The 66052-nt window shown below is 36.4% G+C and overlaps 1 protein-coding gene across 2 annotated transcripts; it reads left to right on the top strand.

Annotated features, from left to right (window-relative positions):
* The first annotated feature begins 18764 nt into the window (after window positions 1–18764).
* On the top strand, window positions 18765–42946 carry LOC142338484 (uncharacterized). 2 transcript variants are annotated; one of them, XM_075388258.1, is made up of 4 exons: window positions 18765–18933; window positions 27386–27521; window positions 29965–30103; window positions 42422–42581. In XM_075388258.1, the coding sequence occupies exons 1-4, from the start codon at window positions 18886–18888 to the stop codon at window positions 42471–42473; spliced, it is 375 nt and encodes a 124-aa protein (XP_075244373.1). In that variant the 5' UTR covers window positions 18765–18885; the 3' UTR covers window positions 42474–42581. The 2 variants fall into 2 exon arrangements, with proteins under 2 accessions (XP_075244373.1, XP_075244372.1); XM_075388257.1 differs by lacking the exon at window positions 42422–42581 and adding an exon at window positions 42680–42946 and having other exon boundaries at window positions 18767–18933; window positions 29965–30064.
* The last annotated feature ends 23106 nt before the right edge of the window (window positions 42947–66052 follow it).

Raw genomic sequence — 66052 nt, 5'->3', positions numbered from 1 at the left:
AAAACTACACAACGGACAACTCAATTGCTCAAATAGTCCAAAAGGGAGCAACAGCAAATGGTCAGGATATCGAACTCGAACTGTATTGGAAACTTCTTCAGCTCAGCAAAGACACAAAAGAACGGACAAAGAAATTCGGTATCGACTTCAAAACAAAGGAGCGACCAGAAGAGGACCTCTATCAGGATACCCTTCTAGAAGAGGAAGTGCCCGGGGGCTGCAGCGTCAAAACAAGCTTTTACCTTACCTAGCGAAATTGCAAAAAAGACCAATTAAATTACGCAAGGGAATGCAAACCGAGTTTAGACATTCATTGGCTTGCATATATAGGCTAGAGCACACAAGCAGAATTGAGTACTGAGCAAAGCGCAAAGCAACGCGATTCAAGCAACCAGTGAAGGCAAGAGTAAAAAACCTGCACAACGGACTACTCAGTTGCTCAAATGGTCTAAAACGGAGCAACAGCAAGCTATCAGGATACCAAAAAACATCGAAAACATTTTGAGCTCAGCAAAGACAGAAAAGAACGGATCAAGACGTTCGATAGCGACCTCAAAACAAAGATGCGACTAGAACAGGCACGGTACGGTTTGAACTTTGAAAGCTAGTGCTCGAAATGCAATTGAGAGAACTCGTAACAAAGCATTAACTATTGGAAGAAGATCCCAAGCCAGAGCTCAAAAAGAAGAGAACAGCATTAGAATCGAGCACAAAAGAGAGCTGTCTTTTACTATGATCAATTCACCTTTTTTCACTTCGTTTCAAATAAAATTCAAATTGACAAATGATCTTTGTGATAGTGGAGCAGTACTAGCAGCAGTACCAGGAGCAGTAAGTTGGTGGCCAAAAAAATTTTTAAAGCTGTTTTTAATGTAGGTTTAGAAAAAGCTCTTTCAACAGGTTCATTTAATCGATTGATTTTTTCAATTTCACACTCAAGCGTCTTTATGTAAGGTTTGCGTTTTTTCACCGGTAAAATTTTCAGGTTCGCAGTGACTTTTTGCAGGTGAATTTACACCAAATCTGAGGTTTTTAATTGCACAAAAGTGATTAATTCCAATGCATTCTGCACATTCACGGCATCTACGGCAATTCTTACATGTTTTTTCGCAATCTTTAGCGATTTGTAACGTCAATAATCACGACAAAATTTTTTCAGTGTATTGTAATTTTCTTCGTTGTCATTTTGTTTCTTCTCTATTCTGTGTAGTCGGACATATAAGAAGTCTCGTTTCATTGTCTTGCGTAAGCCATGTTTGGAATAATGTTGAGGTACATCAAACTGGTTTAGATTTTAATCTCTGTCGCCACTATAGCAGCTGCCCGTGCGCAATATGTATTATATTTTGTAATTGAGCGTGGTACTTGTTTAAAATACAAGGATTGAAGTTTAATTAATAAGTAGATAAAAGCAGAAGAGAATGGTTTCAAATAAATGAAGATCTAATTGAGTGATTAACTCTGAAGGTAGGTTTATTGTTCAACGAATGAGTTTTATCCTCAGTTTTGTCCGTGCCCAATATCGGTTCTATCACCGTGGTAAATTAACCAAGTAAATTCTGATATGTCACAATTGTTAGTATTGCTTGAAGCCCGAGCTTTGTCTATTTCAATCTGTCGACACCTATCAAGATTGTGTCAGTCATTAATCAAGTAATAAATTAAAATTTAAACTAAATCTTTGACCTTGAAACCCAAAGTTTTTAGTACACCTTTTTTTTACATACGTGTGACACTCACACGCTCAAATTCAAAAAAAAAATTTGCTGAAGATACAACCGTTTTTCAGGGACGAATACAGTTTTAAACAAAAAGAAATTATTTAGTGAGCAAAACTATCAAGCGTTACAACAAAACTCTATGTGTTCAAAAGCTAAACTGTGGTTCTCTAATTCTCTTTCCCTAATATAAAGGATATAGATTGCATTAGAACGCTCTCTTTTATTATGATAATCTCACATTTTCTGAGCTTCAGGATTGAGCAAATCGTCTCAAGGAGGCTATATCCAACAGTGAAAATTGAATTGCAGTAAATATCTTGTTCTTTAAAAGAGAGCAGCCGTTACATTTGGTCGACAGACCGAGACTGTGGAAGGCAAGCATCTATTCAATTTGCTGAAACGATTACCAAATGTACCAGCCAATGAACATTGAAAGAATCAACAACAAACACCACCGAGGCAAATCCAAAAATACAATTCAAGCAAAATTTTTAGAAGACCAATAAAGCTACGCAAGGGCATGCAAAGCAATTTAGAAACACATTGGCTTTCACATAGATACAAAAGCACGCACGCTGAAATATGATCAATTCACCCTTTTGTCTCCGATTTAAATGGAAAATCAAATCTGACAATCCAGAGGTTTGAACCTCTGACTTTATCATTGCAGCCAATTCTGACTCCACTGAGTCACCTGTCACTTTCTAGGAATAATCGTTTGACTTCAATTCAGACTTCAATTTTGACTTCAATTCTGACTTCAATTTGTCTTCAATTTTGACTTCAATTCGTTTGACTTTGTGATACATATGATACCTATATATATATATATATCGAAATTTGTATGTGTACTTAATTATCAGTCTACCCTCTGTATTATATAGAAATCATAAATATATCATAACTAAGGTTATGACTTTTTAGTATTCACGTATAAATATATTCCCGCTAGTCTACTAAATTATTTCATACTTTGTTCATATTATTTTATTATAAGTAATCATAATCTCGTTTATCAATCTGAATTTAAGTTGCTCAGTAATCGTTTCTACTTTACTCTCGCCAAAGTCTAACTTGAATTTGCTCCGCAATTCCACTAAGTAAATTTAGCTACGCTCACTAAATTCTATATTCGCTTCGCGATTCCAATATAATTTTGGGATAGTGTATTCGCCATACTACTACAATTCTGTTTGCTACGTTAACGTACAACATGGCGCAGTAAGCATTAAAGGACAGTGGCAAATCTCCACTCGGAATACAGCCTTTCTGGGAAAAGGCAACTCTTGAACCTCCACTGCGATGGGAACATTGGAGGACACAGCTTAAACTTGCAATCCTTGCCCGTGAAGGAATTGAAGTGGATCTACTATTAGCTGATCCCCCCGAAAACGTAATTCTACCTCTTGAACCCGCATGCGAGGACGCAGTTGAAAATCCAACAGCACAATCGGAGCGAGATCGACGCACCCGTATTGAACAGGCAAAAACAGCATGGAAAAATAATTGTCAACGCATCATAGCTGTAGGCATATTATGCGGAGACAAACCGTGGAGACTCTGCGATCGAAAAGCATCGTCATTGATGTACTTGAGTCTGGGAACAGAAGGGCGGAGAATATTCAATTCAAAAAACTCGACTGTTGTTCTGGATGAAATTTCAACAAAAAATCTTTGGGATGTCTTGAATACAACTTTCATCCGAATTCATAACATCACTTTCGATCGATATCTCTTCCTTACACGAAAACAACAAAAGGGAGAGCCAATTGAAAAATTTTATGGTCATCTCAAAGAACTTTCCGAAAATTGCGATTTAGGAGAAAAAGGGGATACGATCATTAGAGATGTTTTCATCGCAAATATGCAGAATGAAGACATCCAAAAAGAGCTCTTAAAAGAAACGGTTGAACCTGATAAAGCATTGGCAATAGCTATTAATATCGAAATGGGTACTCTCAACCAGCTCAAAATGAATGCAAATAAAAATGAACTCAATTCAGCCGTCAATCAAGTGCAGCGGATGCGCATCGCAAATGCTACTCCCTTTTCGACCATGAACACTATGGCACGGAAAAAGCCCACAACTTGTCATTTCTGTGGAATGAACTGGACTCCTGAGCACCGCAATAGATGTCCTGCTAGAGGAAAGAAATGCAACAATTGCGGTATTGATAATCATTTCGCAAAAGTCTGTCGGAAACCAAAAAACCCTACTTCGTACCCAAAACCCAGGCCACGGGTTAATAATGTCGAAAAAGACGACCAAGCTGAAGACGTTAATCAAATTTCGATTGATTTTGATCCTGATTTGGAATCAAATTATTCATCGGATGAAGATAATTGTGTGGCTACAGTATCTTTGACGGAATTCACAACTTCAGTGGAGGCACTCAATCTCCCCGTAACGATCGGAAAAACAGCAACAAATGTTTTGGTGGATTCGGGCAGCGTGTGCACCATAGTAAACGAATCATTGCTAACTTCAATCGTTTCCCAAAACTCAAATTCAAAGTGGATACGCGAGGCAAATCCTAAGCAATTGAAAACTTTCTCCAACGAACCTATTCATACGCTAAGCACTCTTCAAACTTCAATCCAAAGTAACAATTGGTACGCGAATCCAATAGAAACTCAAGTCGTGACGGATGGCCACCGCCCACTGTTAGGTAGAGATTTGTTTTCTGTACTTGGACTCTCAATTCAACAGTCAGATAATCAAAAGACAATTAATCAGGTAGAACAAGAATACTGTCCAATCAAGACACAAATTGCATCTGATTTTCCTGATTTAATCTCCAGAATCGGTAAGTCCAAAATTCATATTGTCCGTTCAAAATTCCATAAAAATTACACTCCATTACACCAAAAAGGCCGTCGCGTTCCTATAAATCTGTTGGACAAAGTATCAAACGAATTGAAAAAACTCTCTCAACAAAGACATATTGAAAAGTTACAAGAATGTTCTGATAAAAATTTTATTTCCCCTATCGTAATTACAGTCAAGAAGGACAAATCTGTAAAGTTAGCTCTCGATTCAAAAATCTTAAACAAATCAATACATAAAAATAAATATCAAATGCCAAACATAGACAGTCTTATCGATTCAATTTCACAGCATATTAACGATTCTAACCAGGGCGAAAACGTTTATTTTTCAACAATCGACTTAAAGTACGCATATAGTCAACTAAACTTGCATCCAGATACCGCACGTCATTGCAATTTCAATATCATTTGTGGTGATGCAACAGGTACGTATCGTTTCAAAACAGGATTTTATGGCCATACAGATATGCCCGCCGAGTTTCAAAAGGCGATGGATTACACATTAATTGGTTTGTCTAACACATATTGCTTTCTTGACGACATAATTGTAGTTAGCAAAGGTAGTAAGGAATCGCACCTCAAATACGTCTACGATTGTTTGAGAAAACTTTAGGCTGATAATCTCCGAATTAACTTAAGCAAAAGTCACTTTGCTAAACATCAGATCAATTGGCTTGGTTTCACATTTTCACAAAGCGGTGTCAAACCTATAGAATATAAAACAGCAGCAATTGCAGAAATCAAAGCTTCAAAAACACTGAAACAATTACGATCATTTTTGGGTAGTGTCCATCATCTAAGTAAGTTTATTCCCAATCTTGCAAAAAATGTGTCATCCTCTTCGACCATTATTAAAGAAAAACGAAAAATTTAATTGGAATGAAAATCATCAAACGCATTTCGAACACATAAAAACTGTTATTGCGAATGCTACTGAAAACACTCATTTTAACCTGACACTGGAAACGCGAATCAAATGCGACGCATCACGTCAAGGTTTAGGCGCCGCACTTGAGCAATTGGATTGTGAAGGGTGGAAAACGGTAGCTTTTGCGTCCCGATTCCTTAATAGCAATGAAGAACGTTATAGTATAAATGAACTGGAATTACTTGGGGTGGTTTGGGATATTGAATATTTTAAATACTATCTTTTTGGGAAGAATTTTATTGTATTGACAGACCACAGAGCACTTCTTTCAGTCTTAAAATCTCATCGTTCAAATAAATCTTATAATAGTGGATTAACTCGATGGATCGATCGTCTGTTAACTTTTGATTTTAATATCGAACATATTCATGGCACTAGAATGGGTTTAGTTGATTATATTTCACGCCAACCAAATCAAAAAGCAAAAAGCGTCACTCAAAATGATGAGGAATTTATGGTAGCAACAATTTCCCGTATTCGCGACGCAATTACATCTTTATTTAGTCACTCGAAAAAAATTCCTTTCCATAAGCGGCACATAAACAATAAATACAAATCACAAGTACACAAGACGCGCGTCCACTCTTGCAAACCTGCTAAATGTAGCACGCATAATTCAAATGCCTCAAATAACTCATTCACTAATCGAGCCCAAGCAAATAATTACAATCGAGAATTCATTTCTCGCTTTAATTGCCACGCAAATCACTTGCTCAAATCTGACACTACACTCGCATCGCGAATCCAGTCGAAAAATTCTAATTGCCATTTAATAGCTAATTCTACACAGCAAATGCTCCACATCAAAATGTCAGCAAAAGAGGCATCACAAAATAATCCACCCACCTCACCACAAACCCCGAGAGTGACATTCCGTACTCAATCTACCCCCATCTCATCTACAAGAGCCGGACCCAGCAACACCCAAGCATCATCATCACCCGAGGAATATGACATCGAGCTATCCCGGGAAGAGGTATTTGAAAATAACCTCAACCAACTCTTCACCAAATCCTTTCTGGCGGTCCTCACTAGTAAGGACGCGGTGCTGAAAGAGATCCGCGACTGTGTCCTACAGGATGATGGGGCCCGTTGTAAAGAAGTGAGCACGTACATCCACTCCTTTTGGAAGGACCTACATGTGAAATCTGGGTGTCTGTGCGTTGATCAACGCGTGGCCATTCCAAATTCTACTAAGGAGGCGGTGCTCGAATCCATCCATATGACGCACCCTGGTAGTTGGGGGATGATCTCTCTCTCCCAATATGCATGGTGGCCCTACATGCATAGGGAAATTTTAGCAAAAACATCCGATTGCGTCCCGTGTACAGATATTGGTGAGAATTTGAAACCTATCATACCAAAGTCTAAATGGCACCCACGCAAAGCTTGTCAAGAACCAAACGAAGAAATACAGATTGATTTTGGGGGTCCGATAATTAATGATAAAGATAAAGATATTTATTTCTTAACATGTATTGACCTTTATTCCAAATATCCAACAGTTAGAATATTCGACAATGCCAATGGGGTAAATGTAGTAAAATTTTTTCGTGATTATGCATATACTCCTGGAATCCCGCGAACAATACGCTTAGATCAAGCAACTTGTCTTGTAGGTAAACAAGTTACAAACTACTGTAACGAAAATAATATCAACATTCTCGACGCTCCGGTCGGTGATCATAGAGCTATTGGATTGGTGGAGCGAATGATCCAAACAATTAAAAGACGTTTATCTTGCAGGAAAGCCGAAAATAAAGATACATTTTCAACAGCTAAAGCGATTAAACAAATAGTCTCTGATTTACGATTAAATGAACAGAAAACAACAAAGATAACACCTTTTGAAGCTCATTTCGGCCGTCCCGCAAATACTCCTTTAAGGAATATTAGCACTCTTCCATCAAGTTTATATCTAACTTATGAAAAAATTGTTAATCACTATTTAGATGCTGAAACGGTTTCTGCGGAGGACTTGCTGGATGAAGCTGGATGGATCAGTGCCAACAGAAGCGATATCGCAATTGAACAAAAGATGTGTCAGGCCTTTTTAGATGCAGGTCAGCGCTATCGGGAATCAGACAACAAAGAGTCCCGTTTCATTACACAGCCGCAGATTACGGATCCTATACCGAGAACAGAAGTCTCTTAAAATCAAACTGGCCCGAAAACTACCAAACAAAAAACGAGCAAAACGACAGTTGGCGGGTCTGTACGAAGTACCTAAACCTGGATCTTTTGTTACGAAGTCGTCACCAACAACAACGATCATCAATGAGCCTGGCAGAGCCCCAGTAAAGTTTCGAGATAGTGATATCGCAAAATTTGGGACAAAAGCTGAAAGATCCAACAATTTGTGGGTATACGCTCAACGACGCCCTGCTCCTTACGAGAAGACAACGGAATTTAAGATCGCAAAACACAGTAATGATCTTAAGAAACAAAAGAGGGGCGAAATAAAAATCAGACACCGCCAACGGGATACTACATCGGTAGTATCATCTGTGATACATGTGATACATATGATACCTATATATATATATATATATATATATATATATATATATATATATATATATATATCGAAATTTGTATGTGTACTTAATTATCAATCTACCCTCTGTATTATATAGAAATCATAAATATATCATAACTAAGGTTATGACTTTTTAGTATTCACGTATAAATATATTCCCGCTAGTCTACTAAATTATTTCATACTTTGTTCATATTATTTTATTATAAGTAATCATAATCTCGTTTATCAATCTGAATTTAAGTTGCTCAGTAATCGTTTCTACTTTACTCTCGCCAAAGTCTAACTTGGATTTGCTCCGCAATTCCACTAAGTAAATTTAGCTACGCTCACTTAATTCCGTATTCGCTTCGCGATTCCAATATAATTTCGGGATAGTGTATTCGCCATACTACTACAATTCTATTTGCTACGCTAACGTACAACAGACTTCAATTCAGATTCAGTGGAAAAAAATCAGTGAATTTTTCTAAGACTTGCGGTTTTTAGATTTGCGGTGATAATTTCATCGCCACCGAGAGATGAAAACAATATATTTGATCGGTGCCTAGAGAAAAATCACCACTATTATTTGAAAAAATTACAATTTTTTAACTCAGACAGAATTTAAATGATTATTGTTTGGCGGAACGATGAAATATGTAAAGCTTTTAATATCAGAGCTTTAAACAGATTTTGTGCTCAGAGCTGCAATCGTTAGAACCATTTACGGCATTCAAAACCGCTTCCCATTTTTAGACATTTTTTAGCGTTGAAACCTCCAAGCGGGAAATTGGTGATAGGTAATTTTAAGATTCTCAATAAGTATTTTTGTTTTTGTGTTGTGCTTGATTGTCAATTTGTTTCTTCTCTAAAATGTTTAGTCTGAAAGAAATTAAGTCTCGTCTTCAATGTTTTATTTCAGTCATGTTTTAATTACTCAAGAGATACTTCAAATTGAATGAGATTTTTCCGAGGATAAAATGTGCTGATGATACAACCGGTTCTCCGGGACGAACACAGCCATAAATAAATGAAGAAAAAAATTTTGGACATGATAAAAATTTTTATACATCAACCATAACACCATAACTGTATATTTAAAATCTGAGTTTTATAGGGCGTAGCTGAATTGTGGTTTTCATCTTTTTTCCCCCTCTAAAAGATATGGATTGCATTAGAGCGCTGTCTTTTACTATGATATGCTCACCTTTTTTAGCCTATTGAGAAATGGTTGAGCAATAGCAGGAGGAAAAAAATCAGTATGTTGGGGGCACAAAAATTGTTATGAATCTGCCTCTAATCTTGAGTGAGAAAAGGCTTCTCGACAGATTTGTGTGACTAGAAAAAATTCTCTTTCACAGCAAGCAAATTGACATCCCTATTTGCTGATTTTTTTTCATTTTAATATTAAGTGCTCAGTAAAGGTGACTGAAGTGTTCTCTTCAAGAGTAGTTGCAATTATTCTAACTCATTAAGGGGCAGCAGCTAACGTTTTTCAATACGTATATTTTTAAATCAGTATATGGCAATTTATAGAGATTTTTTCCCGTACTTTTTGATAATTTCGTTTTCGTATGACTCATTATTATAAGGACAGGTCCCCTAATTTTTCTCATGCAACAATTAATTTTACTCGACTCTTCAGGGCGATAGTTTGTAGTTCTTATTACAAATTGTTGTTTTTTTTCTGTCCTTTCCCTTAGTTTCATTACTGACCAGTACTAGGTTTCCGCATTTAAAAAGCAATGGGAACAAAAGCCAGTTAAGTTAAAAAAATAGTAAATATATGGACTGATGGATTACGGCTTTAACGTGATGAACACTGTTTTCCAATAATGATTTTGATATTTTTGGTTTTACATTGATTTTGATTTTTTTGCTGTCGAATACTTTAGTCTCAATAATGATCGGCAACAGGGTTTTCTGAGGGTTCAATTTGTTGTTTCACGTTTACAGTGAAACATTTTGATGTTTTTATTTAACATCAAGGTGTGTGATTTTTTTTTGAATATATCACTATACATACGTACATACATACATACATACATACATACATACATACATACATACATACATATATATATATATATATATATATATATATATATATATATATATATATATGTATATTTATAATATATATATATATATATATATATATATATGTAATATATATATATATATATATATATATATATATATTGTTCAACAATTTTTATTTTAAAAATTTTTGAATATTTGTTGCTTTCTGTCGTTGAGTTTTTCAACATAAATTTAGTATTTTTTTAATTTTAAATTATGGGTTGTTTTCTGTTGCTTTGTCACTTGATCTCATTTCATTAACCTTAGTTCTCACTGCAGTATAAAAGAAATTATTTATAGAGTTTTAGTCTTTAATCCGTGAGTTTGGTCTTTGAAACTGTATTTTTTCAGTGACATCAGTTTTGATTAGATCAATCCTTGTATATTTGCAGCATCAGTGGATAATTGTTCCGTCAATTTTGGCCGATCGATATTTCATCGTATAGAGTTGAGATTGGTATCATTAGAAAGCCCCTTCAGCATAGAATATGAAATAAGAAACGTTTTTTGCTTTTTGTTTTTCACATGAAGTTATCGAGGTTCTAAATTTGTAAATAGTAGACGGAAATCCGTTGTTTTCATTCACATTTTCCGTATTTTTGACTGAATTTTGCTAAAATTTGTTAAAATTATTAAAAACATTGTAATTGGTTTTGGTTTTAAGGATAAAAAAGGTTTTTCCGTGGGTTTCGTTCGAGTCTTATAGATAAATTTTTGCTAAATTTTCCGAAATTTATAGATTTTTAATCAAAGCTTAAAATAGCCGAAATACGCTTTGTTATAAAATTCCGGAAGAAGAGACATAACATCCGCTGTCAAAATCTTAGATACCTCCAAAAAAGGCTATTTGTACTTTCGTTTCCTTAGGGGAATCATCTGTAATTAAATTTTGCCAATTTTTCGAGAAATTAACTCAAAATTTGAACAAAATGCATCATTTAATTTTGGTTTATTGAAATAGTTCAAAGAATAAGGGATATTTTTTGCAAACGTATGGAACAAACAATTGTTGTTACTGGACGCGAAACAAAAATGGGGCTGGGTTAAGACTAATTTCGGATTCTTACAATCAATAGATATTCGGATAACATTGGGTCACGGACTTTTTCAAAAAATTTTGACATTTTGTTTTTTATGTTGATTACCGACAAGAATGATTTCAATTCATGGCTAAATTAATGACAGACCCTATTTACAAGAAAATGAGGCCATATGAAAACATAGAATGTCATCAGAGAAAAGTTCCTGATTCTCATGGCTTTTACAACGCGTTTTCATAAACTTTGATTGATATCTTTTTTGCCTTCTTTTGTCCTTCTGTTTGCAGCCTCAAGACTTCGTTTTAATAATCGGAGACGGTACTGGGTTCTATAGGAACCAAAGGTGAACCTTTGCAATGCTTTCAGTCGTTATCTAATGCCTCATTGCACTATCAATATATTTGTTTGAAGGAAATTTCATTGAAGTTTTGATGTTTCGCTCTTTTAAAAAAAAATTGTTTCGGATCAATATATCTCGGATCAACTTAATCTCAATATATGAAGGTGAAAATTTATTCAGAGTGAAATAAAACATAAACTTAATTGGAGTTTTTTGAAGTATTTTTTTTTGGCTTTCTTACTAAAAGCTTGATTTTTGCATAATTGCCTATATTTGATGTTTTAATTTGTTCCCTGTTTCAAATTACCTGAATAAAGATGACTTTAAAGAGAGCTCCTCCTTTCAGCAGTAAAAAAGCTCGAAAGAACGCTTTTGAATATTTCAATGAAAAACTTACAGTTGTAACGCCCTTTTTAACCAATTCACTCAATAGGAAATATTAGTTTTTTTGTTTTTGCATCTCATTTTTGTTTTTTGGCTTTGTACGGCATATTCTGGACAATTTAAAGCCTTAACTGGTTCTATAGAATTTTATATGAATCTCTCCACTGATTTCAGTTTAAAGAGATTCAATTACGTTTTTCAAGAAAAAAGTTTTGTACGTTCTTATTGTCGTCAGCTAGTAATTAGTTCTTATTTTTGACAGAGTTCTGAATATTTGAACTCTTGTTTATGTTCTGTTTTGCTTTTCTAGATCTCAGACATTTCTCTTGATAAATCTTTCGTTTATTTTTGACTCTGGTCAATTTTTGTGGTTCGTTTTGTTGTCTTTTTCACAAAGACCTTCTTCAAAGAAGACTCATTTGAAATCAAAGGAGTCCATGCAAGAAAAAAGAATCGCTATTGTCAATTTAAAATTTCTAATTAATTTCAATGTCTTAAAATTTTAATGGCAGTGTTATCGATGAATTGCTTGTGGTATTTTGGGTTCTGCCCTTATTTGTTGTCTTTTGTCTGTTTTTGATTCGGACTCGCTAATTACAAGCACAACAGGCTTCCCGAACACTTACATGTTAATCCGTTTTAGTTGAAAGCTCATTTTTTGTTTGCTTTTTGGAAAACAGTTGATTTTTGAGCTTTGTCAAATTTATATTGTTTCTTTCTATTTTGTATCTTAGCTTGTGTACCCACAGGTCGCGTTCAGGTTCTAGGGAACGATGCTCGAGTTTTTATCATGGATTAATTTTCAGCTAAGATTTTCTTGGATTTGGTACTGGTCATTTTCAAAAGAAGAACGTGATTTTTGGATAATTGCCGTTTTTCTGATTTTTTCCTGTTTCCTTGTCTTATTATCGCACTAATGGGGTGCCCAATTGGGGTTAAACAAGTGCATTTGAAAATATATATATTGTTTTTTATGAATGAATTACGGTTTTAACGGTTGCGTTACCACTTTCTTCTTCAATTTAATTCCTTTTGTTGTTTTTTTTTGTAGTTGTTTGACATATTATGAATATTGAAAGGTCTTAGTTGCTTCAGTTTAGGTATAAACTCACCTTCTGGCATTGGTTTTAATCAATTTGAAATTGGTTGTTTACAAAAATAGAAAGGTACTTCTGAACTTTTCCCTTTTTCTCTTTTTTCTTCAAACTATTACCGAGTGTCATTTCTGAACCTTTCATATCTTATCTAATGAAGTACCGATTGATTTGTTTTCAGCTTTTATCTGATTCCCTTTTCTTCTTGCATTATCATTGTGTTTTTTTAAATAAAAAAATATTATAGACAGAATTTCGGCCTAATTAATGTTTGCTGTTATTTAATTTTTATGTAGGTCTTGTCTCTGATAAATGGCAAGTCTCGTCGACTCTCTAATCCAGCATCGGTTTTTCGCTTAGTTGTTTGTTGATATATAAATTTTTGGAAAGTTTTCTATCTCTTCCTAATTTAAACGTGGATGAGCGAGGTTGGAGTATTATGTGCAAACGCACATTACTGAGCCACTTTGTTTTTTTATTTCTTGTTTACGGTTGCGGTCTCGTAATCTCTGATGAAAAGATCATCGGCCATTTAATTGGGCTTAACTTAATCTTTTTAGCCGTGGGTTCAACTTGCAATTAGTAATATTTTTTGACTGATTAACGTTTTTTTATCAATTAAATAACTTGCTATATTTCTCTGTTTCTCTCTGTGGGATAAATATAACACTTATAACAAAAACCCATTTACAATAGTGATCATGGCTTCCTTTTCAATCATTTTAGATTGAACATAATTGTTTTTCTGACCCGAACGCCATAGGCTCTCGAATAACTTTAATCGACATCTGGTTTTTGCCTCTTTATGGTTTCTTTGTCCAGTACTCTCCTAAATGGTGAATCTCATCGGTTCCCTAATCCAGTAATACTTTTTTTCACATTGTTCTTTATTGAACGATTTGTGAATTTTTGAATATTTTTTAATATCTTGCTCATTTAAACGTGGATGAGCGAGGTCGGAATATTATGTGCGAACGCTCATTAACAAGACTCTTTGTTGTTTGTTTGTTGTTTACGGTAGCCGTCTCGTAATCTCTGATGAAAAGATCATTGGCCATTTAATTGGGCTTAACTTAATCTTTTTAGTCGTGGGTTCAACTTGCAATTAGTAATAGTTTTTGACTGATTAATTTTTTTTATCTATTAAATAATTTGCTTTGTTGTTTATTTGTTGTTTTATGGTATCGCTTTCGTAATCAGTGATAAAAAAGAGTTTGTACTTTTCTCTTAGTGGGATAAATTCTGTTTTTATATTTGTTTCTGTGGTCATTTTCAGGAACTAATTAATACTTTTATTATTATTTTTATTACCAATAACTTTATTGATAAAAAGTACTTTTAATATTTGTTTTTTAAATGAGTACTCATTTAAAAAAGCAAATACCAAAAATAATAAACAATAGTCAGACAAGAATGAATGAAGCAATTTGCAGCCTGTCTTAAAACACACAAAAAAGTGTTAGCTGTAAAAGTTTTTTCAAAATTGATAAAAAAGATCAGAATCGGAAAAATTTCAAACTTTTGAAAAAGAAGTTCCAATACAACCAATTTCCTGGTTTGAAATCTTCATTAGAGTTGAATTAACATTCGAGGATATAACCATCAACTATTGGTCTTTGTCTTTATTTGATTGAGTTGCGAAAACGGAAAAATTGAAAAACAACATATTTTATGATGGAGAAATAAACCAGGAAAAATTCCAATTAAAGTAATATAGAAGAAAATGAAATTACAACAAAAAACTACGCAGATGGAATTGATACCACAACATGCAGGAATGTTCCTGGCAAGTTCAGGAAAATGGTCCAAATTTGTTCCTGATTGTTTACCAATTGATCAAAACTTTAATTAAATTTTGAATTTAAATACTGCATTTATTTTTTTTAGCAAGCACAAGAGTATTTTCACGCCCGTCCCGTTTAAGCTACGATCAAACTCAATTTGATTCAAATTTGCTCACGGCTGGTCTCTGCTAAACCATGGAACCTTTAGAACAAGAACTTCAATGAAGTTGTGACAAACCAAAGCAGTAGCATGATATCTATTTCCTTCAAATGGAGAAAAATAAAAGGTTATTAACAACTAAAATTGTCTAATCTAAAACTTCTTTTTTTTCGCAACGAATATTAAGCTGACTCCCCAGTGAGACATCTCTTTATGGAATCTATTTGAAGGTAAGGAAAATTGACTAAGTTGATTGAGGGGAACTAACAGACAATCTGAAACCTTTTTTCAGCAATAGCAACTATTCTTTTCAGCATTTTCATGATTATCTATGAGAAACTCCTGAGCACTTCAATAGCAAGTGTACCAAAAAGAATGCGTCTTTCGGAACAATAGCTTTGATGTGTCCAAACTTCAAGACCATGACCAGCCTTCGGAGCCGCATTTGCATTTGGGTTGCACCGATCAAGTCATAGTCTCAAATAGATTAAAAACAAAATTAACAATATCCCACAACTAACAATATTATTCTAACAATTAACAAAATGACTAAAAAACCATCAAGTAATGCTTTATTCTAAAAAAAATCTTGTTTGTCTACTAGATTTAGTGTAACCTAAAAGTTGAAAAACAAATTACTGCGACAGCAGAACTAGGATGCCAAGATCACTGGATTAAAAAAAAATAGCAGTCGAAAACTAAAAAAGAAATGCGTGATAGGAATTGAAGAATTTAGGAATAAATTATGCAGCTGATCAATTGAAATGAATTTTAAGACCAATAAAAGTATAGAGTGTCCTGTAAAAACAATCTCAAACAACAAACTTTTGAAAAATGGTTAAGATTAGCGCAAATTGACATTATCTTTGTTCAAAAATATTAGTCCACGTCATCAAGAAAGTTAATCATAACAACACTAACAGACTCTTAATGTAATATTTTTTAAATCATTCTGTGTTCCTCATAGAGAGTACGCTTTCTCATTGTACGCCAAAGTCAGTGAAGTGATTTCACATCTATTTACAATTCTAGCTAAAATACGGATAAATCATATAAGCAGGTTTTCTAAGTATTAGTTTTAAGACTACTTTAAAAAAACACAGTGATTTGTTTATCAAGCAGTGTTGAGAAGACGCAATAACGCAGAGTTGCAAAACCTTTACTTTTGTCAGAGAACAGTAATGAACCGGTTGAGCAGCCCACAATCCATTACCGAAAAAAGAAAAAGAAAAGAACATTTCCAAAAATATGATAATTTTCAATAGTAACTTTGTTAACAACACCATAAATTATCAAATTATTGTTGAAGATTTATAATTTCTTCAAAAATAGAAAAATTGGGCTTGTGTTTTTACTGAAGCAATCAGATACAAAAAAATGTCTTAAATGCTACCTAATTCATTAAAGAATAGTTGGATTTGTTATTCAGATCACCGCTTTCTCAATTTTAACTATAATAACAAAAATTATATATAATTTTTTTGGATCTTTGTAGTTTTCCTTGGCGAATACTACAAGTTTTCCTTGGTTTCTTTGTAGTTTTCCTTGGTTTCCTCCTAGAGAATATCAAAGCCGTCATAGTACCATAATAGGGATTGGTCTCTATCTGAATGGGTTGCAAGAACGGAAAAAAATTGAGAAAACAACTTAATTTATAATTTACTGAAAAAAGATGCAACCAGTAGAAGCCAGAAAAAAACCTACTTTTAAGTCTACCGTTTGCACATTGCTAAGGTACATATTTAAATAGAAACAGACAGAAAACATAAAAAAACAGAAAGAGTTCCAATTTATATTTTACAGAAGAAATTGAAAATAAAACAAAATGCTATGCATATGGATTTGATAACACAACAAGCAAGAATGTTTCTGCCAAGTTCATGGAAATGGTCCGAATTTGTTCACAATTGTTTATCAGTGGATCAAAGTTTTAATTTAGTTTTGATTTTAAATAAAGAATTTGTTTTTTTTTAACAGGCAATAGACCTTTTTCACGCCCGTCCCGTTTGAGCTACCGATAAAACTCAAATTGATTCAAAATTGCTCAAGGCCACTGTCTGCTAAACCAAAGATGCTTTAAAACAGAAACTTCAATAAAATTAGGAAGAAACGAGATACTGCGATATCCATTTCCATCAAGTGGAGAAAAATTAAAGGGTTAGAAACCAGAAAAACTGTCGTATTTAAAACTTTAGTTTTCATGCAACGAATATTAAATTATCTCCCCAGTTGGACATCTCTTTATTGAATCTGTTTGAAGGTACTCGAATAGCAATCATGGGAATTGAGTTTGTTAGCTTGTTAAGGGGAACTGACAGACATTCTGAACGTTTTTTGTCAGCAAAAACAGTCATTCTCTTCAGCGTCTTCTTGAATGTCTATGAAAGACCTCAGAGCACTTCAAAAGCGTGTTTAAAAAAACAATGCATCTTTCTGAACAAATACTTTCATGTGTCTAAATTTCCACTCTTCTGCTGATTCAATTCCTTGAACATTTGCATGACCACATTTGGGTTGGTTTGCGACAATCAAGTCATAGTCATATCAATGTCATAGTCACAAATAGATTAAAAAAAGTTTAACAAGATCATCACTACAAAACCTTCAAAAAAGCTTGATTCTAAAAAATTTGTTGTTTGTCTACTCTACTTAGTAAAACTTAATCGTTAAAAAAGAATTTTCTACGCCATTAGAACTAGTTCTGCTAAGTTCTCTAGACCAAAAAAAAATCAGCAGTTGAAAAAGTAAAAAAAAATGCGTGATATGAAGAATTTAGGAATAAATTATGCAGCTGATCAGTTAAAAAGAACATTACAGGTATCACCAGTATAGAGTTTCCTGAATAACAGTCTGAAACAACAACCTCTTTAAAAAAGTGAATTGATTAGCACAAACTGACATAATCTTTATTCAAACGTTTTTAGTCCACGCCATTAAGAACGTTAATCCTAACAACACTAACAGATACTTAATGTAAAAAGTTTATCTTTTTTGTTCATTATAATGTGTACGCTTCTCATAGCACGGCAAAATCATTGGAGTGATTTTACATCGATTGACAATTTTTTTTATTGTTTTGCCTTGTGAAATATTACAGGCACTTATAAGTTCATTAAATTCTCTAAGTGCATATTAGACTACTGCTCTTGGATCTTGCATCTTATAAATGAGTTGAAATGGGGATATGGACAGAGTGCATTAATAAAATACGAGAATGGAATGAAGTAGCCAGCCTAATTAGATTAAATTACAAGTGAGGGATCTTTTCCGCTAGCGCCCCCCCCCCCCCCCCCAGTCCAATATAGCCAAAATTTAGGCACCCACCAAAAACTAATGTTTTTGCTCCCTTCTGGAAAGGTTATTTATGTTCATAATATCGTTCCTGGTATATTGGTATAATACATCAACGACCATATATGTAACAATTTTCAAGAAATTTATAGTAGGAGCGCTTTACAAAGCCCGTAATTACTAAATTACCTCCGCTCTAGTAGTATTTTCTAAATGCATATTCACACGTATGCATACGTAATAACTCAAATGCATACATAGTGTTTAAACATATACAAATGGGGGTGCCTAATTTACTGGGGGGGGGGGGGGTAAAGATCCCAAGTATCTTTTCCTGAATGCGATAAAACAACTGTTAACGCTCAATTAACACTAAGAAATCTGCTTCGTCGTTAGAACGCAAGTTTATCGCACTCCGCACTCTCTTATCACCACTGTTACTACACAACAGTGGCGATGAAAAGTGGGATAGATACGTACTCTAATTATACCAAAGGTGTAATAAATTTATGAAGGTGTTTTAATCACAATTACAATTGAATAAAAACATTGCCACACGGTTGTTATCGCCCTTTCGTAATTTTTCTACAATTCGGCTTTGCCTCGGAGTTTCATAAATTCTAGATGGAGATAACAACCATGCGGTAATATTCATTGGACTGGAAAATAAACAAGCTGTTCAAAAAATTGTTTCCATTATTAGAATTAAAGATGAGAATTTACATGACCCTATTTGCTCTCACGATGGCTGCAGCTGACGTTAGTAAGATCTGCAAGGCATACTTGCAATCATTAGCAAAAAATGAATCAACCTGATACACGATTGGCGGCTTCCTCTCCTTTCATGCATTTTCATATGCAATCACAAATGCATTTTAATAATTATTGAAAAGTCTGCTAGCTCCATTTTGTAAATGAATCGATGCATATTTCATACAAAACTGTTAAAGCGCTTCTTTACTAAATTCAAATTTGTACTAAAAAACCTAGTGGTAAGATTAGTAGTTTTCTTTTAGTAGCAGTTCGCTGAATATAAACGTAGAACTTGACCAGATTGATATAATGCACGTCAAAATTAATTTAACACCCTATAGTTTTATGAAAAATAGATTTAATTTTGAACACTTTGTCAAAAATCTTGTAATCTAATGATTTTTACAACAATAATTCACATCTATAGTTTTCTGAAGAGTTGAAATAATACGTAAGGATAACTTTACAAAAACCCAAGTGTAAAATTGACGAGCTATATCACGTTCAGCAACAAAAAAAATCAGGATCTTTTCCGTTTGTGCCCCACAGCATAGTGGGTGCATATTATTTGCCACCCCCAGAAGCACGTGCTATTTTTTAACATAATGATTTTACCATGTAATGACATGTGCTCTGTAATGGGGGGAGCATAACGTGCTGGGGGACACAAACGGAAAAGATCCAAAAATTAGGTCCTGGAGCAAATTTTGATGTTCAGTATTCAACTGCATCAATGAACACGGACAGATATTTGCGCTTAGATGAAATTGTAGACACCCATTGACAGAAATGTACGCACAAAATGCACTCAGTAAACGACTTGTTTTTGATAAGTTGTGTATTGATGTGAGAGAGAGAAGTATTAAACAATGTTTCAATTGGCGGCTAGATTTGTTACGAATCAGTCGGTTTATATAGCATAATGTTCTCGCAATCATAGCTTGATGGTTGTGACATTCCCAACTCGAACTGTGACTTTTAAATAAAAATTCGGAAATTATCGGAAGTCATTCATGACTTCCTTCACCCCTCCTTTCGGGTTGGGTGTCACCTAAGAGAGCCGCGCAAAACCTAGCGTGTTTTGTTTTCCCTAACCCCTTGGTGAGGACATCTGCAATCATGAGGTCAGTTTGCAAGTATTTCAATTCTAGCTCTCCCCTTTCTACAAGCTCCCTTATGAAATGAAGTTTAAGTGCAAAGTGTTTTGTTTTTCCATAGTGAGTGGACTGCTTGCTGAGCGCTATGCATGCCTGGTTGTCAACGAAAATCTCAATAGGTTTTTGAACCTCAACGCTTAAATCCTGAAGCAGATCTCTCAATTGAATGGCCTCCTTTGTTGCCTCTACTAAGGAATTCATTTCGGCTTCTGCCGTTGATGTAGCAACACATCTTTGAACCTTTGTTGACCAGCTGACAACGGCTGAGTTACTACTAAGTTTGAAACAATATCCTGAAGTGCTTTTCCTATGGTCTAAATTTCCCGCCCAATCGGCATCGGAGTAACACTCTAAAGTTAACTTGTCTCCCCTCCTAGAAACTAAACTCTTTGACTTAGAACCTTTGAGGTATCTCAAAACTCTTTTTCCGGCTTTCCAGTGATTTTCCCCTGGATTCTCAACAAAAAAACTTAAAAAATTTGCTGTAAAAGCAACGTCTGGTCTACTTGAGCAACCTAAATATTTCAAGCAACCCACTAAATTTCTAAAATCAAAGTTTTTCATGCGCTCTTGCTCTTCTCTCCCCTCCTGAGGGCAGTCTTCTCTTGTTATTTTTTTTCTGCAAGTGGTGTCTCTACTGATTTGCAATTTTCTAGTCCAAATCTCTCTAACAGCTTTTCAATATACTGTTCATGGTTGATTTCAATTGAATTTTCCTTTTTCACAATTTTCATTCCAAGAAACCAACAAAGATCCCTACAATCACTTATTTTGAAATCCTTAGACAGCTCACTCTCAAACCAATCCGAGAAGTTTTCCTGAAATTCACAGCTTATTATATCATCTACCCACAAACGAACTGCGCCTTGAAGTTGTCCTTCACTTTTCTTTATGAACAAACAATTATCATAAACCGAAGATTCAAAACCTTTAGCTACCAAAAAGTTCCTAAATGTCTGATACCAATTCCTTCCTGACTGCTTAAGACCGTAAAGACTTCTCTTCATTAAACAAATAAGAGGTCTTTCTTTGTTGTCTAATTACTCAAAACCTTCTGGTTGTTTCATGTAAATTTCTTCAGCTATAGGTGCATTAAGATATGCCATTTTTATATCCATTTGTCTTATTTTCGACCTTTTTTGAACAGACAAGCTCACAATTAAACGAATTGTTGACAACCTAGTCGTTGATGAGTATGTCTCATGAAAATCCTTCCCTAAGACATGACTGTAACCTTTGGCCACGAACCTTGCTTTGAATCTACTTATCTCCCCCGTCGGACCATATTTATCTCCAAAATGTCATCTACTACCCACTAATTTTGCTCCATTATCCTCAACTAGATCCCAAACTTTATTTTCCCTCAGTGAGTTATATTTGTCCTGCATTGCCTTCCTCCAGTTTTCATTCTTGAGCGCCTCTTTTGCGTTTTTAGGTAACAAATTTTGATCAACAATTTCACTTAAAAAACTATTTCACTCATTTTTTGTTTACCTCATGTTCTAGATTTGCCTGTTCATTCACTCCGAAGTAATAGTTGTTCTCGTCAAACCTTGCATTCCTTGTTTTCTGAACCTTAAGCTCACCGCGATCGTTTTCTATTCCTATCAGAAAAGATCTACTATCGAGTGCATGACCTAAGAAAATTCCCTTCTTCGCTTTTCTGTCTATTTTGTTTCTGAACTGTTTCTCTATGAAAGGGTAAGCAACACAACTGAACACTTTCATAAAACTAAGATTTGGATTCTCACCATACATGGCTTCGTGAGGGGTTTTCTTTATTGCCGAATGATAGCAAAAATTTTTCAAATAGAACCCCATGTTGAACGAATATGTCCAATACTTTTTCTCTAAAGAAGCCTGATCTCCTGAACATCTAGCAGTTCCTACAGTGACGTCCCAAAGTTTTTCAATTTTACCATTTTCTTGTGGCGTGTACGCCGCAGAATTCTCAAGCCTGATTCCTTTTAGCCGGGCAAACTTTTTAAAGTAGCTAGATATGTACTCTTTTGCACCGTCTGATACTAAAGTTAAAGGTTGGCCTACATCTGCACAAAAGTGTTGAAATTTCTCTAGAGTCTCGTCCCTTGACTTCATAAAGTAAACCCTACAATATCTACTGAAGCTATCAACAAATCCTATCGCGTACTTGTGGCCATCTACAGCCTCGGGGGTAATAGGCCCTAAGATGTCTGTGTGCACAATGTCCAACACTGCTTGTGCTCTTGTTGTGCAATCTTTTGCTATTGGTTGTTTCTTAGCCTTATTCATCTCACAAATCTTACATACATCTACCGAACTGTCGCTGATACGCATTCCTTCAACGTGTTCAACTAGTTTGCTAAGGTCCGTAAAATTGTTATGACCCAATCTTTTGTGCCACATTCTTAAGCTACTGGACAGTAGGCAATTTTCTTTGCAAGTTTTATCAATCTCACTAAAGTCCCAAATGAACAAAATTTTCTCCTGCCTAAATGGGTACTCTAGACCGCTTTTGTCAATTATGCTTAGTTCTGGTCCTATCAAAACTTCAGCTCCTGCTTCTCTAAGTTTACTAATTGAGACTAGACTGTGTGAGTTTTCAGGTATAAACAAGGCGTTCTCTAAGATAATTTTTCTATTAACCTGATTACTAACCTTAACTAAAAATGCAACTGTACCTTGGCCACAAATCTCAGACTCCGTTTTGTTTGCGTTCAGTACTTTGCCCGAGAAACTATCATCGATATCGATAAACATTTCCCTGTTTTTTCTCATGTGACTTGTTGCCCCCGAATTTAGCAGTAGTCCTACTCCCTCATCATCAACTGGGCATAAAAAGAAACTGAAGTATTCTTCATCTTTTGCTAAACTTTGTTTCTCATTTCTAACGCTTCGCCTGGCATGACTCTCAAACTTTTTATTCCTACACTCTGTAGCTTTGTGTCCAAACTTATTGCAATTGTAGCATTAAATTACTTTGCTGGTATTAGGCTGTGGGTTATGAGGCTTATTATTTGAGCGACAGAATTTTGCAATATGTCCAATCATGTTACAGTTATGGCACCTCTTCTGCTTTGTTAGGAAGACACTTTCACTTACGTTTTTCCTATCACTCTCTATTCTTCGCTCAGCGTCGAAATTGATCAGATCTCACTTCAACTCATCAAGTGACTTATCCTCACTACCGTAGTTAACAAGTGTGACAAAATTATCAAATTCGTTCGGCAGACCTTTCAGTAGAATTGATGTAAACATTTTTTCACTCAAACCCTCGTTGACTTGGTTAAGGTTATATTGTAGTTCCTCTGCTCTTGTTATGTACTCGATTAGACTTTCGTCGTCTCTTTTAACAAAGCTAGTGAGTTCGCTGACTAATTTTTGCAATCTAGGTCTCTCAAAGCTACGGACTCTCTTAGTTAACACATCCCATGCTTGAGCCCCATCTCCTTTATATGGCCTAAGATAAAGAACTGACTGCTTGTCTAGCGCCGAAACAAGCTCATACCATATTTGCATTTAGTTTTGTTTAAAAATTTCTCTCCCTTTATCTATAGCTGCGTCTTTTTTGGCTCGTGAAGCGTTAGGGCGTGTAGATGGGACATAATCTTCAAATGTACTACTAAATTCAAGTACCTTGTACAACTTAATGACAAAAATGCGAGCTTCAAATTGCTCCGAAAAGTACAAAAACCTTCTTCTTTCCCGCTGAATCGGACACGTTCGTTCTTATCACTCATCTCTTGTCTAACCAGTCTATCAATTCAAAGCAAAAATTAGTCTCTCTATTCAATTTATCAATTCAACACTTTTTCACTCGTTAATTTCATACAAAAACCAACTCTTTGGAGAACTAGGATTAAAAGGTCGGCAAACAAAAGGTCCTACACGCACACACTACCCTCTTGTCTATGTCATTACTGGTCACTGAGAAACGGCCAGGCCACGTCCTTACAAGGTTCGACTGTAAAAGGATCCTCTAGGTCGGGTGTTATCCTTAGCGGAACCCTGGTTGCAATAACTTCACAGACTCAAGGGCAGTCTCTACTTGTATCGCCCCTTATTGGCATGATTGTTTCTCCAAAGTTATTATCATTTTTCAATCAAGTTCAACCATATTTGTAGAGTGTTTAAGTTTTGCGCTGCTCTACAGGTTTATTACAATGTTTTAAAATCAAAATCTGAACGATTTTCAGCAAATCAGCGCTTTTTCAAAAATATTTGCATTTAGTTTTGTTTAAAAATTTCTCTCCCCTTATCTATAGCTGCGTCTTTTTTGGCTCGTGAAGCGTTAGGGCGTGTAGATGGGACATAATCTTCAAATGTACTACTAAATTCAAGTACATTGTACAACTTAAGGACAAAAATGCGAGCTTCAAATTGCTCCGAAAAGTACAAAAACCTTCTTCTTTCCCGCTGAATCGGACACGTTCGTTCTTATCACTCATCTCTTGTCTAACCAGTCTATCAATTCAAAGCAAAAATTAGTCTCTCTATTCAATTTATCAATTCAACACTTTTTCACTCGTTACTTTCATACAAAAACCAACTCTTTGGAGAACTAGGATTGAAAGGTCGGCAAACAAAAGGTCCTACACGCACACACTACCCTCTTGTCTATGTCATTACTGGTCACTGAGAAACGGCCAGGCCACGTCCTTACAAGGTTCGACTGTAAAAGGATCCTCTAGGTCGGGTGTTATCCTTAGCGGAACCCAGGTTGCAATAACTTCACAGACTCAAGGGCAGTCTCTACTTGTATCGCCCCTTATTGGCATGATTGTTTCTCCAAAGTTATTATCATTTTTCAATCAAGTTCAACCATATTTGTAGAGTGTTTAAGTTTTGCGCTGCTCTACAGGTTTATTACAATGTTTTAAAATCAAAATCTGAACGATTTTCAGCAAATCAGCGCTTTTTCAAAAATTGAACGGTGTTCGATTAGGTTGCGCTTTTTCAAAAAAAATGTCCGAACGGTATTCAGAATGCACGCGCGTCACAACCAATAAGCTACCTTTTAGGAAAGTAATTTTTTACAAATTTAGAACAATTAATGTTTTCAATCTTGGTTTGGCACTTTGCCGGCACTCAAACAGACTCCTTCAAAATTAGGGCCTGGAATTTCACCCTGTTGATCCTTGCTAGCTACTCTTTTCGGACTCCTTGCTCTCTCCCTTTTGCTCTCTCATTTTGGCTTTGCTCTCTCTTTTTGCTCTCTTTTTGCTCCCTTTTTGGACTCTCCTTTGCTCTCTCGTTTTGGCTTTTCGTCTCTTTGGCCTTTTCTGGTCTCTGTGGCAGTGTCTTGTCCCTTTGCTGTTTTGTCTCTGTTTTTGTTTGGCCGCCTTGCAGAAAAATTTTTGTGTGCAGCTGTGCGTTTGGCTGGGCACAGTAACTTGATAAGTTGTGTATTGATGTGAGAGAGAGAGAGAGAGAGAGAGAGAAGTTTTAATCCATGTTTCAATTGGCGGCAAGATTTGTTACGAATCAGTCGGTTTATATAGCATTATGTTCCCGCAATCATAGCCTAATGGTTGTGACATTCCCAACTCGAACTGTGACTTTTAAATCAAAAATCGGAAATTATCGGAAATCATTCTTAACTTCCTTCAGTTTTGGAGTCACTTTCTAGTGAGCATCAATTCGACCAGCTTATTTTATTTTAACATCAATGGACTTATGTTCATCAGAAAATTATTGCTCCAAATTTAAAAGAAATTTACGGAGAAATTGTAACGTCACCCAGGTCGAGGTTTTGGGGTGATTTTTTGTACGAAATGCGGTGAATGCGGTGAATATTCGTAAGAAATGCTGTGATTGCGGTGAATGTGGTGAAAAAAATTATTTCACAGCTTTTCACCGTATTTCTTACGAAAATTCACCGCCAAACCTCGACCCGGGCAATTGCACATAAAAAATGGTTAACTTGATCATAAAACTGCTGAATTCATACTACCCAAATCTAAAATTTGCCTAAATCGGTGGTGACATGATCAAGTTGAAGAGATTTCACGTTGGAATGAACTTACAGCTTCTTATGGAATAGTGGCCAAATTCTAGCTGATTTAACTCTTCCTAGGTCTAATAAACGTCTAATGATCATACGTTTTTTGATATAAAAGTCAAGGGAACTGACCAAATATATGCTTGCCAAATAGAGTTCAGGCAGTTTACCATGTAAAGTTGCATTTTGTGAATTTATTGTTGTTAACAAGTGTGCTACTAATATTCTGCTTTCGGAAATCTGGCAATCTTCCTGTCCAGATTTTTGTGGTATCTATTCTATCAGTTTTCAACTAAAACTGTTAAAAGAAACTGCGAAGATAACAAACCTGATAAAAGAAAATCAAAAACAAATGGTTAGATATCGCCTGTGAAACGTCTTCGGCTAAATGTACGCTTCTACTAAGTTTCTTCGGCTTTCTAAGGCAGCTTATAAATTTTTGTAAGTATTCAAAATTTTCTCTATTACAGCCAAACACTGTATGTGATAGAACAAATTGAACATATATTTTTGTCACAAGACAAGAAAGAGGTTTCTCCTAACATGCTGAAGCATCTGCCTATTTTGAGTTCTGTGGGTCATTCAGATTTTTATCTATTAATGATAAATTTATCAACTGAAAAGAAATAAACAAAAAGATAAAATAGAATAACACTATGGTAGTTTTGTAAACTTTAGTTGTGAACTCTCATAGCGTTTTTCCATATACTTTAAAGCAATTACGTAAACAGCAAAAATTACTAGTAGAAATAAATAGTTTTAATGAGACTCGACAAAAATCTAACAAACCTTTGTATGATAATCATTGCCAAACCCAATGTTTACTCCGTTTCAAACTATTTATTCTCATCAACTGGTTGACTCATAGTTGAGTTTTATGTCAGGTGTTAGACGAGATACATAAATATCTAAATTTTGTTCAAACCTTATATTTTTGTGTAAAATCTTTTAGTTTGTGGGCCGTTAACTGGACTATAATTTTACAATTGCTTTACCAAACTCAAAGATTAATTTTTTCCTGCCTTTTAATTTCCAAAATTAATTGACCGTAACATTTGGTGTTCCATAAAAAAAATTGTTCCTCTAAATGCCAGCTCTTACAAAATGGTTGACTGAAGAGGTGGAAAGGCATATGATAGTTCAGTAAACGCTCGCAGAAATCTGTCTTCAAAGTTATATTGATATAGAACTTTTTTTGTGGATGGCTTACCATTTCACTAGTCAGGAAAAAGGTTTGCATATTGACTTACCAGAAAAGTGGATCGCAAAAATACGTTTTATTGCATGTCCAGTTTTGAATCCAAATTGATTTTTGTTTCAGAAATCAATGTCTGATGTATATGACCAGGATGTAGTGCGAACAAAGGCTGTTAAGAGAAATATGGGGTTGGACATTGCCATCAAATTATTGGTCCAGCTACAATGCCTAGACATGATCGAAAATGTTTCATCGTATGGTGAGTAAAAATTCTCTCGTATGTGTACTCCACGAGGTGACGTGTAAATGGTATTGCGCAAATAGGTTTCTATAAGTCCTAATTTAGGTCTCAGCCCAAAATGGCCTCCGATTAAACAAGTTCAAGACTATTTTCGTGACTTGCCTGTGTTTGAAATTTTTTCCAGACTATGTAATCCAGGCGGACGGTGTGCTGGTAAGCACTCGAGGATAGTCGGGTCAGCCCGTCCTCTCACCTCAACCTTCCTAATTAGCTAAATGCGTAGACGTTACGTTTAAAATGTCGTGGTCTCTAACACGAGTCAAAAGAATTCAATAAGTTGAATTTTAATTTCAATTTGAAACTGAACATATAAAAAATATAGCTTTCATTTATAGCACTTACCTGTGCAAAAATATACAGTTAAGTTTATATGAGATAAGAAACTTTACTTATTCCGTATGTGACTTCTATTTTCGTTCCCGGGTTGAAGTTTCTTTGATTTCATACAAGGATCATATATGATTTTATACTGTCCATACTTGATTTCTTAGTACGATCCTTGTATGAAACCAAAGAAATCATATATGATCCTTGTATGATTACCAAGAAATCATATATGAACCTAATACGAATACCAAGAATTATACATCTGTTTTTCGAAAAACCATTTATGTTTTTTTTGTTTTTGTTCGGTAGGGCATCACCTATGTGATAACCCGGCATCACATTGTAATCCGCCATAAGACCCTAACGCACAGTATCATTTGTTATGTTGGGTACTAAATAAAAGAGTAAGTCCAAATACATAACAAAATTTTAGACATACTCTGAAGCCAGTTTATACTTATAAATGCTCATTTATAAAAAATAATCAATAAAAAAATTTGCATATAACCTCAAATTCGTTTTCAGAATATGTTTAAACCACAAAGTTATTCTTTTAGCTTACACAAAGAATCAAATGTGAATTTCAAATGCTATATAATTATTTAATAAGTCCTCTGACTACATTATACGAGAAATTGTGACCCCAGTCAATGTTTTATGTGTCATATATGACCTTGCATGATTTCCAAGAAATTTTTTCAACTTCAATAGAAAATCAAAATTATACAGTTCTTAGTCGTTGAAATTTTTTGTATGATCCCTGTATGATTTCTAGGAAATCATATATGGTCCTTGTATGACTACCAAGGATTCATACAAATCATATATGACCTAGTATGATTACTAAGAATCATATATGACCTAGTACGAAATCAAAGAAAGTTGTATGATCGTTGACCCGGGTTATTTTTCATGAGAAATATACATGACAGATACAAGCAAACTCCGCAGTTTGAGTTCAGTGTATTTTAGAGTTAGATTTCCTTTTTAACTTCTGACATCTGATTTTTTACTCTCAAACGAAGTTTGTAGTAATTACATTAGTACTGCGGTCCTTTTTATGCGATTTTTCCTTTACCGATATTTGTCTGACCCTTTTGACTTTTCGTCATCGAAAACGGGATAAACAGGTAACAACCGGAGTGCATTAAAGGATATTAGACCTTGACGCATTACCAGTCCCTAAGAATGCGATTGATTGACCAAAACTGTTTTGAGGAGACAATTTCATGGTATTAAGGGCGTGTGTCTCCCAAGCTGTGTACTACCAAGCCAAACGCTTGCCGGTCGTTTGGGAGCAATTCGCCCGACGCTAGTCTGTTATGTTTGATAGGTTAATAAAATAATAAGGTAGAGCTAAAACAAAATTAGAAGAAGAGTCAAGTTGTTCTGAGGTCATTATTTATGGGTACAACATTCGAGCTCGTCAGGTAAATTCTTCTTTTGCTTTGTGAATCTTTAATAAAAGAAATTTTTTTGATGTTTATTCAACACCATCACACTTTCTGAATAACAAGTATTGCATGTGTTGAATGTGATAAAAATATTCAGCACTTGCCAAAGCATTTCTTACATAGTTGACCACATTTTTTGTGATACGAAAAAAATAATCTCAGCCTTCAGAACATTTCGTTCATAATTTTTGGAAAACACGTCGACCCTGGTCATCATTACAACTTGTGCATCAATTCCGGAACTCGTTAGAACTAAGTTATCGGGAAAATTGTCAACTGGAAATGGGAATCCCAGATAGAGGAGTTGATCATTTATCATCAAATGATCTTAATAGCGTTAGCGTTCCAAACGTACAATTCGAATTAGAATCATATGGTTGTCTGATAAATCTAACTGAGTTCTTACAGTTGAGATCAGTTTGTGTAAATTCAAGGATATAATGCCTGCAGCTGAGCATGAAACAACTTTTTTGAGTTGGAGGCTCCGAAAACGACAACACATCCGGTAAACAGTGAAAATCGTCAGGCGGAATGCAGTTTAAGCAAATTCACATTACATGTTTCGGGTTATCAGAATTGTAAACATATGAGCAGGCGTTTTGATGTGCTTTTGTGTTCAGATGTTTGTAACTGTCTGACAAATGTGGAGATTTCTGTGACATCAATGTTCAAATATCAGTGGCCTGAATGCTGTGTGACCTTCATTGTCGACATCAGAAGGGATGATAATTGCTGCTTCTTGTTTTTAGACCATCTGCTGTAATTGCTATGAAGCAATCTTACACCATTATGTGACCGCTCCAACTATAAACATTGAGAAACTTAATCGACGTAAAACAACAGTTCTTTTTTGCGATACAATTTGCTTTCGCTATTACTTGTGCCCTGTTCGTTATGAAAGGTTTAGTTGAACTGGGAACCTTTAAATAGCTGCGGGGAAATGAAATTCCTCTGATTCCTCTGCAACAAAAATAACCGCTTCATTAATGAACCATCGCAGGTGTGCTTAATTTTCAACGTTGCATAAAAATTGAGATTCACCTTTTTTCCCGTCAATGCTCAACATTGCCCAGGTTTAGATCTCGACCTACAAAAACACTTTATCACTTTAGTAGGGGGTCCGATATTGATTAAAAATACGCGGTCCAACGCACAGTTAAAGTCAAGCAAGTTTTTCAATGGGTCCAGCTATTGACTTTACATAACAATTTACGGTCAAGAATGGTCATCTCATTGGTCGATCAAAGGTCTTCATAATTCAACTTTAGCCGACCATATTTTTTCACGAGTCGAGGACTTAATTTTTGATTAGTGATAGTTATTTTGTACAAATTTTTTGCATGGATGCGCAAGCATCTACAAACAACGGTAAATTAGCGTTGCAACAGTCAGTCCAACTTCGAAAACGGTTGGAAGTTTGCCGAAAATCTTAAGAAAATTAAAGCTTTAGGATAAGTTAGTAAGCGCGATTAGGACATATTGCGAGTTTGAGAGACTGAATGCGATTTGATAGCACAGCGCTAACAATAATCGTTTCATCAGCAATGAGTTAATTGTTTATTGTAAGAGAATGCCCAGGACGAGGTTTTCGTTTGTCCTCGTTTATGATGCAGACCATTTTTGAACGCACGCAGGGGGTACGGTGCGTTCAAAAAATACACGGTCGAGGATTAATGTTTGACGAGCAGCATAAACGAGCACGCACTTAAGGTCGATCATCATAAACGCACCAGGTAATTTAAGTCGAGCATCATAAACGCACCAGGTAGTTTAAGTCGAGCATCATTAACGCACCAGGTACTTACTGTTGAGCCAAAGTCAGCAGCATGTACAAGTCTTTTCATAAGCGTTTTTGAACGAGCACATAAACGCACCAAAAATTTGAACGAGGCAAAGTCTGGATCATAGGCATTTTTGGTCTGCCTGGGTATTTTCATAAGCAAAAATAGTCTGGCTGGGTATTTTCATAGATCATTTTGAGCGAGGACCTCAACCTGGGTGTAGCTAAGGATTCAATTACATTGTTCTAGACAGTTTGTTAGGTTTTTTATATCAGTTTTAAGTTGCGGGAACAACCAACTCGTTTTGGATGCGATAAGGACAAAAGTCAATAGTCAATGTTCTTTCAAGTTTTACTTCTGACTTGATTGTTGCACATGCTCCAGGGGAAAGAGGAGGCCAGCTAACACATCACAGACGTTTGACCAGATCGTCGAAGAGGGTGTAACCCAAGTTGCCTAGAAAACCGTTTCGAAAAAAGGCAAAAAAATGGGCTAATCAGCCAAAACGCGTGCGAGCGCGGAGACCGGACGAACGTACGGGCCGTAAGCCGTTTTCACCTTCACCACACGGTGTTGTCCATCTCGTCCAGGGTAGACTTCGAGAACACGTCCAAGGGGTCAAATTCCACATGGAGTCATATCTTTCAGAATCCAAACAATGTCGTTGACTCTCAGTGGTGTTTGGCCACTATCGCTCCATTTGGACCTCTTTAACAGTGTCGGAAGATACTCCTTGACGAGTCGTTTCCAGAAATGGTTGACCATTTGCTGCACATTCTTCCAAGACTTGAAACTGGCGGGTTCTTGGCTGTCGAACTTTCCTGGTGGGAGAGAATTGAACGGTCTGTTGATCAGAAAATGGTTTGGCGTGAGAGGCATTTCATTTTCCGGAACGTCAGCGACAATCGTTAGTGGTCTGGAGTTTAATATAGCTTCGGTCTCGACCAGAATTGTCCTGAACACATCAAGCGACAATCTTCTGGAGCCTAGAATGATCAATAGAGTGCGTTTCGCGTTCTGGATCAAGCGCTCCCAAATACCGCCAAAATGAGGTCCATATGGAGGATTGAACTTCCAGGTTGTGTTCGTTGCTGCCACTGCTTTGTAGATTTTGTCGTTGTCGAGACTTTTCACCGATCTTTTTAGTTCCTCAGATGCACCAATAAATGTCTTGCCATTGTCACTGAGCATTGTTGTTGGCTGACATCTGCGGCTTACAAAACGTCGATAAGCGTTTAGAAAAGTGTCAGTGTTGAGATCGGGACAAGCTTCTAGATGGACACACCTAGTAACCAGGCAAGTGAAGATGAGGCCGTAAGGTTTTTCAATCTGTCCTTTGGCATCTTCTATATAAAAGGGTCCAAAAAAGTCGACTCCGCTGTTCGCGAAAGGATACTGGGTAGAGTCTGTCGGGAAACGGCAGGCAGGCAGGGGAGCCATGACGGGTTGAATGTTTTGAGGGGCAAATCGTCTGCAGAAAAAAGATTTATACTTTATACTCAAAAGTGTTTTTCTGAGTCCAATGATGTGGTATCTTTGCTGCACAAAAGCTTTCAATGGCTCTGTTCCTTGGTGAACGCAAATGTTGTGTGCATGCTCTATATAGAGTCGCGCTATCTTGTCTTTTGCGTGCAGTATAATCGGAAATTTTTCAACTTCGAGGTCATCTGGCGCAAATTGCAATCTTCCGCAAGACCGAAGGATTCCATTGTTGTCCAAAATTGGGTTGAGCGAACGGATTTTGCACTTTGAATCTATCCTGGAACCACGTTCCAGGGCTTGGATTGTTGAGAAGAAGAAATTTTGCTGCGACATTTTGATCAGCCGATTTCTTGCAAGAATGACGTCTTCTGTCATATACTGCTGATCTTTAGGACTTTGCTTTTTGATCCGAAAGACCAAATTGAAGACTGTTGCTAAAGTCAGGAGCAACATGTTCCAAGTTGAGAACCGTGTCGGGTCGATTATTTGCTCCGAAAAATTGCGTGAAAGTTCATGCGTCGCTAACACATGCTTCGAAGAGTTTTCTGGAGCGGTGAGCTTTCTTGTGGAAAGAAATGCTGGTGCTGTCAGCCACTTGGCTGGAATGTGTTCCGTGGTCAGCTGGATTTTCTTTGGTGGTAACATGTTTCCATTGGTAAACACCAGTTGATGCAAGGATTTCTTTGAGGCGATTCGCAACAAAGGCAGGTTGCTTCTTGGTTGTCGATAACCAATCAAGTACTACTTGACTATCTGTCCAGATTGTAGAGCGAGTAATGTGAAACGATGACTCTTTCATGATGGTTGAAAGAAGGCGCACTCCGATGACTGCGGCTTCCAACTCTATAATGGGTATGCTGATTTGTTTAATTTGGGCAACTTTGCATTTGCCTATTAAGTAACAAGTTTAAACATCAGTGCCTAAGTTAGAAACTGTTTTCAAGTATGCAACGGCTGCAACTGCTACAGCTGAGGCGTCGACAAATACATGGATTTCATTTTCACTTTCTGGTGAATGGCAACTCTTATTGAGACTTCTGTTAAATGTCACTTCTGGTGAAGAAAAGTATAAGTCCAAATTCTTTTGAAGTGGTTTAACTATTTGAGGGGCAATTTGTTCATCCCATTTTTTCCAAGTTTCCACAGTTCTTGAAGAACTATTTTGAAACGGATCGTTGATGGCGACATTATCCCTATTGGGTCGAAGATCGAGGAGACAAGACTATTGATCTTACGTTGAGTGTACGCTAAGGCATCTTTTGGGAAATTAGTGAGAGGTTTCATAAGAAAGCAGTCTTTCTCAAGATTCTATTTAACACCAAAAACTCGAACAATATCTGTCTGGTTGTCTTTGTCTTCTGGAGGGATTTGGTTTAGGACTATAGAGCTGTTTGAAACAAATTTTGTGAGTCGAAACCCACCTGTTTTTAGACAATTTTTTGTTTCAAGAACTGCCTTACAAGCGTCTTTTTCTGTTGCATGTGATTGGATGTAGTCATCCATGTAAAAGTGCTTTCAGACGGCTTTGAGGGCCTCTGGGAAATGTTGAATGTTCTCTTTGGCACAATGGTTAAGAACGTATATTGCGCACGAAGGCAAGCAATTTGCGCCAAAGATGAGTCTGGTAAATTGGTGTTGTTGTATCTGATTGTCTGCTAACCAAAGAAACCGAAGAGCAGATTGATCAATCTGATGGATTGCGATTTGCATAAACATGCCTTCGATGTCCGCAAGGACTGCAACGGGATGTTCTCGAAATCTCATCAGGACACCTAAAAGTTTATTAAGGAGATCGGGTCATGTGAGAAGGTTTGAATTAAGCGATTGTCCGCGGAATTTTGAAGCGGCATTTGCAACTCGGCGGACTTTTCCTGGCTTGTTGATATTTTCTACAGGATGGTGTGGCAGGTACCAAATTGTGTCTGGTTGAGGATCTTGCATTTCCACCGGCTTGACATAGTTTTTCTCAAGGTCTGTCAAGAGAGTCTTATTGTATTTCTCTTGCAACAAAGGTTTACGCTGAAGGCGTGTCTTGAGGCTTTTGACTTGGTTCAGTGCAGAATAGAAATTGTTTTCCAACTTTATTTCTGATTTCCAGGGCAGTTTGATTTCATATATCTCACCATTGTGATTAATAGAGTTCTTCAAAATATCAAGAAACTGTTCTTCTTGTTTTGTGTAAACTTGTTCATGGTCCTTCTGAATGCCATCTGCTTCAATACTCCAGAACTGTTGAACAAGTTCGTCAAGTCCGGGTTCATCTGTTCTGTTTCTTGACACATGAAAAATAAATTTCTTCTTCTGCTGACTTGCGGGCTGCTGAGTGGTTGCTGAGATACGGTTCTCATATTCACCGGCGAGGGTCCAACTAAGTTTAGTTTTCACAGCAAACGGTTGATTTTGATTGCCAGGTATAACATGTGTAGGGTAGGTGAATGCGAATGGATTAACACCGAGGAGGGCGCCGATTTTGCCATCGGCAATATTTGGGAAATGTATGTGGCGCAAACTGTTGAAGGCATCACAAATTTTATTCAGTTCAAAAATTTTTGCGACGTTCAGAGACGGGGTGCTGAACGTTCGAGAGAGTTCAAACGATATTTCAGTTGACTTATATGGAGTTATTGTGACTGGCTCAACAATTTTTGAGAGGGACATGCTGTTCTCTGTATTGAGAAATTGTAGTGGTACTGAATGTTGAGTTTCACGGGGAAGCTCAAGAAATTCAACTATGGCGTCCAATACAAAGCTGAATTGGCTACCAGGATCTATGAGGGCGTAGGTATCGAATGCTTTATCCCCCTTGAGGAATGAAACCGGAATAAGCTGCAATTGCTCATACCAATTTTTCGGTGTTTCTGAGCACTGGTTAATGCTGAACGATTGGTTAAATGCATTGCCGTTTAAATTACGTCGTTGCACGTTTTGATGGCTTTGGTTGTTGAAAGTTTGGCCATAACGGCTGTTGGGGGCTTTGTTTGTTCGACTTTTCTGTTGAGAATATGTATTTGGATTTTGACTTGAATCGTTACTACTAGAAGAAGCTGTTGGATTGCTACCAGAAACAACTTCAGTAGAAAAAACTGCTGTAGGGCATTTGATTTGTTTGGCAGGATCATGAAGAGTTGTGTGGTGGAATCCACTGCAAACCTGACACCGTTTTTGCGATGGGCACGATTGTTTGTGGTGGTTGTTGCTCAAGCAGTTTGTACACAAATTGCTTTGGCTGACAAGGTTGTATCGACCATCTGGTGAGCAAAACTGATACTCAGGGCAAGTGGCAATGCTGTGTTCTTGTTTGCACTTCTCGCAAGATCGTTTTGTGTTAAAAGTTTTTTTCGGAACGTTTTGTGAAGTTGACGGTTGTTTTTGCTGAGGCGCAAAGTTCCAATGTTTTCTTCTGTTTTCCACTGATGCGTTTTTGACTGACGATGGGAGGTTGCTTTTGTATGGCCTGTTTTGTAGGTTGTTCGAGTTGACAAATTTTGAGGCTTGAGAACTGATGGTTCTTTGATTGCTTCCTCGACTCACTTTGTCGTAGATTTGAGCTTGGAGCTCAAACCATTGTTGAAAATTGACGAGAGTCGCATCTGAGCTGAGCTCGGTAAGACAAGGTTCAGTCCATTTCAGAACCAAATGATGTGATGTTTTCTCTTTGGCTTTCTTAATGAGTGTTGTAGACTGGAGGTCTGCTGTAAAGCCAAGGTATTGGAAGGCTTGCACAAGTCTTTTCAAACATGAGGAAAATTCAATGAAGCTTTGCTTGTTTTGGAAGTTCCTTTGCCAGTTTTCGAGGTGGTTAATGAACGCATTAACAACTATAGTACGATCACCGAAATGTCGGATTAGTTCATTCAGTGCTGTCTGATAAAAAGATGGATCGCAGGAGTAAGCATGAATCAAGTCCTTTGCTTTCCCACTTACAGAATTCTGCAAGTAGGTTATACGATGCGTGTCTGTAATGGAGGAAGTGTTGTTGTGAATCATTGTGTTGAAGTTATTGATCCACTCGTGAAAATGGATAGGGTTACCATTGAAATTCTGAAGTTTCAGAGGTGGCAATTTGATTGAATGTTTGAAATCTTTATTTCCTCTTTCTTGTGTTACATTAGTGTTCGAGTGTACTGAGCTAATATGTTGATTGACAGTGGGTAGTAAACTCTGGTTGATTAGAAGCTGGCTGAACTGATTTTGTCCAACAGGATTTAGCTGTTGATTAATGCACATTGGGCCATGGATCGTGGAAGTTACTGGGGCTTGAAGGTTCGACTAAAGTTGAGAGCCAGGAATAAACTGGTTGTTACACAACGGACTGGGCTGAGCCATATTTTGATTAATTGAGAAGCCTGTGCTGACGAGGCCGTGTTGACTGTTCACAGGTTGTGGAAATTGCAGAGGAGCTGCAATTACGTTTGATTCTGAAGCTACCTGGTTTGGCTGAAAATTAGGAGCTGCAGGATTTAAGACGGTATTTTGATGCGGTTGTTCCATGAGTTGCATGGTAATTGGTGGGACACTTGTGGAGTGTACCCCAGTTATAGGATTAATACATTGATTGGATTGTAGGCAATCGTTTTCTAAGACTATTTTATCAGTTTTACTTAGAAGATGTGAGGTTCTGTTTGCCACTGTGGGTAAGCAGGAGAGTTTTTGCCGATCACAGTTCAACAGTTGACTATCGGGGTATCCTTTTGTTCCTATGTGAACTTGAGAAGGTCCAAAATTCTGTTGCAGATTGGGAAAATTATGATATTGAGAATTTCTGTTGGCAAATGAATCCTGATTGTTTCTTTGCTTTGGCAAGTTTAAATTAAAGGTTTCCTCCAATGCAGAGTTTTGGGCAAACAGACCATCTGCATGTAATTGAATAGTTGGATCAGCCAAATTGAATGGGTTTGAAAGTGAGTGATTGCTTGAAAAAAAAAGGTTCAAATTTTGGATTGGAGGCAAAAGGTTCTGCGACGTGTTAAAGTTGTCACTCAAGTTGATTTGAGCTGTTTCAATTTCGTTGACCTGTCAATTTACCAGAGTGGAGGCAATTTCGAGTTTCCCAAATTTTGTTGGAGACGTGAATTCCTGGCTGGTATCTTTGTCAAAGTGGGGAAAAGGATTGGGAGCATTTATTTGGTTTTCAAAGTTATTTTTCGATTTTAGAAGACTTTCATGAAATTCCTTTTTAGGATTTCTTTGTTGGGCTTCAAGCACATGTTGAATTTGAAGTCCTGGTTCATTAGATGTTTGTAGAAACAACGATGGTTGTCTTGGCCGTGGTGGTATTGGGGGCGGCTGATTGATGATGTTACTGCTGGTCTGCTTTTCTTCTATATCGCGCTGATGCTGGATTCGTTCCTTGTCGTCACTGGGCGCAGGTGTTGATTGCTGAGATAAATTTTTTCTGCTGGAGATCATGGTGACATCATCTCTAATGCGACTGGAAGACTGACTGAGCTGGCCATCATCGTCCAAGATTTCGACTTGCAGTTCCAATTCATTGAGTCGAGTTATTAATGTCGTTTGCCTATTCAATATTGATGATGCAGTGCTTTGATGTGGCTGCTGTCTCATCACTTCCTCTGAGAGTCTCCTGAGCTCCGCTTCCTGGCTTTTGATCTTGTTGAGCATCAAAGACAAAGATCGGAAACTCCTTTTCTGCTCCACAGTTTTCTCAAGGAGATCGAGCAGTTTCTTCATTGACACTTCTGTCGCTTTGAACATATTGATGGCAAACTGACATTCAGCGCTGTTCTGCTTCGACATCTTGGTGGCTGTTGCTTTGTTGAAACTGTTTTTTGATGCTGTTGGTGAAGCAGCTCGTTACTGAAGGTGAAGAACGGCTTTGAGAACCGGAGCGACGCAAATTTTTGATTTGAAAAAAGGTTGTCTAAGGTTTGAATGCTAATGATCCTAGTTTTTTCTTGTTCAACAGACCAGCGACGCAACTTTTCTCAAAAGTGATGTCCCAGGATGTGTTTTGTGTGCTAAATCTGGCTTTTTGCACTAAAAAAACCTAAAAGCTTTTCCGAACGTTCGCGCGTTTTAACCGTTTTTCGTTCAACAGACCTAAATAATTTCTTGTTTTTTGTTGAATTAACACAATTTTCGCTTAAATAGCTGGCGTTAACTGTTTGAACTAGTGTGTGGCTACTGTGGTTTACAGGAAAACTGTGCCTTGCTACAATTATGCAGTTGAACCAATATTAGACCAGAACTCAAATAATTGTTACATTAAACTCTTTTTTCTTGAAAATTCAAAAAACTCGTGTGTTTCTCTCAAATAGGAATAAATTACCAACAAGAAAGTCTATAAAACTAGCCAAGAAAGTTTTCCTTAGCTCCCTAACCCTAACCGAACACTATGATTAATAAATACCTAATAAATAATAAAAACTTTGAAACCTGTTCTTTTTCTAGGAGTTTATTGTTGTTGTGACGGCTAAAGATAAAAAAATTGTGAAAATGCGACGCGTTTAGGCAACAAGGGCTACAGAAGGGCTACTGAATGCAAGAAATTTGCAGAGACGAGTCATATTGTAGAAAACTTTTGAACTCTTTGGTGTATTGTCTTTTTCGGGTTTTGCAAAATCTTTTCTCTTTTCTTTAAAACTGTGTGATTTTATCTGCTCTTTTTCACTCTGTCTTCGTTATTTATAAAATGCATTGACTGTAGTAAACTCTAAAAGCTCTCTCCTACAGATAATGTCTGAGATCTGCCTTTCAAAAAAATTGAAAGTAGAAAAAAAAGACATCAAATTTTCTGGTGACTACTGGAACCAATTTTCTTAAAAAACTCCTCTTCTGCTGATGGTAACGTAAAAAAACAATAGGGATAAAGAAACTTCGCAGACGGCAACGTCTGAGACCGAGGACTTCTTCAAAAATCAAGCTTTGGAATTTTTTTCCAAAAAAAAATTGAAATGGTAGTTATTTTGTTCAAATGAAAGTTTTGATATTTGGTGTGGAGCCTAATGACTTTCTATTTACTTCCCTATACAGTTGAAACTATAAAGGCGACTGACAATGACTTCTTTTAGGGGGTTGTTTAGTGATTTATTCGGCAATTCAAATGAATACATAATCAGAAAATTAACTTGTGTTTTTTGAGTTTTCTGAATTCAAAAGCTTTATCTGACATTTCTCATTTATATGATACTGATTGGATAAATCAATGGAAATGGCTTTTTTTGAATGCAAATTAATTCAGGAGAGTGTTTTTATGGTTTAATCGGCAATTGAAACGGATATGTAGTCAGAAAACTAAATTGTGTTTTTGAATATTCTGAATTCAAAAAATTTTTTCTGACATTTCTCATTTATATGATGCTGGTGTGATATATCGATCAAAGTGGCTATTTGTTTGATCAAAAACCAATTCAGACGAGTGGTTTTACAGTTTTTTCCGCAATTCAAACGGATATGTAGTCAGAAAACTAAATTGTGTTTTTTGAGTTTTCTGAATTCAAAAAATTTTTTCTGACATTTCTCATTTATATGATGCTGGTGTGATATATCGATCAAAGTGGCTTTTTGTTTGATCAAAAACCAATTCAGAAGAGTGGTTTGACAGTTTTTTCCGCAATTCAAACGGATATGTAGTCAGAAACTAAATTGTGTTTTTTGAATTTTCTGAATTCGAAAATTTTTTTCTGACATTTCTCATTTATATGATGCTGGTGTGATATATCGATCAAAGTGGCCTTTTGTTTGATTACAAATCAATTCAAAAAAGTGGTTTGATAGTTTTTTCCTCAATTGAAACGGATATGTAGTCAGAAAACTAAATTGTATTTTTTGAATTTTCTGAATTCAAAAAATTTTCTCCGACATTTCTTATTTATATGATACTGATTGGATATATCGATGCAAATAGCTTTCTGTTTGATTACAAACCAATTCAAAAAGTGGTTTGATAGTTTTTTCCGCAATTGAAACGGATATGTAGTCAGAAAACTAAATTGTATTTTTTGAATTTTCTGGTTTCAGGAACATTTCTCTGATTTTTGTCCTTTTTTTCGCAATTTTTTCTTTAAAAATGAGAAAATTGCCTTTACTTGCTTTGAAAATAATGAAACTAGTCAAGGTTTATGAATCGAGGTGTTATAGTAACAAATAAGGTTTTTTGGGGGACAAATATCAATTTTTTGGAGGCTTTTTGTCGAAAAAAAGTAGAGATTTTGGATGGCTCTAACCGGGGAACAGGACATCAGAGGTAACGTCTGAGACCTCGGGTAGACTTCTGCTGGTGACGTCTGAAACCAGTAAAAAACTAGATCATCTCGTCGGGGTGACGTTTGTAACCCAAACTTGGCTTCGTCGCTGAAAAAATTGCTTGTCTTTTTTTTGTGTCTTTTCTGTGTCTTTTCTGTGTCTTTTCTTTGTCTTGACCGGCTGCCAGCTTTCGGGTTCCGTTTACTGTGCTCGGCACTTGATGGTTGCACTAACCGCTGATGCTCTCTTCAGTGCGTCGCACAAGTTGTGGAACAAAGAAACTATTTGCCGGTAACAGGGGAGACTTTTGTCCTCAAAATTGTTTTGGGGAAAGAAGATTTTGTTCTTTGAACGAGGGGTAAACCATAAAATGTAAGAGAATGTAGCTAAGGATTCAATTACATTGTTCTAGACAGTTTGTTAGGTTTTTTACATCAGTTTTAAGTTGCGGGAACAACCAACTCGTTTTGGTTGCGATAAGGACAAAAGTCAATGTTTTTTCAAGTTTTGCTTCTGACTTGATTGTTGCACGACACTTAATTTTAATTTCTCTGATACCAAATTTACGTTTTTTTCATATATATAATAGCACAAGTTGTAGTTTTCCATAAGAAACCCGTTGACTACGTTATATGAACTATCCATATGCACTGCAAAGTGCATGCAAAATGTTTGGAAAACTTTTAATTAAAAATTTTTAATCACGAATGAAATTTTACAACTTCATCTTGCGAGATCTTGCATGACAAAGGTCTATCTTGCAAGAATGCAAGAATACACGAATTTGGAAGATAGAAGGTTATTCTGCAAGATCTTGCATTTTGAAATGTTATCTTGCAAGATCCTTGTTAGTTTTTTCCGGTTGAGCTCTGCTATTATTCGTGCAATTGAATCGCTATTTTTGCTTTAAAGTTTTAAATCCAAAAAGCAAGAAGAAATTAGTTACGCACGAAAAAATTAGTTAGGTTTATGACATATTTTATGACCACTTTATTCGACAAACCAAATTTTATCTATGCTGGCAACAGTTGCGGATTTTTCGTTTTGGAGCACGATTTTTATTGTTTTTTGATCAGTTTTTTTGACCGGTTATTTAAATGAAGAAAGAAGTTTGACAGTGAAAATTTGTTGAAAAAAGTTCGTACCAGGGTTTATTTGCCGGGGTTGAATTATAAGACTTTCAGGGTTGAGGTTGCTGGGTTGAATTCCCAGACTTTAGCCTCTGATCAGACCATAATGCGTCAAAAACAGGCATAAAGTGCGACCGGAAATAACGGCCCAGGAAAAATTTTGGTTTCGCAAAAATCAAGACAATGATCGTACCATAACCTGATCAGATGGAAAAGTCTCGCAAAGTGTCTGATTAAATTGACAAGTCTCGGAAAATATCCAAGTGAAATGAAAACTGGGGGTATAAAATTTCGTTAAGCGTTATTTTTCTTGGACTAACACTGTCAATATAAAGTTCACCTATTTCCAAAAATGGGGAATACAGAATAAAGACAATGTAAATTGACAACAATCTTACCGGGGCTTACGTTGATCTGAGTTCTCAGCTCGTCTGTTTGCGGTTTTCCACGCTCTGGTCTCTAATTAGATCATCTTTCAGCCTCAAACATGAAGGAAGCGCGACCAAAAAAAGCGCCCGGAAAAGTAGCTGACATACACATTTCTGGACAATCGTGGCACCATGAGCCTTATCAGAGATGAAGGTCTCGAAAAGGGCCTGATCAATTTGAAAAAGGTCGAAAATTGTCTTATTGCATTAAATTCTGATTCGAGATCTTTTTTATCGCCCATGAGCCTTAAATATTTGAGCAATTAAGGAAAATTAGAAGCAGATAATTGGTGGCCATTACATGGGCAGAAGTGGATGCAGCAAAATGAAGGAATTCATGGAATTTGTCAACAAGTGTCTGCTGTATGTGAAACATCTTGAATCTTGTTTGAAAGATAGCAGCACCCAACGACCTGAAAGTGACACGGAGCAACATACTTTAATTCTTTTATTTACCTTACTATATTATTTTTGTAAAATTGTAAATATTTAATAGATGAATAAGAATGCAAACCCAAATTCTTAAATAACGCTAGATATTGTTTGATATATTAATTCATTACTTTTCATTCCAAACTCATTCCAAATTGAGTTTTTTATAGCATCAAGAGAAAATACTTTTCGATTGTAAGAAAACTTTTATTAACCAATCTTTTGCTTATATTTTTGAATAAAAAAATTAAGTTAATAATAGACATTTGGCATGCCCTGGTCGTTGTTAAAAAATAATTTTACGAAAAATTGTAAGAAAAGTATAGTCACTTTACTATCAGCTCCATGACCGCTACAAGTTCCAGTGACAAAGTCTTGATTTATGCTAGAGAAATGAGACAGAAGTGGTGCGAAGAAAATTTGTTTGTTCGTGTAGCTTAAAATAACAATGCGAGTAGTATCGTATATATACAGGAAGATCGGGGGGGGGGGGGGGGGAGATCCTTTGGAGATCCGTTCGGCAGAGGGGGATCACTGATCCCCTAGGGGAGATCCTTCGAGATCCTTTCGGCAGAAGGGGATCACTGACACCTTAGGGGAGATCTTTTATGTTAAGAAAGTGGTAATTGCGCTACATGTATTTGTCTGGCGGCCTATTGTTGGCATATATATTTCGTGAGTGTGAAGGAAGATCCTTCATTGTTAGCGGTATTTTTGCTACATGTATTTGTGTAAATATAATTTGATTGGGAGCTCAAGTGGTCGATCCTATGAGGTAAGATTAGGATTCATTTTGCCAGAATAATATTTGTAGAAAAGGATGGCCAAAACGATAGCAACCATTGATCTGAAAATTATTTATGAAATTTACCTGGAGATAAAGAACAATTATCCAAAGTACGGTGAAAGGTTTTTGTATTTTCTAGCTGCTTGCCAACACCTTGATCCTGATATTGATTTGGAGGCAACATTGAAGCTGAGACCGTGTGGCGGTTTAATTGGAATTGATAATTAGTCGACGGACAACTACTTCAAATCGTTCAAAATACCTCGACTTCATGCAATCCTCCACGACGCGTCGGGTTTTATAGCAGAGTACAGTCGTAAAGGCCCTGGATACTCCTATGTGTTACCTTGTCCAATTACGAACGAGTATTTGGGTCACATCACGGGATTGGCTTTTTGTTTGTTTGTGAAGACGTTCAAAAATAATTTGTTCACTTTGTTGGAATGCTGAAACAAGAAATAGTGATATTAGATTTTGAAGCTTTTCGTTATAAGAAAACTGGTTTTATAATAAAAGAGTTATTTTTGTTTGATCAAAAACCAATTCAGAAGAGTGATTTGACAGTTTTTTCCGCAATTCAGACGGATATGTAGTCAGAAACTAAATTGTGTTTTTTGAATTTTCTGAATTCAAAATTTTTTTCTGACATTTCTCATTTATATGATGCTGGTGTGATATATCGATCAAAGTGGCCTTTTGTTTGATTACAAATCAATTCAAAAAAGTGGTTTGATAGTTTTTTCCTCAATTGAAACGGATATGTAGTCAGAAAACTAAATTGTATTTTTTGAATTTTCTGAATTCAAAAAATTTTCTCCGACATTTCTTATTTATATGATACTGATTGGATATATCGATGCAAATAGCTTTCTGTTTGATTAGAAACCAATTCAAAAAGTGGTTTGATAGTTTTTTCCGCAATTGAAACGGATATGTAGTCAGAAAACTAAATTGTATTTTTTGAATTTTCTGGTTTCAGGAACATTTCTCTGATTTTTGTCCTTTTTTTCGCAATTTTTTCTTTAAAAATGAGAAAATTGCCTTTACTCGCTTTGAAAATAATGAAACTAGTCAAGGTTTATGAATCGAGGTGTTATAGTAACAAATAAGGTTTTTTGGGGGACAAATATCAATTTTTTGGAGGCTTTTTGTCGAAAAAAAGTAGAGATTTTGGATGGCTCTAACCGGGGAACAGGACATCAGAGGTAACGTCTGAGACCTCGGGTAGACTTCTGCTGGTGACGTCTGAAACCAGTAAAAAACTAGATCATCTCGTCGGGGTGACGTTTGTAACCCAAACTTGGCTTCGTCGCTGAAAAAATTGCTTGTCTTTTTTTTGTGTCTTTTCTGTGTCTTTTCTGTGTCTTTTCTTTGTCTTGACCGGCTGCCAGCTTTCGGGTTCCGTTTACTGTGCTCGGCACTTGATGGTTGCACTAACCGCTGATGCTCTCTTCAGTGCGTCGCACAAGTTGTGGAACAAAGAAACTATTTGCCGGTAACAGGGGAGACTTTTGTCCTCAAAATTGTTTTGGGGAAAGAAGATTTTGTTCTTTGAACGAGGGGTAAACCATAAAATGTAAGAGAATGTAGCTAAGGATTCAATTACATTGTTCTAGACAGTTTGTTAGGTTTTTTACATCAGTTTTAAGTTGCGGGAACAACCAACTCGTTTTGGTTGCGATAAGGACAAAAGTCAATGTTTTTTCAAGTTTTGCTTCTGACTTGATTGTTGCACGACACTTAATTTTAATTTCTCTGATACCAAATTTACGTTTTTTTCATATATATAATAGCACAAGTTGTAGTTTTCCATAAGAAACCCGTTGACTACGTTATATGAACTATCCATATGCACTGCAAAGTGCATGCAAAATGTTTGGAAAACTTTTAATTAAAAATTTTTAATCACGAATGAAATTTTACAACTTCATCTTGCGAGATCTTGCATGACAAAGGTCTATCTTGCAAGAATGCAGGAATACACGAATTTGGAAGATAGAAGGTTATTCTGCAAGATCTTGCATTTTGAAATGTTATCTTGCAAGATCCTTGTTAGTTTTTTCCGGTTGAGCTCTGCTATTATTCGTGCAATTGAATCGCTATTTTTGCTTTAAAGTTTTAAATCCAAAAAGCAAGAAAAAATTAGTTACGCACGAAAAAATTAGTTAGGTTTATGACATATTTTATGACCACTTTATTCGACAAACCAAATTTTATCTATGCTGGCAACAGTTGCGGATTTTTCGTTTTGGAGCACGATTTTTATTGTTTTTTGATCAGTTTTTTTGACCGGTTATTTAAATGAAGAAAGAAGTTTGACAGTGAAAATTTGTTGAAAAAAGTTCGTACCAGGGTTTATTTGCCGGGGTTGAATTATAAGACTTTCAGGGTTGAGGTTGCTGGGTTGAATTCCCAGACTTTAGCCTCTGATCAGACCATAATGCGTCAAAAACAGGCATAAAGTGCGACCGGAAATAACGGCCCAGGAAAAATTTTGGTTTCGCAAAAATCAAGACAATGATCGTACCATAACCTGATCAGATGGAAAAGTCTCGCAAAGTGTCTGATTAAATTGACAAGTCTCGGAAAATATCCAAGTGAAATGAAAACTGGGGGTATAAAATTTCGTTAAGCGTTATTTTTCTTGGACTAACACTGTCAATATAAAGTTCACCTATTTCCAAAAATGGGGAATACAGAATAAAGACAATGTAAATTGACAACAATCTTACCGGGGCTTACGTTGATCTGAGTTCTCAGCTCGTCTGTTTGCGGTTTTCCACGCTCTGGTCTCTAATTAGATCATCTTTCAGCCTCAAACATGAAGGAAGCGCGACCAAAAAAAGCGCCCGGAAAAGTAGCTGACATACACATTTCTGGACAATCGTGGCACCATGAGCCTTATCAGAGATGAAGGTCTCGAAAAGGGCCTGATCAATTTGAAAAAGGTCGAAAATTGTCTTATTGCATTAAATTCTGATTCGAGATCTTTTTTATCGCCCATGAGCCTTAAATATTTGAGCAATTAAGGAAAATTAGAAGCAGATAATTGGTGGCCATTACATGGGCAGAAGTGGATGCAGCAAAATGAAGGAATTCATGGAATTTGTCAACAAGTGTCTGCTGTATGTGAAACATCTTGAATCTTGTTTGAAAGATAGCAGCACCCAACGACCTGAAAGTGACACGGAGCAACATACTTTAATTCTTTTATTTACCTTACTATATTATTTTTGTAAAATTGTAAATATTTAATAGATGAATAAGAATGCAAACCCAAATTCTTAAATAACGCTAGATATTGTTTGATATATTAATTCATTACTTTTCATTCCAAACTCATTCCAAATTGAGTTTTTTATAGCATCAAGAGAAAATACTTTTCGATTGTAAGAAAACTTTTTTAACCAATCTTTTGCTTATATTTTTGAATAAAAAAATTAAGTTAATAATAGACATTTGGCATGCCCTGGTCGTTGTTAAAAAATAATTTTACGAAAAATTGTATGAAAAGTATAGTCACTTTACTATCAGCTCCATGACCGCTACAAGTTCCAGTGACAAAGTCTTGATTTATGCTAGAGAAATGAGACAGAAGTGGTGCGAAGAAAATTTGTTTGTTCGTGTAGCTTAAAATAACAATGCGAGTAGTATCGTATATATACAGGAAGATCGGGGGGGGGGATCCTTTGGAGATCCGTTCGGCAGAGGGGGATCACTGATCCCCTAGGGGAGATCCTTCGAGATCCTTTCGGCAGAAGGGGATCACTGACACCTTAGGGGAGATCTTTTATGTTAAGAAAGTGGTAATTGCGCTACATGTATTTGTCTGGCGGCCTATTGTTGGCATATATATTTCGTGAGTGTGAAGGAAGATCCTTCACTGTTAGCGGTATTTTTGCTACATGTATTTGTGTAAATATAATTTGGTTGGGAGCTCAAGTGGTCGATCCTATGAGGTAAGATTAGGATTCATTTTGCCAGAATAATATTTGTAGAAAAGGATGGCCAAAACGATAGCAACCATTGATCTGAAAATTATTTATGAAATTTACCTGGAGATAAAGAACAATTATCCAGAGTACGGTGAAAGGTTTTTGTATTTTCTAGCTGCTTGCCAACACCTTGATCCTGATATTGATTTGGAGGCAACATTGAAGCTGAGACCGTGTGGCGGTTTAATTGGAATTGATAATTAGTCGACGGACAACTACTTCAAATCGTTCAAAATACCTCGACTTCATGCAATACTCCACGACGCGTCGGGTTTTATAGCAGAGTACAGTCGTAAAGGCCCTGGATACTCCTATGTGTTACCTTGTCCAATTACGAACGAGTATTTGGGTCACATCACGGGATTGGCTTTTTGTTTGTTTGTGAAGACGTTCAAAAATAATTTGTTCACTTTGTTGGAATGCTGAAACAAGAAATAGTGATATTAGATTTTGAAGGTTTTCGTTATAAGAAAACTGGTTTTATAATAAAAGAGTTATTTTTCTGTTCAAATAATTATTCGGACACAATTCTTTTTCTTCCGCCAGTTTCCTACAACTCACTTTCCGCTAGTGACAAGAGATCTCGTAGGTGGGTTACTAAATTTTTACATGTTTGTCTTGGAACAACAGTGCTTATATTTGCTGGTTTCTATTACAAATTTTTGTCGCCATTAAAATCGGTTTCCGTTAGGCAAATTTTATGCCAAAGGGAAAGAAAAAACAGAGTCACTCCAAACTCTCTTGCAGAAAGAGGAAATAGATTTGGAAACTCTTCTATGTCCGAAAGTTGAAGATATTAAATCGCCAATTGATATTACTTGCGCTCTGCACTCTTTCTACCTACCGGAAAAGCAAAAGGGTAAACATTTTGCTGAAAAGAGAGCACAGTTGTATTTCTATTGGATCTCTCTGCCATCCAATGAGCCGTCAAGCCGTCGAGTGGAGAAGGCAGCTCCATCAGTTCTTCAGGTGAATTTATCTCCAAGTTTGACAGTATGCAGTTACATAACGAATGATAATCAGTTGACATTGACTTTATTAAAAGAAGAGAAAATAGAATCACGGGGACAGAATATTCTGCGAAAACAACAGATTCTCTGCCACACTAAAGAAATTGAGACGCTGAAGAAATATCTTTCATTACTTGAAAATTTTCAAATGCATCATGTCGTTACAACAGAAAATGAGAAAACTGAAACTAACCCCTTTACCTACGCCTAAGTGACCAGCACCAGTTCAAGTTCCTCTGGACGATGACAATCTCCCTGATGAAATTAAAAGGTTGGTCAGTGAAGGCAACGTAGAGTCTATTGTCTACTATGGAAGTGGTTACGGCATGCAGGCAAACTATAAAGTGACAAAAAAGACGACAAAGACTCTAGATATACTACTTATGAATTCTTTTGGATTGAGAGCGAGACCAACGAAATGGCAATTTAAACTAAAAAACTGAGTGTTAATTCATTTTTGCAAATAACTTAATTTCAAATGATTGTTAAAGAAGACCAGATAGACTCGGCGAACATAGGGGGTTTGAATGCTTTAGTTTTTGATGAGGAAAATCAAGAGAGGCGTTCGTGGAAATTTTTAAAATCTCAGCTACCACGTTCCGAAGTCGTCTATTTTAGTCAAATTTTGATAACACTTTCTTATCGTAGTGTCTTTAACCAAGCTTGTGTTTTCCCAACTTGATTGTGAAGAATCAACATTTTGGTTTTCATTGATTTAGTGCACAATTGGCTACGCTCTTCCAAATCCAAAGCTATGAACAAATTAATTTCCACTGGCGATAGGCCTTTTATGGCTGTTTGTGGTCCGTCGTGTTGTGGAAAACAGAACTTTTATTTCAAATGTGATTGAGAAACACTTTCTATCCAAATTTTAGTTCTATTTACCACATCTATCAACACGAGCAGCCAAAGTTCAGCACAATAGAGCGTAAAGTGAACATTTTTTTCACTAAATTTTCTGGATTCGAATTCATTTCTCACCTGGAAAATTGTCTGCTTGTGTTTGACGATTCGTGTGAATATATTTTTAATGACAAAGAATTTTCAAAACTTGAAACTGCTGGATGCCATAGAAACACTAGTGTGATTTATGTTAAGCATAACTTATTTTAACAGGGTAAATGGTTGCGAACAATTGATTTGAACACAAACCATATCATTTTGTTCAAATCACCTAGAGGCATACAGCAAATCACCTATGTCGGAAAACAGTTGAACAATACAAATTTTTTGAAGGAAAGCTATGAACTTGCGACAAAACAACCTTTTGGACACTTACTCATTGACTTAGCTCCAAAAACAAAAGACTCCTTGCGTTATTGTTCAAATATTGTACAACCAGGTCCAACAATTTTTTATATACCGTCCTCCAAAGCTGTTATTACTACTTTGACAGATGAGAGAGAAAGAGTTATGTATGCTACAGCAAATGCTCGAGCTGCCCGAGAGCAATTTCAGAACGTTCCTCAAACAAGCACCAAATAGCTTCATAATCTTTCTCTGTGAGTGTTTGCTCAATGTGATCAATGGCAGTGTTCCAGTGAACAAGCAATCACTTACAAAACAGGAGAAATCATTTCAACAATTTTTATCAATGAAAACAAGTTTGGAGAAAAAGCTAAGCGTGTTAGCCAAAAAACTAGAACTCATTCGAGCGTTGGATTTGTCGTGCTATATTTACTTGAAGGCAGAATAATGCATGCAGAAGAGTTTGTTTTGATCCCCAAAAGAATGTTCATTTCAAAAAACCCAACCAAGGAAGAAATATTTGATAATCCAATGTATCAGCAAAAGGCAACTCAGTTAGCACTCCTACAGAGGACTAATCCGAATTTTGAACGAAATAATGAGAAAAAAGTACAAGATGCGGACACTAACACTGATAGGTCGATCAAGAGAACAAAGAGTAGCGATGATGCAACAAGTGACGCAGACGATGTAAGAGCTGAATCGTTTTTTAGTGATGACAGTGAAATAGAGCCAATAGTGAACAAAAGGAGGGATTCAGCATTCAACTCAAAAATGCTAGAACTGAAAATAGTGGATGAAAACAAAACCAAAAGAGCTGCAATTATCCTAAATAAAATTTTCAATTCAAATAATATTTCTATTATTGAAGAGACTAACATTCTGCACATTAACGATGAGCCTCAAGGAGTAGATGTAACAAGCTTTTTGTACAATTTACAAAAACCCACAAAAAAAATTGACTTGTCAAAGTATTCCAAAATCTTGAGTGAACTTGATATATCAGCTGACTTGGTTTATAAAACTCACGCAAAAAAAGTTGTAGATCAGTTTTACAGTGAAGATGAAAAGGAAACTGCATCAAGACAACCAAAGCGAAAAACAAAAAATGAGCAAGAAGGAAGACGATCTGAACCAACGGAAAAACACGCAAAGCCAAGAGTCGATTAAAGTAAAGGGAAGACAGCGGAATAGGCGCGTAGAAAAGACTGTGATATCTATTGACGATGTGCGGAAACTTGACAAGCTCTATTTAAACGGTCCTGCGTCATTTGGAAGCGCAAAGAGATTGCAAAATGTGAGTTATTTATCAATGAAGAAAATTAAAATGTATCTGGAAAGGAAACCATCTTTCAACAAATACCGTTCACGTCGCCTCAGATTCCCAAGGCTTAAAGTTGTTGTTAACGACAGAAATGAGATCTGGTCCGTAGATCTAGCATATGTTGATAAACTTGCAAAATACAACAATGGTGTGAAATATCTGCTTGTGGCTGTTGACTGTTTGTCACGATATCTCAGGGTTGAGCCACTGAAAACGAAATATGCCACAGAGACAGCACAAATCTTCAAAATGATGATAAAGCATAAGCAACCTGAACTCCTAGTTGCCTTCAAAGCCCGATGCACTGAACGCGGAGATCATTTATACAGTACGTTCAGTGAGAAAAAGTCTGCTTTTGCGGAGACAAATATACGCTCTTTGCAAAATATAATCTACAGACATTTAGAAGAAAAGTGGACATACCCATATCTAGACAAATTGGATGCGTTTGTTGAATCAATCAATTCTAGAGTAAATCGAACGATAAAGCTCGCTCCGAAAAAAGTCACGAAGAAAAACGTTCCAAGGCTTGTGTCCTTGACTGCAAAAACAGAAAATTCTCAAAAACCCAAATTCTATATTTGTGATTTTGTGCACATAGTGAAAAAAGAGGAGACTTTCGGGAAGGGCTACAAACATTTGTTTACTGACGAGGTATTTGAAATCGCATCTATCCCGACATTGCATCCTCCCACGTATTCTCTTATTGATGCGGATAAAGAAGTTATCCAGGGTAAATTCTATTAACCCGAACTTCAACTAGTACGAGAGTCTCTTCTAAAAAATGGGAAGTAAACGATTCGAAGACGAGTGTACGGTACATGTAATTTCTAGCGCTTCGATTGAGATCTTTGATCAAAACACACTAGCGTCGTTCAGAAACTTTTTCAACGATGAAATTCAACTATCTGGCGATTGGAGGGTAGCTCTAAGTGAAATTTTTTTTCCGACCAAAATTCAGCATGTTGTAAAAGGAGGTTTGATAGCATATAGTTTTAAGGGTTACGAGGACACACAAAGAATCTCATCTGATGCCAATGTCTTTTCTCGACCTTACTGTGGAGAAAAATTCTCTTTCATGACTGGAAACTTTGGAACTGTTGCTCAACTTCTATTTACTATCAAGCGAACAGTTGGACTATCTAGTTTTTTGGTTCGCGATATCAAGAGTACTGGAAAAAACGAAATACTTTTTGGTAAAATTGAGGGAATCACTTTTCCTAGTGAAGGAATACCCAGTATTGTGGGTTTTACAGGAATTCCAGATAAACATGGTGTACATATTGGGTACAAAATGAATACACTAAATCAAATAAAATAATGAAGAGCGATGAGACGAAAGCTTATTATGGAGATTTCCTTGCTGATCTGTGCGCGGGAAAGCACCTAATATTCATTTACACAAACATTATCGAGTATCAATATGTTGGTGATGCTAAGGCGCCGTTATTTTGTGTCATTGGTTCAAAACAACGTCTGAAAAATGGTAGCGTGTGTGAATTTGAGCCAACACATAGAATAGTTTTTAAATTTTGGACTATTAAAAACTACTTTCAAATACGATTCAATCAATTTCCATAGAGTTACGGAAACAGGTCAATTAGTCCCCTTTTCAGGGACCGGTAAAGTAATATTAACGTTACAGTTCAAAAAATTTGGTGATTAAAACAATGGAATCGTACTATACAAATCAAGCATCTTCGTTGCCTTATTTTTCTGGAAACTATAGACAAAGAGGAAGTGGCTTTGGAGCTTTCGCAAGTGGCAGAGGTCGAATCGCTTTACCGCTTGCACGAAAATTCTTTCTACCCAAAGCAAAACGTGTCGGAAAAGAACTTCTTTTACAAAGAGTACCAGAGTTAGTGGATGTTGTCAGCAAAAAAAAAATACGCAAAGCAGGCGTTGAAAAACACTATTTTGAATACAGTCAAAAAGCAAACAGGAGGCTCATTAGCACTGCAAATGAGACAACAAAACCGAATGAATCGGAGACGGTCTAAATGTTCCGGCTCAAAAGCTAGAAAAATTACTAATATGAGAAAGACAGTCATTTTCAAAAATAAACAGCCAAAAAGAAGTCGGTCGGATTTCTTCGCTAGAGTTAAAGGTGATCGGTAATATGTTACCAACAGAGGCAACACATAGTTCCCTGGATTTGTTTGAAAAACCAGCGCTTCTTGTAACTTTTGATGGTAGTTTTTGTCAAAAAGTAGGGCCGGTGTACAGCCTTAATGGACCCATGCTCGAATTTGAGGTGGCTGGAGACAGAAATAATTTTTTTGCCTACAAGATTTTTCGTGGAAATCAAATGCAAGATAGTTCAAGGTTCTGAAGCCGACTTGAAATATGACGCTGGAGCTGCAGCAGACGTCACCAAAACAGACGCCCCTTACTTCGGCAATAATGTTTTACATTCGCTCTTTTCTGACTGCAAAGTATCTGCCAACGGTTTAAAAATTTCAAATGCAAATGGAAATTATGCTCACAAAAGTTTCATTGAAACTGAATTTTCTCATAACAAAGATGCTAAAGCAACTTGGTTGGCATCTCAAGGCTATTCATACGAAGAGAACCCCGGGGCAAAAGCTTTGGTTAGACAATCTGCCGAATTGTACTTTTTATGGAAAAGTAGCGATCGGCATCTTTTGAGTGGTGTGACGCTGCGAAATTTTTTTCGACGATCAACAGATGATTTTGTCACGATTTCCGACAATGCTGCAAAACCTACAAAGTAAAAATTATAGAAGCTTATTTGTATGTGAGAAAAATGACTTTGAATGATGACGTGGTTTCTGCGATTGAAAAAACTATACTATCAAGTCCAGCGTCCTATTCGTATTTGGAGACCATAACAAAAACGTTTCTTGCTACCACTGGCTTGCAAAGCTGGAAACAAGAAGATGTTTTCAGCAGGGAGCCAATTCGACGTCTAGCTATATGCCTTAACACAAATGTAGCTTTTTTAGGAAGCAAACAACTCAATCCTTTCCACTTTCGTAATTTCAATCTGGGGCAGATTTGTATTTACCGAATTGGACTTCCTGTTGCTGACAGTCCAATAAATACAACTGATGACAAACGCTTATATTTCAACACAATGTCAGACTTAGCCTATATTGACATTGGTCATGGAATTAAATTGTCTGAGTACCCGAGCCATTTTATTATGGTGTTTGATCTCACAGGCACACAGCAGGCGTCGCATGATTTTATTCACCCTGAACTCACCAATTGTTCAATTTCAATTGATTTCAAGTTTTCAATTGCCTTGCCAAGTAATATAGAAATTTTCATTATTGGTGAGAGAGCAAGTACTATTTTCATAGATTCGGCTCAGAAAGTTTCGAAAAATCATATTCAGACAAACTAATGGATGAAGACGAAATAAACAGCCTGATTCAAGCATGTAAACTTCTAAAGTACAAACTTTGTGGTGTCTTTGCAGCTGATAATTTTCCCTTGAAATTGTCACGGAACAGATTCATTATTGTGAATGTATCCAGCTCTGATTCTATTGGAACACATTGGACACTTTTGTGTAGGAAGAACGGCAATTACATTTTTGCTGATCCGATAGGACAGAAATTAACATCATACAAATGGTTGTATAACAGACTGTCCTCTGCTGCTCTTGATTTTCAAAACGTGTATGAATTGCTTAGAAATCAACCTATACAAACACAAAACTCGTAAACAAAACAAAAATTGTAAAAATGAATGATGTTGATTTGATTCAATTTGCGCTTCATATGATGCTCTAACTAACCCTACTAAAACTCCGCTTAGTTGAATAAACTTTTTTTTCAAAATTTTATTTTCTCTTCATACACTATGTCCATTATTTACACTATGGACATTACAAAAAAATGTCCATTATTTAACAGAAAGCACCTGAGTGTGACCCAGACAAGATATTTTGAAATCTTTTTAGAGATTCACTTGCAAAGCTATCAGTTTGTAATCCTATCTATATATTGTAAAACTATCATTCTTGTAATACAATTTTGCAATGACTTTTGATGGAGTTGAAGCTGTGCGCTGCTTCCTTGCTGTAGTCGTCGTTGATTGTCTTCATTCAACGTCACGTTGCTGTTGTTGTTGTTGTTGACCTTTTGATTAGCAGCTACGTTAGAGAAGTTTGGCAACAGTTTCTGAATTGAGTGGGAGTCTATGCTCAAACTTTTGTTGTATTCAACCGCCAAGACAAGATTTTGAAAAATTTCTCCATTCAGCTCTGGGGTATATTAGAGATAAGGCAATGTATAGCTTTTTTAAACTTCGATTTGTCTGAACACTTTGTCACGTCTGATGAATCCAACAAAACATGGTAATGGTTAGTTTTCAAAGTGCAAAAGGGGTTTTCAAAATGAACACACACAGCATAAATTTTTACACCATTTAACTCTGGTTTTTCATTGCAAACTGAAAATTTGAACGCCTTCTGAAATTGTTTGAAGTAACCTGGCGATCCTTCAAACATTGCTTCAACCTTTTTGATTAATCTGTGGAAGCAGCCGAGGATGAGGACGCGAATTCGCATCCAGAATCTTTTTCTGCTAGTTTAGGCTTTTTAGCCACCGGTTTTTTTAGCAACAGTAGTATCTTTTTTCCCTTCTGAGTTTCGTATCCTGCTACTGTTTTTCATAAGTTTGTCAAATTCCTCTGTTGTAAGGAATATTCTCTGTTTAAATTCATATTCATTGTCTTTTCTCTTAAAAAGTTTCAAAAATACATACGTCCCGGTGTTTTAATAGGTTTTGATAGTAGCTCTTATCAACCTCTTTTCTGTTTTAGATATATCGAAATAACAATCACCGTACTCTTTGTCTTTGCTTGCAGTGAAAGGCATTTGTATCAAATTAGCGAGGAAGTTTTTGTTGTAGAACGTAGTCAACTGTTAGTGAAAGGTTAAATTATTCAAATGTTCACTATTCATTCCAAAACAGTACTGATAAAGGTGTTTCATGTAATTAACATATATCAATGTCTTCAGAGGTCCGTGTTTTTCCCTTATAATTTATATATCGCGGAGTTATATTTAGAATAACACGAGAAATTTCTTGGCATTGCCTCGATAACCCACACACACACTCACACACGAATACACACTAGTAATAGTCCCTAACACCATGAGTTTCAAAGAAACTGACTGATAAGAGGGGAATACGTGTTAGGTGTGATAATTCCCTCGTAACAAGGAACCAAAGAGTGGTTTCAATTACAAGCAAGGTGCTCCCCACCTCAGGCGCGCGGCATGCGTGGGTTACATGTGTGTGGTCTATTTATCCAACGTGGTCCAAATTAATGAAAAACACCTGGCGTTTAATTAAAATTTGTAAATACAAATGCAGTTTTAAGGGGTGTGCCTGAATCTGTTATAGACAAAGCAATAAAACACATATGTTTTCAATCAAAATTCCGGGCCAAAATAGTTGGCCTTTGGTGTGCCGGGGGCAGATAAGAGACGAGGCCACTGGAACCATTGTTAACTCACATAAACTACATGTGGGTAAATTCCCCGCTACATTATATTTCATTTCGATTTCGAAACAGCAACTCTTAAACTTTGTCGAAAATCTATTGTCTGAGCAGAAGTCAAATTTTGTGAACAAATATCCTTGCGCTTAAAATAACTTCACAACTTTTTTTTGTTCAATTATCAAAAACATTCAATTTGCATATCTTCTCTCCAAAGCATTCCAAAATTCTTTAAAAAATTTTTATCTCTTCAAACTTCTTCAAACGCAGAATATGTCTTTCCATATTCTGAGTGACCAAAACAATGTGTAGGAGCGAACAATTGTGTACCAGACCTTTTACGAAAACTTTGTGGTTTTTATCCAACAAAAAAGAACAAACGAGAAAGAAGAGAATTGGACAACGCTGGAACAACTTATGATACCCAAAGTCTTCATTAACTTCATTGCAACCTTGCCGGACTAAAAGGAGAGGGAAGATTGTGGTGGAACATTTATCAATTCAAGCGGGTTCGTTCCACCTCTGTCGTTAACACATCCTCTTCACCCGTATGACATTGTGACACTGCCAAAAGAAAATCGAACTCTTCTATACAAATACGATTGTGACTGCGTGCCCTTTTTCGAAAACCAGTTAGGAATAGTTCGGGCCTGCAATTACCTAGCCAATTTATGGGGCCTTCCACATTCTCCTGCGTCACCACCACCAACACCAGGATGTGTTTCAACGCCAACTTCTGATCCTAGTGCCACTGTGACTCCGGAGAGCTCACCGTCTCTGTTTTCCCTCGTTACTGAGGAGAAACTTGCATGGAATTTTTGCTCACTACCAACTGCAAGTCAATTGATGCAGAATTTGTCTGCGACCGACTTCAGAACACCGCCTGGTTCGACGACACCAACAACAATTTTGGAGACCGGTTCAAGCTTGGTTGCAACAACAACAACAACAACAACAACAACACCTGACAACTCCGAGACGCCAAAATTTACTCTCGCGCCAAGAAAAAGAAGGTCCATTGGACCCTGTGAAAAAATCTTTGATTAGAAATTCTGAAAGAAAACTTAAACTCTCAGCTTGATTGTTTGAAGAATTCTTTATTGGAGTAATCAAAAATTGTGTTTTATAAAAATGTTTAGCCAATTTCTATAATTAATTTGTTTCAATTTTGTAAAGGAGATTAATTTTTTTTGTGTACAAAATAAAAATTTAATATTATTAGTTTGGTTTTTGAAAATTGAAAAAAATTCGAAGGACTAAAGGCAAACTGAAAAGTTTTTTTTCGAAAACCTGTAAAATTGACTATATTTGCCAAATGAAGAGACATGTATAAACATGGTTTTATAGAGCACAATATCGTCTACAAAATAGGACTTGAACAACTTTATTGAAAAGTGGTGTCTTTGCCCATTTTCAAACCATTTTTGAACAAATTGCTCGAAAATTTGGCAAATTTTTGAAGAAAAAAAAAACAATGAAAACGAAAAAGTGATCATTTTTTTCCAATTTTTAAAAACATTTTCTCTTAGTTTTCAAAAAGTTTCAACCCACAACTGATTCTGCTACAACCAGTAATCATTGATGAGACTTGTTATATTAAAATTCAAATCTATTTTCAAAAAAACTTATTTTTCAAAGTTTATGGTTAGAAAAACTGTGATAATCAACTTTTTTATCCCTAAAAAGAGATATTCAGTTGCACTAGAACACCAATAAAGCTGTTTAACCATATAGGGCTCGCTAAAACACGTCATTGCATAGTAATTACGCATATATTGCATAGAAGTGACGCATATGTCACCGACTATTACGGCAAAACATTGGTATATGCATTTTAATTCATTTTTGCATAAGACATGATTGTAGCCCTCTTTGGCCAGATTGCCAATCATATATGCAATTGGATTTGCATACAACATGATCTACGCACTCACTGGCAAATGATGGAATTTGCATAAAGCAGGGACAAAATTTGCATAAAATGCTAAACGCCCTAATACGGGATAAAAAAATGTTGTTTCCAAAGCTTCATACATCACCTAATTTCATTAATTGGGCTGTGAACCTTGCGCAATGATATTATTCACTCTTGTGTAATCCTTTAGTTAACTAATTGGAAAGAAACTTTGTCCCTAAAAATATCGTTTTGAACATGTTTTCAAATTCAACCAATCATGACGTTGGTTATTTTTAGAGAGTTGAAGGTTTGGTTTAGCTCGAAACTCAAAAACATTTTATCTTCAAATCGATTCAACCATGAGTTTCTCGTATAAATTTTGTAACGCCAAATTTGCATTTCGCACCAACCGCAATCGTCACCAAAGGAACTTGCTTCCAGATGAAGTTGGAGTGCCAGTGTACCGCTGTGAACACTGTGATTTCACTTCAAGAGATCTACGATTTCTCGAACGACATTTCGGAAACCGACATAACCTGCTAGTACAATGTTGTCTCTACTGCTACATTGGCTTTGATTCTGCTGATCGCTTTGCCACACACATAAGAGATCAACATGGTCTGCCCTCGAGAACTAGTGAAACAAGCAGAAGACCAACAGAATCGGCCTTTCAAGGATCACTTCATTTTTTTACTATTGATGGAACGGAGGACGACCAAGATCTCATCTAGTTCATGCTGAACAATAGAGACATCATAACTGACCTGATAAACAGCGAAGTTTCGAATGCAGCCAAAAAATTTCAGTTCATTGTGTCTCTGGATCTCTACAAAGAGACGAAAATGACAACGAAGAACAAGCTATCGAAATCTTTGCTAGCTCTGAAATGACTACAGTGCACTTGGACGGACTCTCGAACGAAGATTTTTTCAAGATGTTGAGTAAGATGTTGAATATTCTCTTCATGTTTTCGTCACAAGGCAGTGGTTGGATTCTACGCAAAGTAAACAGACTGGAAATCAAGATAGCCGCCTTTGCCCCCGTGCATGCATCGTTATATATAGCTCTACCTGATTTCCTGAACGGATGCCGTTCATTGCTCACCATACGAAACCATTTGGATCACAACTGCTTTGTGTATTGTTTCGTTGCCGCGTATCAAATCAAAAATCGAATCAGTTTACTGACAGAAGTTCGATCGGGAACTGAAAAGACGAATCCAGATACGTACAAAAATGGGAACGACAGCCGGTTGGAGACTATCAGATGCCCATGACCATAAACAGGATCCCATACTTTGAAGACGCCAACGATGTTCTCATCAATGTTATCGGGTAAGCGTTTGTTAAAAAATATCTATAAAAATCAAATATTCCCGCTAAACGAATCAGAATGTTAAAACTGTATTTGTCTTCAAGAACCTGTTTTGTTTACAGAATCGAGGGAACACTTTTGGTGATGATTTACGTCTCCAAAAAGCCGAACAAATCTTTCACAATGGACCTTCTTCTCCTCCACGATGAGAAAGCCCATCACTACGTTCTCATCTTGAATCTGGAACAATTTGTCGCATACTTCAAACGTATAGCGCACTGTGCAGCGCAGCGTATTTGTCGAAATTGTTTCCATTTGTGTACAAACAGATAAATGTATCAAAACCATGTTAAAACATGCAGCAAATATGCAGCAGCAGAAATTGTTATGCCAAAAGAAAGCAACACCTCCCTACAGTTCCGAAACTGGGAAGCACGCTGGTTTCTTCCTATCGTTCTATACTTTGACACAGAATCTTATCTTGTTCCAATCGCTACAGCACAACCCTCACCCTCTACTTCCTACACAGTTGCAATTGAAAAACATGAAACTTGGTGTTATGCTATAGCAGCCATAGAAAACGGTAAAGCAACTCCTGTCTACTTTGAACTCAAAAGAGGCGACAACTGTTTGAACAAATTTGTAAAATCTTTGCACGTACTGGCGCGTGACATCTACAACCGAAAACGAGCTTTCTACGGACCCTACCGAGGACCTGTTCTATCACGTGAAAATAACACAAGATGTTGGATCTGTGAAAACGAAATAAACGATGAGGCTGAGCTTGTTCATGAACATTGGCACTATGATGGTCATTTTCTAGGGTGGGCGCATCAACTCTGTAACACTCGTCGCAGAACATCTAACTTTGCGCCAATGATTGGTCACAATATTAAAAAGTATGATATTCATCATATATGTCACGCACTAGCAGAGTGTGAGCCGGAATCGAAGTTTGAAGTTATACCTTCTACGGACAAAAACTATATATCACTCTCTGTCGGATTGTTCAAAAAAACCTTTGAGTCAGAGGCCGGACAACAAGTACCCATCTTTGAATACATAAGATTAATTGACTCGTTTAACTTCATGCCCCAATCACTCAAGTCCTTGGTAGCTGATCTGCCTGATAATCGCTTTGTCATTCTACGCTCTAGGTATGAATCTTACTCCAATAGCGATTTTCAACTTCTCTGCCAAAAAGGTTTTTACTGTTTTTCCTACATCACTTCAGAACAGGTGTTTGAGGAAAAAGTCTTGCCGCCATTATCGGAATGGAAAATTAAATTGCATGGCGGTGAAGTAACAATCAGCAAAACCGACTACAATAATGCTCAAACAGTGATTTCAAAATTTGGTTGTCAAAACATCGGCGACTACCACGATCTTTATCTAACCTGTGACACTTTGCTCTTGGCGTGCGTCTTTGAGGCTTTCAGAGTTATCTGTTATGACACGTACTGTTTAGATTGCGCACAGTACTATAGAGCATCAATTTTATCAGGATATGCCTTCCTCAACGTGTGCAAACCCGACTTATATTTGCTAACCGAGAGAGAACAACTTGAACTTGTAGAGAACATGATGCGCGGAGGAGTGTCTTCAATCTATGAGCAACGACCCTTTCAAGCAAACAACAGCCATATGCCGAATTATGATGCTTCTAAGCTGTCTACATATGCGTTGATGCTAGACCCAAATAACCTTTGCGGTGGCGTAATGCAGACGATCATTTGCCCTTGAAGGATTTTGCACTAGATGCTCACATCACGCTCGATGAATTGCTCAAAATTTTGTCAACGGCCCAGCATGGATACTTCATTAAAGTTGATATTCATTATCCACCCAAATTTCATGAAGCTCATCAAGATTACCCTCTGGCGCCATCCAAAATAAAAATCAAACATTCTTGGCTGAGCGGTTACCAGAAAAATTTGAAAGTACAGATGCACTTACCTGAAAAGTCATCTGGGCTAAAATTAGTCCAAACGCTGTTGCCTAAAAACCGCTGCACGCTACATTATCGCCTTGCACAATTCTACAATTCAATGGGGCTCAAAGTCACAAAACTTCATAGGGCTTTAAAGTTTGAGCAAGCCAACTGTATGCGACCCTACATGGAGCAAAATACCAGTCTCCGAATTGCTGCCAGTACTGTTTTAGGAAAAAAATTCTATAAGGGCGAGAATAATTCAGCGTTCGGAAAAACGTGCGAGTCTAAAAGAAACCTTAATCAAGTCGTTATTGTTCGAAATGCTCAAATTATGCGACAAAGAACGCAAAATTTTCATTTTAAATCGTTCAAAATCTTTGGAAAAAGCATGGCTGCGATGAAAATTGCAAAACAATAATTTATTGGAACAAACCTACTATTGAAGGGGCATGCGTACTTGATCTGGCCAAATTACACATGTTCCAATTCCATTATACAATGATGAAGCCAAAATTTGATTGCAAAGTTCTCTACTCGGATACTGATTCACTGCTTTATCGAATCAATATAATAGACGTTTATGAAGATATACGCCGAAAAATTCATATTTTGCATTATTTCGACTTCTGTAATTATCCATCACAGTATCCACTCTTCTCCAAAGTGAACGAATATGTCGTCCTGAAGTTCGAGGACGAGTTTGCCAGCGTGCCTATTCAAAAATTTTGTGCGCTCATGCCGAAACTGTACTCAGTAATTGCAATTGGTAAGTTAGTTTTCATCACACTCACATGTATCAATATACAGTTTGTTAGTTGGGACTTTTCCTAATGTTCAATATTTAAGTTTAGATGGCGGGGAGAAGAAATCAGCTAAAGGAGTCATAAAATTAGCACAACGACAACCGACGCATGACAGAGTCAAAGAAACTTTCTCCTCTGGTCGTTTGATGCGCACGCAAAACCATAGAATTAATTCTAGCAGCCACCAACTCCATACAATAACCTTTTATAAAATGTCCCTCAACGCTTTCGACGATAAACGATACATTCTGGACAATGGGATCGATACTCTGCCGTTTGGTCATATAAATATTGTCCACGATCGTTTCTTCGACGAAGACGACAATTTCGATAACGAATCGTTGAGTTCCTGGTCGTCTGGAGAGTTGCAAGGAATTGAAAACCAGAAGGAAATTGAAACCACAGTTGAAACGAATACTGTCAACGCTGAATTTCCTGATCCCGGCCTCGTAAGAAGCGCCGCAACCACAGAGTCTGATATTGATTCTGATGAAATTGCCGATGAAAATGAGGTAGAAGAAGAACGTCCAGTGTATAACCCATTTATTGATTATGAAGCGATAGAGTCAGACACTTAATTAACAAAACAAAGCGCTATTTTCAATTCAATTTGACGCTTTTGTACGTGTTTAATTCTCTTATCTATAACAGTTTCTATAACAATTCTATTCTATGTGCTGTAACGTATAAATTCAGCTTTAACTCAAATCTACTTTGCTAGGTTTTGCCACAAATATGCACGAAATGTTGAAACTGGAATGGCTTTCCGATAGCACAATACCAACAATAAGCCGCCAGATAAATACATGTAGCGCAATTACCTTTTTCCTAGCATAAAAGATCTCCCCTGGATCTCCCTCTGCCGAACGGATCTCCAAAGGATCCCCCCAATCTTCCTGTATATATACGATAATAATAATGCGCGTTCATTCACCTACAATCTTTCCTGGTATAGGCCTCTGATGAATCCCAAAACGTTCCAAAGGGAAATGACAAAATTCTTTGATAGGGAAGCAATATTTAAATTTAGATACTACTGCTCTCCTTCTGGATGGGATCAATCAGAAAACCTTAATCAAAATTGAACCTCCCCTAAGTGGGACAAAACCAAGCTGGTGTGAACCAATTTTGGTTTGAAATCATTTTTGATACTAATACTATTATTATTATTGTTATCATTATTATTATTATTATTATTAATATTATTATTATTATTATTGTTATTATTATTATTATTATTATTATTATCATTATTATTATTATTATTGTTATTATTTTTATTTTTATTATTATTATTATTACTATTATTATTATTTTTATTATTATTATTATTATTATTATTATTATTATTATTATTATTATTATTGTTATTATTATTATTATTATTATTATTATTATTATTATTATTTTTATTTTTATTATTTTTATTATTATTATTATTATTTTTATTTTTATTATTATTATTATTATTATTATTATTATTATTTTTATTTTTATTATTTTTATTATTATTATTATTATTATTATTATTATTATAAATATTGCTATTATTATTATTATTATTATTATTATTATTATTATTATTATTATTGTTATTATTATTATTATTATTATTATTATTATTATTATTATTATTATTATTATTATTATTATTATTATTATTATTATTATTATTATTATTATTTTTATTTTTATTATTATTATTATTATTATTATTATTATTGTGGTAAATGGGTACTACACTTATAGACAATTTCATTTCATGATGTAGTAAATTAATAAATCTTTCATGCAGTATGTAAATCTTAACATTGTTAACCATCTGCAATCGTCCGACGATTGTCTCTTATGTGTAATATTGACTGGTACCCCGAAATTAATCTGCAGACTGCAAAATGGTTAATTGCAGTTCTGCCTTATCTAGCATTGAATACAGTTGTGCGTTGAAAAATCCCTTTCAATTATAAGCTTAATTCATCATCTAGTAGATCACGTATAACATGGCGTAGTCAGCGGAAAAAGGAAAGACAATTCTAAGTCTCGAACCATTTTGGGAAAAACCCAGTTCAAACTCATCAGTATCATGCGAGAAGCGGAGAAGTCAAATGAAAATGGCCCTCATCGCAAAGACAAATATTGAAAATGACAACCTCCTAAGAGAGAAACCGACGACAGTGATTTTCCCCCAGAACCCGTAGAGGAACGGCCAGTATATAACCCAACCCAAACGATGGAGAGGGAAAGACTTACAAGATACAATCAGGCAACAGCCAAGTGGAAAAACGATTGCAATATAATTGACAGGATAGGGGTGCTATGCGGCGACAAGCCATGGGACATTGCCGATAAGAAGGCAAAATCAATGGTTTACTTAACCATTGGAATAGGAGGACGCAGAATGCATACCAGAAACTACCCCCACACCAACGTCGAGAACATGACACAACAATTGTGGGAAGAACTGGAGCTGACGTTCATACGACCACGGAAGGCCACGTTTGACCGTTACCTATTGCTCACAAGACGCCAACAAAAGGGAGAAACCATGGAACAATTCCATTCCGCTTTAAGATCCCTAGCTGAATTTTGCCAATTTGGAGCGTTGGAAGGTGACTTATTAAGAGACATCTTTACAGCCAACATGACCTACCCGGAGATTCAAAAAGAGCACTTAAAGGTAACCTTAGATCCAGAAAACGCACTCGAATTAGCCATCAGCATTTAACTCGGCGCAAGAAGCCAATTAGCTATACAAGCAAAAAAACTACTGACCCTTCCATGGTATCAATCGTAGGAAGTTCCAAGCCGCTCCTATCCATATCCAGCTCCAGATATCGGGGAAATTACAGAGGCGATTTCAACCAGCCTAGAGGCAACTACAATCCGGCCAGCGGCAATTCAAATCAGTACAAAGGACAACAATTCCAACAACATAATTGTCGGAACTGTGGAAACCCTGGACGCAAGAACATCGGGCTATATGTCAAGCCATCGGAAAGACGTGTAGAAGATGCAATAAACCCAACCATCCAGCTAAGCTATGCAGTTCCAACCTGAACAGATACACCAACAATCGCAACATCAGCGAAATAATTGAATCAGATTAAACACCAAATGAAGAACAAATAAATATGATTTCATTAAACACTGAAATAGAAAGCATCAGAACAGAGTCAGAGGACGACTACATGGTCAACTTAATTTCTCCCACGGAAGTAACCCCTACACCCACGAAACTCCACATAAAGTTTGGTAACACGAAATACTGGGTAACAGTGGACTCAGGCAGCTCAAACAGTTTGGTGACAGAGAGAATGGCACTCGAGATAGAGAACAGGGATAAGAATAGTTGGTGGAGTTGTAGGACGAATCCCACAAACTTACGCAGCTTTACGAATACACCAATCAGAAATGTTGGCACGCTATATAGCGACATTGAGTGTAATGGTTGGAATACAGGA

The sequence above is a fragment of the Convolutriloba macropyga genome, chromosome 4 (genome assembly GCF_964194025.1).
Source record: "Convolutriloba macropyga chromosome 4, txConMacr16.3, whole genome shotgun sequence".
Taxonomy (NCBI): Eukaryota; Metazoa; Xenacoelomorpha; order Acoela; family Convolutidae; genus Convolutriloba; species Convolutriloba macropyga.
This window is presented reverse-complemented; position numbering and strand designations above follow the sequence as displayed.

What these genes read in the sequence shown, in the direction of transcription:
- LOC142338484 (XM_075388257.1), top strand. Translation starts at nt 18,886, where the DNA reads ATGAGAATTTACATGACCCTATTTGCTCTCACGATGGCTGCAGCTGAC. An exon ending in TCACGATGGCTGCAGCTGAC is followed by an intron (nt 18,934 to 27,385) that starts GTTAGTAAGATC and finishes TTTTTGTTTCAG; the next exon opens with AAATCAATGTCTGATGTATA. An exon ending in CGAAAATGTTTCATCGTATG is followed by an intron (nt 27,522 to 29,964) that starts GTGAGTAAAAAT and finishes TTTTGTGTTCAG; the next exon opens with ATGTTTGTAACTGTCTGACA.